Source organism: Nicotiana attenuata, chromosome 10, assembly GCF_001879085.1.
Source record: "Nicotiana attenuata strain UT chromosome 10, NIATTr2, whole genome shotgun sequence".
NCBI lineage: Eukaryota > Viridiplantae > Streptophyta > Magnoliopsida > Solanales > Solanaceae > Nicotiana > Nicotiana attenuata.
The window spans coordinates 15,392,208-15,464,296 of NC_031998.1; the positions used below are offsets into that span (position 1 = coordinate 15,392,208).

A 72,089-nucleotide genomic window follows, 5' to 3' on the forward strand; every position below is an offset into this window, starting at 1 on the left:
TGGCTGATGGAGATGACTCTAGTGAAAATTCGGATCCTGCTAGGAGACAACGAGACGATGACTCTGATCCCCCAAGGAGAAGGAGGAACCATACTCGGGAGAAAAGGGATGATGTGAAGGTTGATGTTCCTGATTTTGATGGAAAAGCACAAGGGGATGCGTTTATGGAGTGGTTATTGACCGTAGAACGAATCTTTGAGTTCAATGATTATTCTGAGGAAAAAAGGTTAAGATCGTTGCCATCAAGTTTAAGGGATATGCTTCACTTTGGTGGGACAATTTGAAGCGAGAAAGAGAAAGTGAAGGTCGTGGTAAGATTCGAACTTGGGAGATGATGAAGAGAGAACTTCGAAGATGTTTTCTTCCTAATACGTACAAACAAGAGAATTATCTTAAACTTCATAACTTTCGCCAAGGAGACCAGACCGTGGAAGACTATACTCGAGAGTTTGAATACCTCATGATTAAGTGTGATACCCGAGAACCTGAGGAACAGACTATAGCAAGATATATTGGTGGCTTAAGGCGTGCCATCGCCGATGTTATTCGCCTACAACCTTATTGGACATTCAATGATGTATGAAAGCTTGCCATCAACATCGAACAACAACAAAAGGAGCCAAAGAAATTATACTCCAAGAAGAATTATCCCAACCAGGGGAGTACTAGTAGCGGTAGTGGTGGAAATCCCAAAGCTAATTATAGACGTAATTCTTCTAATTCATCTTCAAAGGGTGATGAGAAAAAACCTCAGGGGGATATGACTAGGAGAAGATGTTTTAAGTGCCAAGGTTTTGGGCATGTGCAAGCCGATTGTCCCAACCAAAAGGCTGTTATGTTGGTTGACGAAGAAGATGATTCCAATCATGAAGAAAACCAACCAATTGAGGAAGTTAATGAGGAAGATGAGGATGCCTATGTAGAACCCGATGAAGGTGACATGCTTGTTATTAAGAGGATTTTACATGCTGAACATGAAGATGAAGAATCATCGTAACGAGAGGCCCTTTTCCACACGAGGTGTACATCACATGGCAAGGTATGTTCAGTGATTATCGATGGTGGAAGTTGCACTAATGCTATTTCGGAAGAGATGGTGACTAAATTGGGTTTGGAGACTGAGGTAAACCCCAAACCTTACAAAGTCGGGTGGCTGCAATATGGTGGAGGTATGAAAGTCACTAAAAGATGCTTGGTCTCTTTTTCTATTGGTAAGATCTATAAAGACCAAATTTGGTGTGATGTGGTAAAGATGGATGCTTGTCATTTACTACTTGGAAGACCATGGCAATATGATAAGCGTGCTTTTCATGATGGATACCGTAACACCTATTCATTCATAATTGATGGATGTATGATCGTTTTGATGCCATTGCACCCTAAAGAACTTTCAAAGAAGGCAAAGACCGTGTCTGATACGCTAATGAATAGATCATAAATTATTGGGCACATCAATAAAGGAGAGCCATTGTATATAGCACTAGCCATGGAAGACACACAAGATAAGGAGCATGAGTTAGATACACGAGCCAAGAAGTTACTTGCTAAGTTTGATGATGTGATCTCTGAAGATTTTCCATTAGAACTTCCACCCATGCGCAATATTCAACATCAAACTGACCTTATACCAGGAGCATCGTTGCCAAACAAAGCCGCTTATAGGATGAATCCTACACAAAAAGCTGAACTCCAAAGGCAAGTCGAAGAATTATCGGAGAGGGGTTTAATAAGGGAGGGCCTTAGTCCCTGTGTCGTACCTGCTTTGCTTGTTCCTAAGAAAAATGGCACTTGGAGGATGTGTGTTGGCAGTCGAGCAATCAACAAGATCACTATCAAATATCGCTTCCCAATCCCAAGATTAGATGATCTATTTGACCAATTACATGGTTCTAAGATCTTCTCGAAGATTGATTGTGGGTACCACCAGATTCGTAAGAGAGAAGGTGATGAATGGAAGACTGCCTTCAAGACTAGCCAAGGCTTGTATGAATGGTTGGTAATGCCTTTTGGTTTGTCAAATGCTCCTAGCACATTCATGAGGCTTATGACTTATATGTTTAGACCATTTATTGGGAAGTTTGTTGTTGTCTACTTTGACGATATCCTAATCTATATCAAAGAGGAAGCTGAACATGGAATGCATTTGGAGAAGGTTTTTGAAACCTTAATGAGAGAGAAGCTATATGCACAACGCAAGAAGTGCATCTTTTATACTAATAGTGTTTGCTTTCTTGGTTACATAGTAACTAGTGCTGGTATTTAAGCTGACCCAAGCAAGATCGAGGCAATCATAAGTTGGCCAATTTCTAGGTCAATTTCGGATATAAGGATCTTTCATTGAATGGTGTCCTTCTATCGACGATTTATCAAAACTTTCAGCACTTTGGTTGCCCCTATAACTGAGTGTTTGAAAGGAGGCATGTTCAAGTGGAATGAAGAAGCTCAAAAGAGTTTTGAATTGATAAAAAAGAAGATGACACAAGCTCCTATCCTTCAGTTACCTAACTTTGATGTTTTATTTGAAGTAGAATGTGATGCTTCAGGTGTTGGTGTTGGAGGAGTTCTTAGCCAGGAAGGTAAACCCGTGGCTTATTTTAGCGAGAATCTAAGTGGATCTAAATTGAAGTACTCCACCTATGAAAAAGATTTCTATGTTATTGTTTGCGTGTTGCAACATTGGAGTCATTATTTATTACCAAGAGAATTTTTGCTATATTCTGATCATGAGGCACTAATGTATCTTAGTCACCAACAAAAGCTCAATGCAAGGCATGAAAAATGGGTAGAGTTTCTTCAGAATTTTCAGTTCGTAATCAAGCACAAAGCTAGAAATCTCAATCAAGTGGCTGATGCTCTTAGTAGAAGATCGTGCTTGCTTTCTATGATACAAACTAATGTATTTGGATTCGACCATATCAAGGAGCTTTATGAAGCTGATCCAGACTTTGGAGATGTTTGGAAGAGATTCTTGGAGGGTCCACAAAGAATGTTTGTAATTCGAGATGGGTTTTTTTTACTATGGAAAGCAGCTTTGCATACCACAAAGCTCTTTAAGGGAGTCCATTATGAGGGAAGCACATGAGGGTGGATTAGCTGGTCATTTTGGCCATTCTAAAACATTGAAGATGATTCAAGAAAACTTCTACTGGCCTAAATTGAACAAAGATGTATTGAGGCTGATTGAGCGTTGTGAAACATGTAGAAAAGCAAAAATACATGGGAGCAACAAGGGATTATATGAGCCTTTGCCAATTTCTACAACATCGTGGGAACATATTAGCATGGACTTTGTGCTTGGATTTCCAAGGACTCAAGGAGGTAAGGACGCAATCTTCGTTGTTGTTGACAGATTCTCTAAGATGGAACACTTTATCCCATGTAACAAGACAAGTGATGCAACTCATGTGGCTGTTTTGTTCTTTAAGAATATTGTCAAGTTACACGGCATTCCAAGAAGCATTGTTTCAGATCATGACACTAAGTTTCTCAGTCATTTTTGGCGTACTTTATGGGCTAAGCTTGGTACGGAGTTAAAGTATAGCTTATCTTATCACCCTCAAACAGATGGACAAACAGAGGTAGTCAATCGAAGTTTAGGTGAATTGCTAAGAAGTTTGATCAAGAAGAACATAAGAAAGTGGGAATCCTTGCGACCACATGCTGAGTTTGCTTTCAACAAGTCCGTGAATCGAACAACTAGAAAAAGTCCCTTTGAAGTGGTTTATGGTAATAATCCTCTTGGTCCATTAGACTTGTCTCCTCTACTTAAAGCCCATTATTTTAGTGGAGATGCTGATGGGAGGGTTAAGCAATTGAAAAAGTTGCATGAGAAAGTAGTACAAGAGATTGAGAGACAAACAAAGGCATATAAGAAACAAGTTAATAAGATGAGAAAACAACATTTCTTTAATGTGGGAGACTTAGTTTGCGTATACCTGAGGAAAGAAAGATTTTCTAACCAAAAGTATCCAAAGTTGCAACTAAGAGCCGATGGTCCATTTCGAGTTGTTCAAAAGTTAGGTGACAATGCTTACAGATTGGATCTACCAAACGATTATGGAGCAATATTTAATGTTGCTGACCTTGCGCTATTTATAGAGCCTTTAGACTCGAGGACGAGTCCTTTTCAACCAGGGGAGAATGATGCAAATCAAGAAGCTATATTAGCTTTTTGTTATTTAGCTCGCCAAAAACAAGTTCTTATATGCCCACGAATAGGTGTGTGGACGTGTCTTCAAGTTCAAAAGGCCCAAGATTGATTTCAAGAAGCCAAGACCCTTTCCTTCTTAAAATAGGATTCAGTTTATACCATTTAGAATAAGGATTTTCCTTTTAGTAGGATTCTAGTTTTTTTTCCTTATAGAATAGGGATTTTACTTTCCTTGTCTAGTTATTTTATTTCCTTATTAGAATAGGAATTGTAGTCATCAAAGAAGAGACTCTAAGCCTCTATAAAAGGTTCTCTTGCCTTGTAGAATGCAATTCACGTTTTTGAGCTTTACCCTAAGAATGCAATTCACGTTTTTGAGCTTTACCCTAATTTGCAATAGAGTGTTTTTCTCTATTTTGTCTTCTTTATCCTTGTTTTTGGTTCCAAGCAAGGTGGTGATAGTATTTATCTTGTTTTCAATTGCGTGTGGTGTTTCTTTATCAGGTTAATTGATTCCAAGTGGTGACTTTAGGAATCTTACAGTTCTTGATCATTCAAGAGCACGTTTCTTGATCTAAATTAGTTTTTTTGTTATCATAGGATCATAAATTCCCTTGAACCGGTACATCATCAATATTTACTTGTTTTGAACGAGTAAATAGTCTTTCTTATATTTTAGATTGTCACCTTTCATCTCGTTTTTGAATCATCAGATTCCGAGTCTTAAAGCTTGAGATACGTTGTTTCTTGAAACCGGCCCAAAAACAACGTTACCGTTTCAAGATCTTGTTCCTGGTCGGTTGGTTCTTTGTTAACTCGAAGAATCACATCACTATGCCTATAGGATTTCTATGTTTGATATTCTGGTAATCTATATGATTTCTGCCCATATCCGGTTCATAGATATCATGCGTATAGGGTATTTAACTCAATCAGTTAGATATCATGCCTATAGGGTTTTAACTCATTCAGTTAGATATCATGCCTATAAGAGGTAAAATCAGTTTCAATTTAGATACCATGCCTATAGGAACCAAAGCAATCAGTTTCGACACCTAGAAATCATGTCTGTAGGAGCTAATTAATTCTGCAAATTAGAAAGCATGCCTATAGGATGCAAGGAGATAAAAATCTGTTTTCATGAGTTAAAAATCAGTAATTCGCTTAGAAATCATGTTATAGGGGCTTTAATCAACTTTTAGATATCATTCTGTTCTAGTTATCAGTAGGCAAACCTGTAGGTTTATTAAAAATTCTGGGCCAAAAACTGTGATCTCATGCTACTTGAAACATGCCCAGATTCAGAGCTTAATCAAATCAGTAGGCAAGCCTGTAGGTCCCAATGCTCGTTTTAATAAAGTTGTTGTATATTCTGTTCATGCTCATCTAGATATCTTGTCTATAGGATCCTAAACTATAAAAACTTTGTTTGTTTGAATTGCGTGCATTGGTTGGCTACTTGTGGAGGTCAACATGAGCCTTTATTTGCTTCTTATGTTACTGTCCTATATGAATTTTGTTTGTCGCTTAGTTTTCTCATTTTAAGCAATGTAGGTGAGTCTAGATCCATCCAAAATAGAAGTCCTAAACACCTCCGGGACTATAGGTAAGGGACGGGTAGTGCACGCATAAGGTACGCATTAGAAGCTGCTAGAACGCTTAGGTAACAGCTTAAAGATAGTAATGGGGTAGTAAAGGAGATGATGACCTGTGCGCTAATGCTATGCGTAACACCCTAATATGGGGAAAGTTACCCAGTATTGCATGGAAATGTTCCTATAGGCTAAAAAACCTAGGACCCTTTTTATTCTTGTTTTGAAATGATGTCTGTCTAAACTGTTTTATGTCGCTTTAAGACTAATTCGCTTAATTGAGTTTGGCCGGGATCCACCGTTGTGGACCTTGAGGGGTGCCTAACACCTTCCCCTCAAGGTAATTTCGAGCCCTTACCCAATCTCTGGTGACGTAAACTGGTTTCATGAGTTAATTGTTCTAGGTGCCCTAACGCACCTTAATCCGTTAGGTGGCGACTCTTCAAATCTCTTACCCAATTCCAAAAGGAAAGGAGTTGTCCCAAAATGTTAAAACTCGGACTCCGCAAGAAAAAAGGGGGCACGACAACTACTACTAAAGAGTCATCAATAACGGACCTTGGTTTTGTTGGCTCATAGTACCTTAGTGTCAGGAAATGGACACCGAAATTCAATCCCAACAAAAATCACATTAACTTCTCCACAATATGAGCACAACTTCAGGAATTACCCACAGAGTACTATGACCTTGAAATTCTAAGAAAAGTTGGCCAAATGATTGGGGACGTTTTGAAAATTGACAGCTGCACTACGAACACGACTAGTGGATGCTATGCACGCTTGTGTATTCTGGCACCCCTAGAAAAATCACTACCAAGATATGTCATGATTGGGAAATATCTACTAGATATCCACTATGAAAACACCAATCCACTGTGTGCAATATGCGGATGCCCAAGACACAACCTATATCAATGTCAAAACAAGAACACAACATCCAAAAAGACAAAGGACAACTCTACATCAGACACGGCCAATGAAAATTGAAAGACGGTGTCATAGTCAAATAAAAGGTACACCACTATAACTCAAAATTCAAAAAAATAGAAAAAGAAACTACTGAAAAAGAAAAAAAGAAATAGAAAAAAGAAACAAAGAAAAAAAAAGGGAAAGATCAAAGAGAACTTCCTGTCGAAAAAAAAAAGGAAGAGAAATTAAAAGAAAAAGAAATAGGAAAAGAAAAAAATCATAACGCCTACTAGCTCAATTCGTAGACTATCCACTTCTACACTCACCCAATCTTGGGGACCAATAAATAAATAGTCTCTCCCAACTCTACCACCTCTGAAGGGTCAACTAGTTACATACAAAAAAAACCAATTCTCTATCCTAAGTCAACTAGATCTAGAAAACAAACTACCAAAACAGAAAAATTGCAAACCTGACACTACAACCCCATCATCAACGACATCACTAACCTTACATCAACAAGAACAAACAATTCATCCTTTCTATTTTCGGCCACAGCAACTAACTGCCCATCCACTGTGCCACAAACAAAAAATCCCTTTACAACAAATAACACTGTTGAGCCCACAAAAATACTGACAACAACACTCCAAAATAGACAATAGAAAAGGAGAAAGCACAGGTTCTCAAGGACATGAACAGATTACCAAATGCGGAAAAAATAATACAATACACAATACAAAAAATAATGAAAACATCATAAACACTACTCCTAAGAAGCCTACACTGCATGAAATCATTTCTACTTATGAAACCTACTACCCACCCTACACTTGCCACTGTCAAATCCCATCAAACCCATCACACCCCCGTCACTCTCTATCTATCACTTAACCCCTACAAACCAAAAGCCCAAGTAACTTCCCCCACCATCCGTTCACCCCCATTATCTCCCTTTCCATACTCCCTTCCAAAGACCAACTCTCCATTCTCCCTCTCACTGAAAATGTTTCGCCATTTCCACCACCGACGCGACCATCACCCACACCACAACAGAGACAACAACTAGCACTTTCTATGTCACCAGAGCCACACCCAAAAAACCAACTATTTCGTGCAAACAACAGTCATTCCAGTGCCATTTTCCATGGTATCACAACAATCCACATTGATTCCACTTGTGCGCCACCCACCACCAACTCCATGGTTGGATGTGTGGGGCTACAGCAGCAATTCTTCTTGGAGAACATACAGGACCTCATCGATCGGTTATAGGATTGGGGGCCCCATACGAAAATACGAATGGAAACAATGTAGAACCTGAAATAGCCACGATAGAGATGGTAAACCATCTGACTACAGCCACTCAACGTCCACCACAATTTCAAAGACACTACCAGCCGCAACCAGTGCAGGTACAAGAGACCCAGTAAGTACAGGAGGAATAACAAGTTTATACACCCCCACCAAACACCTGGTTGCTCTCATCACCGGAAATGGAGGAGATAACAATGCCGGAAAACCTGGACATAGAGTCGGAGGCACTACCAGCGGAGCCATTGGCCCCTTTGAATTTGGAGGCCGATATAATCATCCTAATGAACCCAGAAGTGCAGGCACCAAGCATCCTATATCAAATGCTGCAACACATCACACTACGGGAATCACTGTCGACCACACTCCACGAAAATAGAGAAAAATAATACTTCATCACAGTTCCAAAAAATGTGCTTCGAATAGCAGTGAACATTTGCACCTACCCCTTCTCGATCATCCACAAATATGCAGTACTGATTCTACCAACACTGACGGAGGAAGACTTTCCATTGCCGGTACCCAATGGGGTGGATGACCTACTAGTTGCGCACCTGCGTATGTCACTGGCCCCGGGAGGGAGCTCATGTTTTAACCAATGAACCCAAAATGAAGATACTCCTTTAAAGCTGCAGGGGTTGCAACAACCAGAAATTCCGGCGCAACTTCAAAGACATTGTCGACTTGAACAATCGATCAATCATTTACCTCACTGAAACGCGCATACAAAGCCACAACGAGCTCATAGAATTTATTGGTTTCACTGACTTGTTTGAAATTAGCACAGATGGCTACTCTGGTGGAGTTGTACTAATGTGGAAGCGTGAAGAGTTGGATATGGATCCAGTAGCAGATACCGACCAGGAGATCCATGCAAACATCCAGGTCAATAGAACTTCAAAACATTGGCTACTCCCCTTAGTTTATGCCAGCACTTTATTAGTGAAAGGAAAAATACTTTGGAATAATCTGCAAATAGTTGCAAAAATAACACATATCTGTGGCTATTATGTGGCAAATTTAATAAAGTCACAGCCGCCTCCGAAAAGTTTTGAGGTAGGCCTATAAATAGTAATAGAAGTACTGCATTTCTAAATTGTCTTGATGCTAGTGATGTGATTGACTTGGGTTTTGTAGGCCCACGTTTCACATGGACAAATAAAAGAAAAAAAAGGCAACACCAAATATTGGAACGATTGGATAGATTTCTTGAAAATTCAGACTGGGTGGAAATGTTCCCTGATGCCACGTACACATTCGGACCACTGCCCACTACTGCTAAGTCTGTCAAAAAATATTAGTAAACTAATGCACGTTTTCCGCTTTGAAAGATGTAGCTTAGTCACCGACTTTTCCAAAACACAGTTAAACAACACTGGAATAATAATACAAATTACACACATGCCATTTCTTCCTTCACATAACACGTGGAAGAATGGAACAGGTCCACATTTGAGAACATAAAACTAAAAAAAATTTAAAAAAAAACTCTTCTTGCACGCATTCTGGAACTCCAAAACATGCACCCACAACATAAAACCCATTTTCACCATACTCTTAAAAATAATCTTATTCATGAATATAACTTAATTCTCCAAGATGAACAAGATTTTTGGAAATTAAAATCAAGATTTCAATAGATAAAAGACGGGGATGCCAATACAAAAAATTTCCATATATCTTAATGACACAGTTGGTAATTGGACCTTTGACCCCAAGGGAATACATAATATTATTATTAAATACTTCTCAAATATCTACACAACTAAACTTGATTCATGTAGATATACCATAGCACCTAACCCAAGCCTACTCAACATCCTCACACAACAGGATAAAGAAGCACTCAATAGACCCCTCTTAGTAACAGAAATCAACAGAGCAACAAAATCCTTTAAACCACTAAAGGCACCAGGTCTGGATGGCATCCACCCAATTTTCTTCCAGAAATACTGGCCCGACACAAACTCAGCTATCATTCATACCTATACTCAAGCCTTTGCTAACTTAGTAATACCACCTAAAATAAACAGGACCTACGTAACTCTTATTCCGAAGGTTAAGCAACCCCAAAATATCTTTCAATATAGGCCCATCAGCCTTTGTAACACAATCTATAAAACTATAACAAAATTATTGTAATCCGTATTCGCCCTTTCCTCAATAATATTATCAGTCCTAATCAATATAGCTTTATTCCGGGAAGGAGAGCAATTGATAATGCAATAATTGTCCAAGAAGCGATCCACTCATTAAGGAATTGTACGAGTAAGACCGGAAAGATGATGCTCAAAATTGATCTTGAAAAGGACTTTGACCGACTTGAATGGTCATTCGTCAGGAGCTCATTGCATGCATTAAATTTTCCACAAGACCTAATAACGCTTATTATAAATTGCATATCCACCGCTATAACTTCAATCATTGCAAATAGCAAACCTACAGAATACCATCAAGAGGCATCCGTCAAGGAGACTCGCTATCCCCGTACCTATTCATCATCTATATGCAATCCCTAACACGTTGCATTGATTATGAAGTAGATATTTTGAACTGAAAACTCATTAAAATAAACCATAATGGCCCAGCCATATCCCACCTCCTTTTTGCGGATGACCTTATTCTATTCGCTGAGGCATACAATACTAGTGCAACTTCTATCATAAACATATTCAACTTCATTTTCCATCAATCCGGGCAGAGAATAAAAATTTTCAAATCCAAAATATTTTTTTCTTCTAATGTACCAGTTAAAAACCAAACATTGTTGGCCAACACACTAAACATTAAGATAAAAAAAATAATGTGGGAAAATACTTGGGATTTCCGATTACCAACTTACAACCAAAAAGTTCGAATTATCATTCATACTTGACATGATGAATACTCGACTAAAAGGATGGAAAGCAAAACTACTCACTTTATATGGGAGATTAACTCATATACAATTGACTCTGTTAGCCATCCCCACCCATTCCATATAAATAAACCTTCTTCCAACAAAGACTAGAAACAATATTGATCGCATCTAGAGAAACTTCCTATGGGGTTCTACAACGGACCAAAGGAAAACCCATCACATGAACTGGAATAAGGTAGCATCTCCTAAGCAAGAGGGAGGCTTGGGGCTATACAAAGCAATAAGGAAAAATATCACACTCCTATCAAACCTACTATGGAGATACCACTCAAATCCTGAATCTCTATGGGCAAAAATAATTAAGGGTAAATACATTAGCACTCAAAGAAGGAACCCTATGGTTTACAAAACAAATGACTCCTACATCTAGAAAAGCACTACCAAAACTTATTCTTTCTTCTCCATAGGCATCGCCTGAAATTTTGGAAACGGGAACCAAATAAGCATTTAGGATGATAGATGGGTTATTGGCCATCACACTTCAAGGGAACTAATTGAGGGGCCGTTAGGCAGGGAAGATATAAATACAAAGTTAACTGCATCATTACTAATAAAAATTGGAACCTAGAAGCTCTACCATACAACATACCAAATACGCTTTCTGATATCGTAACACAAACATACATTCCGTTCTCAGAAAAATTAAATGACTCCTTCTTCTAGAAAGAAACAGAAGATGGGAACTTCACAACAAAATCTGCATGCAATCTCTTCATTAGGCTCACAGAGGCAACTCAATCTCGTGAACCTTTTAACCACTTCTGGATATGGAAAGCACACTGCCACAACAAACTCAAAACTTTCGTCTGGCTACTAATACATCAACGACTGCCTACTGCAGTTGTTCTAACCCAAAGGAAAATAATTGAATGCAACTCCTGCAACATTATGGGACAGAGGAAAACATAAATCACATATTCTATCACTGCCCTATGAACAACACAATATGGGGAGAGCTAAACATCATCACCCCCAAACTCAAGCCGACTAGATTGGATAAAGGATAATTTTACCTCCACTACGAGCATCATACTACCAAATAACTCATCAATCCCGTTGGTTATTATCACACCAATTATTCTTTAGCATATTTGGCTCAACAGTAATCATAACATTTTAATAACTGCTCAACACACACTGATAGCAAAAAAACAGTTACGCACGCGATGGAATAACTTTGCCTAACAAACCAAAACTTCAAACATTTCATAACCACAAAAATCTCGATAAAATGGACACCCCTAACACAAAACATCTATAAACTCAATATAGATGGTGCACACCAAACAAACTCCAACATTGGAGGAGCAGGTGGAATCATCAAAGATTCCAAGGAAAATGGATTAATGAGTTCTCCTGCCACATAATGGTCTCATCACCCATACAAGCAGAAATTATCGCCCTATTAAAAGGATTGGAAATTGCTTTCACACAGTTGCAGACTTGCAGATATCAGATGAATCTGGATCAGTGTACTAATTACGGCTTGCAAAAAGGAACGGAAGCCATGATATTTGTGGTTATTCTTTCTCTTTTTCTTTTTTGTTTTACTTTATCGGATAATGGTTGAAAATAGAAAAAGACACCTCCATAGAAACTTCAAGTTCCCTACAGCACTAAAAGAAATCAAAATGTGAATACATGGAAAAGGAGAATTCTGTAAGAATTGGACGAATGCGAGAATGAGGAGCGACATAAACATATAGAGGAGGAGCAATATCGTGCATACCAGGTTCCTGCTCGACGCACTGGGCCAGCCGGATGTTAGGCATGTCTACCGTGAAGGAAACCAAGTGGTGCACACACTAGCGCAGTTTAGGAGCAGCTGTAACTCACATACTAACGTTGAGTGTGACGAACACTTCTGGAGTGAACCACCTTTATTTGCTTTCTCTACTTTCCGCAAAGACTTACTAGGGATTGCTTCGTTAAGATCAGTCTGGGACTGTAATAACTCTCTCTAATTTACGGCATAATAACAAATTATGCACCTTTCTAGCAAAAAAAGAAAGAGCTCAGTGTAGTTTTGAGGGTATGTAACAAACAGTGGTCAGTGGCTACTCATTTTCATAATACTAATACTAATACTAGTCACTTTCCCTTCCACAAAGAAACTGTTGTTTGGGAATTATGAGAAATACTTCTCACTAGCTATGATGCAAAATTCTCTCTAGTTGTATTTTACTTTCAGTTTGTAATTATGCTACTACTATTGGAGTTGTTGCATTTTACTTTCAAAGTTGTAATAGCTGTCTCAAAACAATACCAGTAGAACAAAAAGGCAATGCTAGTAATCTAGCACACCTACAGTGAAAAACAAAGGTCCTAACAACTCAAAGACTAACCAACTAAAATAACAAACACTGTATCAGTCTTCTAATACCAACAGAAGAAGCAATGGGTGCTTAAACACCCATAATACATAACTTAGATCCGCCATTGCCAAATGCTGCGACTTAAGCCATACAAATATTTAACCCTCACATTCCACAAGCAGGTGAACCGAACCGTTGACTGATCACAATGAGTTTGATACAAGAATCAACATTGATGCCCCACTTAACAAGTTTCCCCTGCAAGAGTAAATCCAGATTTTGCCCTTCCAAGCTACTTTAAGTTGCAAATATATTCTCTAATCTAGCTTTTTACTCTAACAGAATCACCAATAAGTTGCAAATATTCGGCACACAACAACAACTATGACCTTTCTTGTATCTGCTCTTTTAAATATCCTCAAGTTAGAGTCAATTTTTCAATTTAAAAATTTTCTCAGTTTACTTGTGCTATGCTCCATTTAACCTTCAAGAAACAGGTGAACAAGTATAGCACAGAAGTTGTTGCATACTTAGCCACCTAATGCCAAATGGCTAGAGTAACAGCAATGGCTAAAAGTAGTAGTAGCACACCATCTCCTCCTGGCAGGATGCCTAACCTGTTGAAAAGTTAACACCACATAAAATATGTTATTAGAATTTCATGCTATTGTTTTTGCACTGTATTAGACAACATATAATGAGTTAAAATCATAATTGGTTCTTAATGAGTTGCTAATTCTCATTGGCTCTTATCTTTCTATAATTAGTAGCGGCATACCTGAGCTTTTTCCTGGACTGATAAATGTATGTCATCACCGGCGGAAGGATGCCAAACAGAAAGCAGTTTGCATAAATCCCAGCAAAATCAAGAGCTCTTGAAAATGTAGAGGGAAAGAAAGAACCAATGAGAACTGGCAAAGCTAGAACAAAAGGCATCACAATGCTTTGCATAAATTTGAAACCATGTTTCCCTCTAATTTCCAAACCATTATCACTCTTGATTCCACTATAAGAAACTTCTCCTGCATTTCCAAGATTTTGCCTGAACTTGAAACTGGCTGATCCAACTTTGCCTACTTCACCTTGAGTTGTTACTCCTCTAGGACTACTGAGGATCAAATCCAATGTGTCGACAACCTGTTTCGGAAAACTAATTGCATATCCTATCAAGCTAGTGGCCAGTGCTGAAAATGCAAAACCTTGAACTGCTGGTAGAGCAGAGGAATTAACAGAGAGCAAGAGTGAGATCGGATCGCTTGAGACATATGAAGCATTGTTCCCAGAAAGTCCCAAAACAATCAAATTCCATGATACAACCATGATTAAAGGAATAGTCCCACCTAGAATTATTGCTTTTCTAGCATCATGTACAGTATTCCCAGCAATTTTACAAATAAAAGGTGTGATTACATGGAACCCCATTGTAAGCACAGCTACAGGAATAGCAGGCAAGATTGAGGAAAATCTCCAAGAAGCAAATCCAAAAGAAGTTACAATATTCATTCTCCCAACAAATAGTCCAATTACCACAAGTGCTGTAATGGAGAAAAGCATCATAATGCATAGACACCTATTGGCTACATCAATAACCTTAAAAGGTAACAAACATAAAACTAGTCCAACCAGTGATGGACACAGTCCATTAGCAATAACAGGATTAATTTTGCAAAACCACTGAGAAATAATTGAACCAATGCCTGAAACACAGGCTACTAACAAAGCAAAAGTTAGTGAAGCATAGACCAAAGCAACAAAAGAACCAATTTTACTTCCTAATGTCTTGGTTGCAAGACTAGTAAAGCTAACTTCATCAACCCCATCTTCCTCCATTGCAGCAAAACTAAGTTCAGCTACAAGAATGATAGAGGAAATGACATATACCCAAGTCAATAATAGGGCTACAGTTGATGGAAGTGGACCAGATTTTACAGTTAATGCAGGTAATCCCAACATTCCAGGCCCTACAGCAGTACCTACAACCAAACTTACAGCACCCCAAAAGCTTTTGTCCTTAGCCACTTCAATCTTTTCTTCAACATTACATTGTTCATCTGAAAAACTAGCTTCATTTGCATCCAAAGAGACAGCTAAAGGTTTGTGCTTTACACACCTAACTGTAAATGCTTCGAGAGTGGGCTTATAGAGTAGTTGCTTAAAAGTTGGAACTTTTGAGCTTTTGCAATGAGTTATATGACAAGTATTGTGGCTGAAAAATTGAAACTTGAACTGCTGTGAAAGAAGCATTGCTTATATACCCAAAAAAAAAAAAAATTTCAAGATCCCTTCAACTTTCCACCTTTGATTCAGCTGTGTAAAAATGAGAGAATTCTTGCTTGCATTTGACAAGTAACCATAGAAAGTACTTAGAATGGATTTTTTTTATATCGGCAATCAAATACAATAAATGGGGTTATGAGAGGGAAGGAGAAGAATTATGTAAAAAGTTGTTTGTGTGCAGAAATGAAAAGGGTCGGAACTGAGTAGTGACTGACAAATCCAGAAAGCAGGCCCCTTACAGTTGAATATTCAGGCGGCGGTGACAATTGACAAATGGATGTGAGGGTTCCCGTCCTGCCTAAGCACGTGTTTTAAAGAATCAGTTTTATGGAGTACTAGCTTTTTAAGGAGAATCTTATATGATGATTCCTAGACCCTGATTCCTAGACCCTACCAAAAAGAGCATTAAGGCTAAATCAATGTTTCGCCAAACTTGTTGTCACGATCCAAAATTTCGCATGTCAGTGATAGCGTCTATCGTAACACTAGGCAAGCCGATAATCACAATTAACCACACATCTTTAAATTGAAAACATAACGAAGTAAGCTTAATAGTGAAAATCACATAGATGACTGATAAGAAAATACTGCAACTCAATACAAAATCCCCCAAAATCCGAGTGTCACTGAGTACATGAGCATCTAAATGACAATACCGTCTAACGGCTAAAACAATTGTCTAGGAATATAGAACAGTGCTAATAAACTGAAAAGAAGGAGAGTCGAGGTTTGCGGACGTCAAAGCAGCTACCTCAAAAGTCTCCAAGCAGATGAAGATCCAAACCTGGCAACCGCTGTGTCCAGATATACCTGGATCTACACTTGAAGTGTAGAGTGTAGTATGAGTACAATCGACCCAATGTACTCAATAAGTAACAAGACTAACCTTGGGCTGAAAGTAGTGACGAGCTCAGACAGGTATAGTCCAAACCGAGATCATAACAGTACAGAAATGTAGACATGCCTTCAAGTTTAATAGTTTAAGTTCAACACGGATAAAATATGCCAAGTGTGACTGATATGAGGAATGTTACATCTCCATATCTATATGTCAATTATGCATGCCAACTGTAATGCAACACAGTAATAAAGTCATATACATACTCTCGGAATATTCAATCTCACTCAGCACGCTCAATCACTCAGTACTCCTAGTCACTTAGTACTCCCAGTCACTCTGCACTCTCGATCTCTCAGTGCTCTCGATCACTCGGCACTCACACTCAGTAGGTACGTGCACTCATTGCTGGTATGTCAGACTCCGGAGAGGCGGATCCTGCCCAAGCGCTAATATAAACCAATCATGGCATGAATCAATAAAGCCTATTGCAGCGTGCAGCCCGATCCCATAAATATCACTCAAAATCAGGCCCTCAGCCTCACTCAGTCATCAATCTCTCCAGTCTCTCGAGCTCACAAACCTCATGACAATCAGCCCAAACAATGATAGTGTGATGTAACAATAAATAGCAACAAAGACTGAGATATGATATGCAAATGATAGATGTGATTGAGCATATAATTGCAATTTAAGCAAATAATCCAACAACAGAAGTGACCTCTATGGGTCCCAACAGAACAAGCATATAGTCTGAGCATGATTTCTAGCATGGATTGTAGCTCAATTACTCTAACAAGTAGGAGTTTCATGGATAGAAATAGGGTTTGATAACTATACAGTTCCACGGACTTAACCGAGTCACAATCACTACGGTGCACGCCCACACGCCCGTCACCTAGTATGTGCGTCACCGCTACACCAATCACATAAAATGTAGTTCGGGGATTCATAACCCCAGAACCAAGTTTAGAAGTACTTACCTCAATCCGCGTAAATCTCTACTCCAACAAGCCCTTTGTGACGACCCGGCTAGTCGTCTTAAGAATTTACGCCCCGATCCCCCATTAATTGCTTCCCCTAAGTTCATTTCTGCTATTTTGGTTTGCCAGGACGTTCGGTGTTGAGTTTCGGAGAGCTTTGGGACACTTAGTCCCTAAATGAGGCTTAAGTGTTGAAAAGTGGTCCGTAGTCGGAACAGTGGGAAGACGACCTCGAAATGAAAATCCGATGGTTCCGTTAGCTCCGTTAGGTGATTTCGGGGTTGGGAGCGTATTCGGAATGTGTTTTGGAAGTCCGTAGCTCATTTAGGCTTGAAATGCCGAAGTTTGAATTTTATAAGTTTCCGATCCGATAGTGAGTTTTTGATTCGAGGGTCAAATTTGAATTTCGGAAGTTACAATAGTTCCGTCATGTCATTTGGGATGTGTGTGCAAAATTTCAGGTCATTCGGACGAGGTTCGGGTAGGTTTTTGATCGAAAGCGTGTTTTATTGGAATTTGAAGTTCTTAGGCTTGAATCTTTGATTAATTCGGGTTTCCAGCGTTGTTTTAGGTGTTTTTAAGATTGGTACAAGTTTGAATAAGGTATTAGGTGGTATTGGTGCTTTTGGTTAAGGTCCCGGGGGCCTCGGGATAATTTCGGGTGGTTAACGGAAGAATTTTGGAAGTTGAGAGGTAGCAGTTCTGCTGCTTCTGGTATCTTTTCGCTTCTGCGGCTTGGGAACCGCAGAAGCGGAGCCGCAGAAGCGGCCTTGGTCATCGCAGAAGCGTAATTTGGACTCCTCAGCTTTTCCGCAGGTGCGGAAGGTTTGACCGCAGATGCGGTTCGCACCTGTGAGATTTGTACCGCAGAAGCGGAACCTGGCCCATTAAGTGAAAACCGCAGAAGCGGCTTGGTTTCCGCAGAAGCGGGACCGCAGAAGCGGTCCCTTGTCCGCAGAAGCGGAAATACCTGTTCAGAAAAGGGAATTTCGAGGGTTGAGTTTCAAAAGTTGGAAAAATCAATTTCCACGCCGTAGCTTTGAATTTAATAGCAAAACCATGTGTTTGCGATGTTATATACAATGTGTAATTGAATTGAATAGATTTGGTCCATTTGGAGTCGGATACTTGTGGCAAGAGCGTGGTTTCTAGTTGATATTGAGCCGGTTCGAGGTAAGTGGCTTGTCTAACCTTGTATGGGGGACCTTTCCCCTTAGGACATGATCTTTGAATATTTGAATGCCTCGTACGTGAGGTGACGAGCGCGTACTTGAGCTAATTGCTGTAAACCCGTTTCTACTTGAAGTATTTAAATTGAGATTTCCTGTTTACTTGTTCATTTTAGACTGTAAGTTTATACCTGTGCTAGCTTAGAGACGCATGTTTAGCTGGCTTACTTGCTTATTTGTTTAGCTGTACTATTTGTACTCTGTTAAGCATGTTAGGCTTGAATTTACTATTACTTGTCCTGATTTTAGCATTTATTTTGAGATTATGGGTTGTTGTTGTTGTGTGTTTAATTTGGGACTATGGGACGGCTTCCCGGGAGATCCCCTGTACTTGAGATATTCTGGACTGAGGGTGCGGGATACCAAGAGATCCCTGGCACATGTGTTTCTATATATATTGGGATACCAAGAGATCCCTGGCTTACTTATTGAGGATACCCAGAGATCCTCGGGATACCAAGAGATCCCCGACTTACTTATTGAGGATACCAAGAGATCCTCGGGATACCAAGAGATCCCCCGGCTATTATTCCTTGTTGAGGGCAGTTTTCCTTGTATTGTTACCTTTGTTTTCTATTACTGTTCTTCCTTATTTACCTGGTTTAGATTCTCGCTATAGACTTTATTTAAACTGCTTCCGTTATCTCATTATTTATTATGTTCTATCTCAGTAGGGCCCTGACCTTCCTCGTCACTACCCAACCGAGGTTAGGCTTGGCACTTACTGAGTACCGCTGTGGTGTACTCATGCCTCTTCTGCGCATGTTTTTTTTTTATGCGCAGATCCAGGTACTTCCTCCCAGGCGTATCATCCTCGTGGTGGAGAGTCCTAGCTGAGACTTGAGGTATATCTGCTACGTTCGCAGACCAGGAGTCTCTACTCTATTCCGACTTTAGCAGGTAGTTCCTTTCTTTCCTTTCATGTTGTTTAGACATTCTGGTGTAGAACAGATTACTACATTCTATTAGCCTGTGTTTCCCGTGAGTTTCCGGGTTTTGGGATTTAGTTGTAGACTTCCGCATATTTTTGAGTTGTATAGGCCGAGTGGCCTTATATACAGTTGTTATTTCCGTATGTTCAGTTTTAATTAATTATTCCGCAAATGTTAATTTGTTATTCCGCACTGTTAGGCTTGCCTAGTTGTAGGAACTAGGTGCCATCACGACATGTTCATGGAGGGTGAACTGGGGTCGTGACACCCTTGCCTCGCGAATTGGCCTCTGAACGACTCGAATCTAGCCACAAACAACTCAATACAATCAACACAAGCTTTAAGAATCAATTCCATATGAAAGCTAGGTTCTTTAACAAAAGTCAAAAAGTCAACCCCGGGCCCACGTCTTGAAATCCGATAAAATTTATAAAATTCGAACACCCATTCAATAACAAGTCCAACCATACCAAAATTATCCAATTCTGACATCAAATCGTCACTCATCTCCAAATCTTACTCTCCAATCCCTAGTCCAAAAATTCCCAAATTTCACCTTAAAAACACTAATCTAGGTGGGAAACTCAATGGGTTCAATATTAATGAATAAAAATGATCAAAAGTGGCTTACCTCTTGAAATCTCGTGAAACCCCTCTAAAAAATCGCCTCCAACCAAGCTCCCAAACTCCAAAAATGAAGAAATCACGAAACCCTTTTAATTTAATCGCTGCAGTGGTTCCGCTTATGCTGTCCATTTAGCCGTTTCTGCGATACCTCTTTTGCAGTTAAAAATCTGCTTCTGCGGAAAAACGCTCAATACCCGACCTACCGCACCTACGGCCTAGCCATCGTGCATGCGATATCGCACCTGCGACCCCTGGCTCGCTTCTGTGGTGGCACACCTGCAACCAATCCTCCATAGGTGCGATGGCACCAGACATCAACAGCATCAGAAATTCTTCTAAGTCCAATTTCAATCCGTTAGCCATCTGAAATCCACCTGAGGCTCCGGGGACCTCAACCAAACATACCAACAAGTCCTAAATCATCATACGAGCTTAGTTGAGGCCTTAAATGACATCAAAATACGAATCACACCCCAATTCAAGCCTAATGAAACTAATAAATTTCCAACTTCAACAATCGATGCCGAAACCTATCAAACCAACTCTGTTTGACCTCAAATTTTACACACGGGTAATCAAGGACTCAACAGACCTATTCCAACTTTCAAAACTAAAATCCGAGGCTGATAATCACAAAGTCAACTCTCGGTTAAACTTCACAACTCTTGAAACTTCCAATTTTTCAACTTTCGCCAATTCAAGCCAAAATCATCTACGAACCTCCAAATCAATATCTGGACACATTCCTAAGTCTAAAATCACCATACGGAGCTATCGGAATCGTTAACTCTATTCCGGAGCCATTTATTCATAAGTCAACATCTAGTCAACTCTTTCAACTTAGGCTTCCAACCTTGGGACTAAGTATCCCAATTTTTCCAAAACATCCCCAGAACCAAACCAACCACCCCAGCAAGTCAGATAATGAAAAACAAACACAGAATATGCAATAAATAGGGGAACTGGTCTATAATACTCAAAACGACCGGCCGGGTCGTTACACTTGTAAAATTTACTTGTTTTAAAATATATTTATTTTCTCAAATAATATTTTTAATAAGGATTTGAAGGAAAAGCTATTGTGTAGCTATTGCACTAAGTAAAGTCTTTCAAAGATTTTGATTAGAGACTGGAACTCGATATAAGTGTATCTACAAGCTATAGCCTTTCTAACTAGTTGACTCTGCGGATCATATGATTCAGTTGCGTTCTATGTTTTGCTTAGTATAGTTGAATTTATTTATGGTGAATGTGTATTTTCAGAGAGATTTTAGAGTTTGTTACTTTGTAATTAATTCACTTTTCCCCTATAAATAGAGAGATTCTATTCCATTGTAATTCATCCCAAATCAATAAGAATTCTTTCTTTCTATTTTTCTCAGCAATACTCTTTTCTTCATTTATTATTTATAACACCTTATCAGCACGAGACTCTAACCAGTTGAGAGAGGACGGTTGTTTTAATTTGTGGATATACTATTAATTAGTTGTCTAATGTTTGAGAAATTAAACAACTCGTGAAGAGAAGATACAGGAATTTGTGTGAGGCTCTTGGTCAGAGGCTTTGGGATACGTGTATAGTGCTCGACTTGTACATAATATTGAGCATAATGATTGTCAGTATTCCATGAACTTTCTTCATGAATAGATTTTGGATTTAAGGTAAGTATTTTACCTTATTTTTCTCTTTTAAATTCTTGAAATTCTATAATTTGCTTTTAAATACAAGCAAAGACAATAAATTTTGATTATAATTCTAATAGATTTTGTAAGAAATTATAACCACCCGGAGTGATAAAAAATTTATGTCTTGCCATAGTCAAATTCATGTATGATTGTGAGCACAAGGAGTGAAAACTCGTCCCGTTGAATTTGCTTCATTCTCGTTCCCTTAAGAGAATGTGGTAGCAATATGTGATAATTATGAAAGAAGACAATTATTACCGTGAAGGTATCAATGGATGTAGACGTGCCAATAGACGAAATTATAATCGTCATCATTTGTAAGGAGAACAATAAGGATTCTTAAAATAATTCTTTACTATGTGAAAGTAATGTTTATCATCGATTTGACATGAGATTTTGTATAGCACATTTGGATGATTATGATTCATTCATGATGTGGATGTGACAACATGTGATATATGAATACATATTCATTCTTGGAAGAATATGAACGTGCTAGTGGTAGTGAATATACCTCACTCACCTCTAGAAGGAGATCTGAGAGGAAATAAGAAAATAATTTTATTATTATTGCATGAATGGTCATTGATCACCTACCTATTGTGGTTATGCCAAAATATTTTGGTAATGTAATTATTACAGGGCAAAAGTAGTTGAAGCAACATATCTTGCCTATAATGATTTTGACCATGACCATAATGGTACAAATTTTTCCTTGAAAGAGACATTAACCATATGGATGTTGATTAATATGTGGCAGTAAAAAATTAATTGAGAGCTCTGAATGAGTCAATTATACTATTTTGGAGAAATAAAATTGATTATCAATAAGGTATTGTATCGTAGTAAGTCTCAAAGAAACTTATTATGTTTCTAAAGTATTCCGAAAAGCGGTTGGTTATATTGAGACTATAAATAAAGGAAAGACTTAATATCTTCTATTACAATAACTTTTAGCGGGGTAATATATATGTGAAAAACTACTCATTTTATTTTTTTAATTCGTGCTACACATATAGAATGCCATAATAAAGTAGAAGTTTACTGATATAAAAGTCTATATCATAATAAACTTGGAGTTTATTGATAATTGCACACGTCATGGTGTAAACCTAAAGTTTATCAATATTGATAATTTATTCAGTTGACATAATTTGTTTACCCATATTAATTTAAGTATGATGTGCAAAAATAAAATAGAATTCACATGGGTAAATATTAAAGAACTAGAGGTTTTTTACGAATTCTCGTATTTTGCTTGTTCTTACTAATTACTAGACCAACTAAAATTAGGATACTGAAAATACCAAAGGTGAATATGGGCTCATTCACCTGCCATATATACCACATAAGATGCATCTATGAGATGGTTACTTGTGCCATTATTATTAAAACGTAACCTGGTGTTTGCGAGGTAACTTACTCAACAATTTAATTTAAAGAATAATTTTCAGATTTTTTAATCAAGACAGTTCATTCTGATAAGTTGGTTTACATCACAGTTGGTTTAGCAAAATAATATATTGAGTGCATCCACTTAATAGCTAAACTATTGCTTATGAGAATAAAGTTATCTATATCAGTTTGATATACGTTATATACGAAAAGTATACTATATTCTCTCCTCACAAGTGGTTTAGGGTCAGGAACCAAATAATTTTATTTTGTTATTATTAATGTGCGGTGTATGAATTTTGATTAACATCATAACACAGAAATGTGGATTTTCAAAGTGTAGGAAATAAATTAGTTTTTCTAAAATGAGGGGAGACGGGATAAACAATTGAGAAAAAGTTACGTGGAATGAATTATCATTTGTACATCTAGATCCTAGAATAAGATAATAAACTTGAAGTTCATAAAAATATAATTCATGTGCAATATATTGCAAAGCATGCCAGATGCATTTGCTGACCCAAAGAAAGTAATTATGTTCTCACTGCAAATACTCCTAAAATAAGTCCTAGAAGGACAAAATCTATGGTACGCTTAAATTGTATAGAAAATCGATTTTAAATAAAATTCTTGATAAAGAAGATGAGCAAATGATTAAAATGATTATAATAAGGAGGCAAGTGATCTAGAAGATCACATGACATAACACTTCATAAAATCTCAAGAGAGGTTCAGGCACTTGAAAATATGAATGAAGATATCTCTATGTTATGTCTTTATGAAAAAATGGAGGTTGCAACCGATATAAAATTTTCGTCGACTAGATCTATGATAACGCTAAATATATGTGAGGATCTTAAGTTTGGAGAAACAATTCAAGTAGAATTGATTTTATATGAAAGACACGTAGTTTTGGACCTGCAGTTCAAATACTTGAAAGTATAAAGTCAATGGTATGTGCAATCCCTTTTATCTATCTTATATGTCTAGCATGACATGAAAACTTGATATGCATCTAAAGTCTATTTATATGGCTTATATGACTTAATTTGTATGACAATCCTGAAGTGTTGGATATGGGGTTTGGGTCGCGAGTCGCCCATATCGATTGACCCTACCCATTTAGAGGAGATAGTTACCTGGGGAAGTTAATACACATAAATAATTTAAAAAAATTACTGCACGTTAGAGAGATAATGGGAACGTGCGATTGAATGTGAGCGGCAGTTTTTTCTCTTGAAACCCCTCTCTTTCCTTTATATATCTTTCTTCCTCAACATAGAAAAAGGCAATGAAGTGATTCTCCCTCAAGAAAATACACTGTGATAAACAAAAATAAGGTATTTAGATCGTGAACAAGAACTTCGTTTCCAAGAGAGACGAAGTCGGATTCGGACAATTGATTGGATCAGATTGTGCAAAAACTTCCGCTGTTGTTAACAGGTATACAAATTCGACATTCCTATTACTGTTTAATCAACAATGGTATCAGAGCCAAGTTTTTTTTAATTGCTTCCAAGTCTTGAAACTTCTTATCTGAAGAACATTGTTGGGTTTTGTGTTTTTTGTCAATTATTGCTATGTGTTGGATGAAATCCAAAATTTGAAAAACAATGATGAAATTGTTGGCTTTTACGTGATAATAATGGAGTTGTAAGAGATTTTGAAAAGTATGGATTAAAAGTGCAGACATCTTTTTTTTCAATGTGATGTCTGTCTGCACCAGAATCTCACTATTCAATTGTAGGTAAATTTTATGGCCCTTTAATGTATTTCCTTAAAAAAATAAAATAAAATGCTTAAGACCTATGAAATTAGAATTCTATGCTTGCTGGTTAGAATGTTTCGTGGGCCTTTTCAGGCTAAATATTGTGATCTTTGTTGGCCTGTGTTATAAGTATTCATGTATTCTGGATACAATATAAAAGCAAAACAAGGTCTTATCCTAGAATTGTTAATGATTACGTGTAACCTTGTATTTTTTTTTCTTTTTCACTGTTCAATAAATTTTGAACATGGAAAACAAATATAATGTTTAATTCTCGATGAGACATTAGTTGCTGACACCAAATTCAATGGATCCCTTTTGGTTATATTGTGGAAAGCATCAGTGAGTATTTACTGGTGAAAGCATCTATTATGTTCTCATTGAAATATAGACATAGTGCCTTTACAGGATGAACTATTTACTGTTTGAAAAATATAGTTTTATTTAATTGTCCTATGAATTTCTAAAATTGTAAAGAGATTCATCACATTATGACAACTTTGCCATGAATTCGATTAATTGAACCTCCGTTTGACTTTCCAAAAAAGGATGACTCCTTATTAATGGGTATATTTTTTTTTTTTTTTTTTGTGTGTGTATATATATATATATATATATATATATATATATATATATATATATATATATATATATATATATATATATATATATATATACTAGTTTAGCTGTTATCCTTTAGAGTTAATTTTTCTTCTACGAGTATGTGACATGTGTTGTCACATTGAATGATTTTAACCATTCTAAGTATTTTCTTGGTCCTATTTCAGATATGGCTGAACAGGGACAAGATCGAATTACTCCAAGTGGAAGTTCTCAAAGTCAAGGAAGAGGACAACGTAGAAGGATACGTTGTCGCAGGACTTATTTCTATAATGATTCAGATTCGGAGCCTGAAGTCATCAAGAATGTCCCAAAGGCGAGGCAAAATGAGTTAAGGAATCGAAGGCTGAACGAAGAGAAGGAGAAAAGAAATTTAGGGAGCTTAGGGAATTTAAAATAGGCCCTGATACTTCCATTCCTGAACATGTACACCTTTTTAGGTTAAAAAGAGCTGAATTGGCTAATTACATAGAAATTATTGATTGGGAAGCATTAGCTATTTTAGCAAACTCTCTTCGAGATCCTTGGGTGAAAATTTAATTGAGATTTATCATGATGTTTGGCCTAGTGCACCTTTTAGCGTATATGAGAAAGAGTTAGTGTTCGATTGGTACATGTATGTCCTAGCAAACATGTAAATTGTTATTATGTATTTTATCTTAATAAAATTTAAATTATGTTATTTGTCTCAGCAGTTACATACATTGTTTATTATATTTTTTTGTAATGGATTGAGACTTGAAATAATGTACACACTAAGAAGTGATTTTAATATTAATTAAAATATTTAGATATAGATGATGAATGGAAACGGAGTGGCCGTTCGATTCTATACTAAATGTAGAATTAATATTATAATTAATTTACTTGAGTGTGTAATCACATGCATAAATTGACTGAAGTATATATTGATGAGTTAAACTTGTAAAATTATCTCTAATAACAGACATGGCATCGAAAAGTATCATTGCTAACTTGAACATGGGTGACAAACTGAATGGTGAAAATTACGACATCTGGAGTCGTAAAATGTGGTATGTACTCGAAGAGCAAGATGCTCTTGAAAGTATTAACCATGCTATGAGTCACCCAGAGGAGGGTAACACTGCCCAACACATGAGGAATCTGGAAACTTATAATATTTGGAGAAAGAAAGATTCCACTACATGTGGAATTATTGTAAGCTCAGTTGTTGATGATCTCATCTACGAATGTGAGCAATATCCTACTGCTCAAGCCACGTGTGCACATTTAAGAGAGGCATATGGGGGTACAATTGTGACTCACCTTCCACAGCTGACAATCAAGTTTGACACGTACAAAAAGCGTCATGATCACAGTGTCAAGCTACATCTAAGGGTGATGTCAAATATGATTGCTCAAATCAAAAGTGCTGGCCATGTTCTCTCTGATGAGCAGCAGGTTCACACAGTGATTCGGTCTCTTCCCAATAATTGGGAACATCTAAAGGTTAACTTGACCCAGAATGATAGCATCAAAACTTTTGCTGATGTTGCCCATTATGTGGAGCATGAAAAATAACGGAAAGGGTAAGGAGACCGGATAACGATCCTCTAAGAAAAGAAACAAGCCAAATTTCAAGAAAGAAAATTGGTTCTACAAGAAGAAAGACAATAGCAAGATGAAGTGCTACAATTGCCAAGTCCAAGGGCATTTTGCTCGTGAGTGCACTGAGCCGAAAAAGGTAGCATTTCAAAATGCATCTCTTAGTGCTATATATGTTTCTAGAACTTTTTTACTAATTGAATCTTATCCTATGTGGATTGTAGACTCAGGGGCCACCGACCATGTGAGTCGCGATAGAGAAGCGTTTGTAGAGTTTCGTCGAGCTCCACCTGGATCAAAACATGTATATGTGGAAAATAATGCAAAGCTTGAAGTCAAAGGGATAGGCACTTGCAGAATGGTCATGCGTGGTGGCCGATCTTTGATGTTGCATGGCGTCCTATATGTTCCAGAGATTCGACGAAACTTAGTCTCTGTGTCTGTTCTTCTAAATTTAGATTTCAATTTGAACTTTAGTCGCAACGGTCTTAAAAATACTCAAGATAGTGTTTTTTATGGTTTTGGACATCTTTATGATGGTTTTATTGTGTTAGATTGTAATCCTTCTACGTATAAGTATTATGTTAACCGTTGTGTTATGGCATGTTATTCTAGTAACAATGATGTTGATGTTATTACATGTCATGTAAGATTAGGTCACATAGGGCAGGATCGAATGAATAGATTGGCTAAGGAAGGACATTTAGGTTCTTTATCTAAAATTGAAATGCCAACTTGTGAAAATTGTCTTGCTGGAAAGATTACACGTAAACCATTTGGAAAGGCTAAGAGAGTTGATTTTCCACTGCAATTAATTCATTCTGATATCTATGGTCCAATGAATGTGAGGGCTAGGACTGGTGCTTTATATTTCATTACGTTCATTTATGATTTCAAACGCTTTGGTTATGTCCATTTGATTTCTCATAAATCTGAAGCACTTGAATGCTTTAAGAAATATTTGAATGAAGTTGAGAATCAATTAGACAAAAGGATTAAGACCTTAAGAACCAATAGAGGGCGTGAATATCTATCAAAAGAATTTGAAGAATTGTGTAATGAAAAGGGAAGCACCAGACAGTTAACCATTACGTACACACCTCAACAAAATTGTGTAGCAGAAAGGAGGAATAGAACACTACTAGACATGATAAGGTCCATGATGGCGTGGGCAAATTTACCTATCTCCTTTTAGGGAGATGCGTTATTGACTGCAACCTACATATTGAACAAAGTGCTTTCTAAATTAGTTTCTTCCACTCCTTATGAGCTATGGACTGGTCATAAACCAAACTTAAAGGATTTACAACCTTGGGGTTGTGCTGCATATGTAAAAGATTCTTTTAGCAAGTTGTGTAGATTAGGTCCAAAAGGCAAGAAATGTGTCTTTATAAGATATTCAGAACACTTCAAAGGGTATGTGTTCACTAGTGAATTAGAGGATGGAAGTGTTACTGAGATTGAATCACGAGATGTCACATTTCTGGAAAATGATTTTTCAAAGAAGGGCGAGGTAAAGAATGGAGAGCCTCTTTATGAAATGTTGAACTCAGATAGTCAACAAGTGTCTTCTGACACAGTTGATAATCAAATTGATCAAGATCTTATTCTTGATCCGAGTGGGAGTGGGAGTGGGAACTCCCAATCCCAAAATCCTTCTGACGAACCTGAATTTCAACTACGAAAGAGTGCCAGGAAAAATATACCCAAACATACTTATGAAATTGAAGATTATGCTTTCTTGGTATCTCCCACAGAAATGGATGAGCCAAAGTATGTGACTGAGGCTTTATCGAGCCCTGGAAAAGATGAGTGGATGAAAGCAATGAAAGAAGAATTAGAGTCCATGAAAACCAACAAAGTCTGGGATCTAGTTGATCTTCCGTCTGGGCGTAGAGCCATTGGGAACAAATGGGTTCTCAAAGTTAAACGCAAAGCGGATGGGTCAATAGAAAGATACAAGGCACGATTGGTGGCAAAAGGCTTTACTCAAGAAGCTGGAATGATTATGAGGAAACATTTTCACCAGTTGTGAAGTTTACCTCAATTCGCTTACTTTTGGCTATTGTTGCACGTTTGGATTTGGAATTACATCAAATGGACGTGAAGACAGCTTTTCTCAATGGAGAACTAAACGAAGAAATCTACATGGAACAACCTGTAGGCTTCATCGTTAAAGGCCAAGAAAAGAAGGTCTGTAAATTGAAAAGATCTATTTATGGCCTGAAGCAATCTTCAAGGCAATGGTATTTGAGATTTCACAAGGAGGTGATCTCATATGATTTCACCATGATCAATGAAGACCATTGCATTTATGTGAAGAAGTCCAATGGGATGTTTGTAATTCTTTCTCTTTATGTGGACGATATTTTATTGGCCGGAAACAATTTGGAGTATTTGAAAACTATCAAGTCATGGCTTTCAAAGTCATTTGACATGAAAGATATGGGCGAGGCAGACTATATCCTTGGAGTTAAGATCCAAAGAGACCGTTCCAAAAAGTTATTGAGTCTATCTCAAGAAACTTATATAAAGAAAATTTTGGAGCGTTTTCGCATGAATGGTTGCAAATCCATGGATACTCCTATAGCGAGAGGTGAAACTTTAAGCCTTGAAATGTGTCCCAAGACTGAAAATGAAAAGGAAGACATGTCTCGAGTTCCATATTCAAGTGCTGTCGGGAGCTTGATGTACGCTATGATGTGTACTCGCCCAGACATTTGTTATGCCGTAGGTCTGGTTAGCAGGTATCAATCCAATCCTGGAAGAGATCATTGGAAAGCTGTGAAGAGAATTTTCAGATACCTGAAGGGAACTGCAGATTATTCACTATGTTATAGTGGAAATGATTTATACTTGAGAGGATATACAGATGCTGATTGGGCTGGTGATCGGAATGATAGAAAATCAACATCCGGTTATGCCTTCTTACTTAATGGTGGTGCTATATCATGGAAAAGTAAGAAACAAACCTGTACAGCCCTTTCAACAATGGAAGCTGAGTTCGTGGCTTGTGCGTCTGCAGTACAAGAAGCTGTTTGGTTGAAGAGATTCTTTGAGCATTTGGATATTACAAAGAACTCTCAGGGTCCCATGACTCTATATTGTGATAGTCAAGCGGCTATTGCATATACAAAAGATCCTAAGAATCACAGCAAGACCAAACACATTGACATCAAGTATAACTTTGTAAGAGACATGGTAGCAAGTGGAGAGATAAATTTACAGTACATTCCTACGCGAAGCATGATAGCTGATCCTTTTACAAAGGCGATATCTAGAGACTTGTTTGAAAAACATGTTATGGCTCTAGGTTTGCCAAGGATATGAACGTATTTATGTATTGTAAAATGACTTTAGAATTATAATATGCTCATCAATATTTTACTCTTGAATTATGCTTATATCTCGTATACATGTGATGAATGTTTTGTTGATAAAGTGTGTCGAACAAGCCGTGAGATTGGCTCTATCACACGAGCAATCACCTCTTACGTTAAGAATCGTGAAGATATGAGACCTTATAGAACCTTGGATAATGCGAGATTATATTTACTTGTAGAGGTCGTTCTTGACAACTAATCAGACTTACGAATTTCACTATTCGATTATGACTTATTTTGTAAGCCAGATGTGAGTTTCTCTAAGAAGATGGTTTAAGGATTATTGAAGTGAGAAAATCGGGTTAGACACTTGAAGGTGTCTAGACCAAGATCTGTACGGTGTTGAATGATTAAAATAAGACACACGCGCCAATATAAGGTGAGAACGCTGTAACATGTGTTTCATACCACGTGTGCTATCGACCAATGGGATAATGGAAGAATGAATCCCTGCTTCTTCATTGTGTGAGATCCCAAAGAAGTTACATTAACTTTTATTGGAATACCCTTTGACCTTTTACTGTTTCTTGAAGTGTCAATCGGTGTTGCTACTTTAGCATATCACTAATAGCCATGAGTGATTCGGCGATGCAGTGCAGTCTAGAAAAGCAGTTGATTTGGAATGGAAAGATTTGAGTAGAAAGGGAAGACAAACAATATTTTTGATTTAATTTGTATTCGTAGGTTGACCATTACACTTACCATGATGGTATTGGGTGTAATTGTGGATACAATGTTATATATGAACTCAAGTTCACCTCTTTTAGAGGATGAAGGATCAGATAACTAGCTACTAGAGTAGCCAACAATGTTTGGGGTATTGCGAGTGATAATAAGATTCTCATGGCAGTAGTGAATCCTTTTCGCATGTGATTGGATTTCTACATAGAGCTATAAAACAACTTTAAATGGTGTAAGAATATTGTAGCTCTTAATGCTTGCAGGTCTCACGATTTATTTACCAGTATGAATTATGTGTGTTATTCACATGGCACTAGCTTGGGTCTAGCCCATCATGTGCGAAGTAGGAGATGTTGGATATTCGGTTTGGGTCACGGTCGCCCATATGGACTGACCGTATCCATATATAGAAGATAAAACCTTAAAGAGGTTAGCTAGGGAAGTTAAAACACAGATAAATAAATAAAAAAACTATTGCACGTTACAGAGATAATGGGAACGTGCGATTGAATTTGAGCGACAATTTTTTCTCTTGGAACCCCTCTCTTTCCTTTATGTCATAAACAAGAACTTCGTTTCCAAGAGAGACGAAGTCGGATTAAGGCAATTGATTGGAACGGATTCTGCAAAAACTTCTGCTGTTGTTAACAGGTACACAAATTCGATGTTCCTGTCATTGTTTAATCAACATGAAGGATGTAAATCGCATAAAGCATATACAATTCTTGGTCCTGAAGTACCACATACCAAGTGCAATTTGTGCACATATGTATCTTGATATAACTATAAGCATGATAATGTGATAGCGAAATTTTTTTTACCTCTATGGAGATATTGAAAAGGCTATTCCACGACATTATATGAAGGCATTACATATCTATCAAGAATGATGATTTCAAGTGCAACATATTCATTCAAGTTAATATGGTTGATTTGTTTATCAAATCTCTACCAACGATCTTTTGAAGAGGGTTCACAAGATTTAAATATGAAGGCTCAAAGATGTGAATTGATTGTGTCATCAGGGAGAGTTAATACACATTGTACTCTTTTTTCCTTACAAAGTTTTGTCCCACTGAATTTTCTTGCAAGATTTTTAACGAGGCAACGAAAAGGCGTATTGTTAGATATGTGTACTCTTTTTCGTTTACTAGAACTTTTTCCCATTGAATTTTATTCTAATTAAGATTTTAATGAGGCACATTATCTGTTGAATAGACATTCAAGGGGGAGTGTTATAAATAGTATTTTATTTATGATGAGTCACTTTTTCCCTATAAATAGAGGGATTTTATTTCATTGTAATTCATCCCAAATCAATAAGAATTCGCTATCTCTGCTTTTCTCTGCAATACTCTTTTCTTCTTTTATTGCTTATAACACTCTGAGAGTTCTCTCAATGCGATTTTTAGGTTTAATTCGTATCTCTTTCATATTTTCAATGACGATAGTTTCCCATTTATAAATTAGTGCATATAGAGGTCTAAGTAAACATAATTAAATTATCTCAAGCAAGTTTCCCTTATTTTATTCTTTATGTGTATGCTAGTTAAACCGTCCCGCGGATGTGATTATTGGTAATTTTGTCTAATTTTTATTTAACATTTCTCTTTCTCTAATACTCCTTTTAATGGATATATCGAGCATTAGAGGCTCAACATTCACTCTTATATATTATTGCTATTCTTAAGCTTGTTATAGAGCTTCCTCCTATCGCGTGACACTTTCGTAGAGCTCCTCTATTTGCAATAAACCTATTTGTTACATCATTTATCATATTATTTTCCGGAAACGTTATTCACATATATTAATTGTTTGTATTTAGAGACCTCAATAATACCAACAAGGACTAAAGCTGTTATTGTGCCTATCTTGTATTACAGCTATCAAATACACAAACACTATTTCTCTTCCTCCCCCCCCCCCCCCCCCCCCCAAAACCCTCGAACAACACACAAAATGTGTATTCTGGGACACAAAATGCATTCTGGAATATGTTGCTGGATAAATGATCATTCATAGCCACATGTTCAGGGTAAGGAGGAAAGAATAATGATGGGCGAAGTCAGCTTACAGAATAGTTCACAAAAGAACATTCACAATCTTTTAGCTATTAACTCTACCTGGCCAATTAATCTATTATTAGTTTACATTAAATGTTTTGCTGTTCTCTGTTCTTTCAAGAAAAGCAGTAATCTGGGGGGGGGGAATGAAATTTCACTGCCTGCGCCACCCCATTTACCAGTCAAAATTGCAGGCCTGTTTTTCCCTAATACATAGTATATGTTTTCCAAACAACGAAGTTAAACTACTAAGAAGAAAAAAGAGAGGTAAAGGCAAGTGAATTTTCAAGTGTATCATGTCCACTTCTACAGCTATACAACTACAGTTCTGACAATACCAAAATAGAAATATGTGACTAATGATCCTAATAGCTCAACAAAAATTGGTTGCTCTGCGGAGCCTGGGAGGGGATGGGGGTGGGGTAGCAGGGACCCTCTTTTGCTCTGTGCAGCCCGACACTATGTGAACGTATAATTTCCAAAATCCTTGAGAAACGCGGGATAATAGACATTGGAGTTCTGAAATTTTCACTTTGAAATCAGCTCGAGTTCTCAAAGATAACCTGCATAATTAAATACCAGACTGTCAAGAGTAGTTGAACATTTTTTTCGTTAGAGTTTAGTTATATCTGAATAATGCATGCCGCATGCTGTATTTAGATGCCATTTAAATACATGATATCTAAATGCCATTTGCAACACAATGAACAAGACCATCTTACTAAGGAGGAGGAAAAAGAGACGCAAAAAATGTATGCAAAAATCTACTTGCCCTGGATATTAAGGGTTTGGCATTTTCTTCCCATTCTGTAGCCCAATTAACAGAAGATCTGCTTGCCAATACTCCCTGTCTCAGCGACTTCAACTCATCACTTTCACCTGGGAATCCCTTAAACAGCATCTGCACAGGTTTTCACAGTTAAGCAAATATAATAGAATATTCTCATGAAGTAAGCTCACTGGTTAACTCTAGGAACTGCTAATGCTAGAATAAGGTACATAACAAGTCCAGACATGCAAGTATGAAGCATAAATCGTTTGAGGGGATCGATACTTGATAATGTTCGCTGTGGCAATATCTTTTTTTATTACCGAGAAATCTGGAGGGCCAGTGACGCGCAGTTTGAAACTACAATGGGGCCCCCTCTACCCTTATCCACTTAAAAACCAGGCTTCTATCTGCAGCAACATTCGAACCCCTGCGCCTAACCTACACATCACATGTTGCGCTCTTACTACTAGACCAAAGCCCTGGGGGCTTTGCTGTGGCAATATCTTGAGTGTCACTGAATCTAAGAAAATCTACAATGTAAAACTAACATAAAAGAACAAAGAAAGAGATAGAAGGTCCATTTTTGCCTATTTAGGAGCTTACCAAAAATTGATCAGCCAGTTCCGATGATGAAGAGAAGAGTAGGCCGTTCTTGTCAACTTCGACCAGCTCGTTGATACTTGATAAAGGGCAGTGAAGAAAGGTCAACATGCAACTTTTCATGGTATATACTTTTAAGGACTTCCAAATGTCGAGGCCATAGGAAATGAAAAGGAAAAAGGGGAACGCGTGTTCATGCATCTTACCAAGAGTAGGAAACAGCACAGACAGGTAATCCACAGCCAAACATATCCACAACCTGAAAGGAAAATTACAATAATGAGGCCTACAGAAGTTTTAAGCAGCACGGGAAAAAAATTGACTTGTGCTCTATAAGAATTTGGAAACCAAACCTTCATTGGAAGATCCAAACCCGAAGAGGAAGTATGCAAGCAAACACCAAGGTCTGCTGATCCTATACAAGGGAACCAAGGATTTGAGACAATTTTAGGGTGAACACAAGAAGATGACACAGGTCGGTAGCTCTCATACCAAGAAGCAATGGGTAATCCTCTGGCGCCAACCACATAGTACGAAATGCTACACGTTTAAGGTTGAGTTTTGCTATCTTCTGTTCATATTTTTCCTTTTCAGGCCCTTTGCCTTCAAAAGAACCCAGAGTAAGAATAACATGTCTGCTAAAGTTAGCCAACAAAATAAGAAGTAAAATTTCTCTTTGACACATGAGGGAAGCTACCTGTAATTATAAATAATAACCTAGGGTATTGCTTCCCACCCTTGATTTCCTGCCAGAGAACTTCCTCCCTCTTTAGGTCATCCTCATTCAGTAATGCAGAAACCCTTCTATCATACATTAGTGCTGCCTCTAGGAGAATGCTAAAATCTTCATCCGGTGTCCTACAAATCAGTACTGTAATGTCATGTATCTATCACCGATAGCTGAAACTGTTTTACCATCTTTGCATTTTGAAATAGGAGCATGACCGCATGGTTCAAATAAGAAACAGAATTTTTCAGCACATGGTACAAATAAGAGACAGAACTCTTCCATTATCTGTTTGATTTTTGTTTTGACCAATCATCTTGACCCATAATTTCTTGATATTCAGAAACATTGAACTGATAGCGATTAAGTTCAAGTTTGCTGTATGTAAAGACATGGACGTTCGGCCTAACGCAACCAAAAAAGCTAGCTCATGAGGTGAGGATTGCTTAAGACCATGTAAGGAGACCAACCCCACATCCCACAAATGTGAGACAACTTAACACTGTAGATCACCACTATCAAGTTTTGATTTTCTGAAAACCAGGATGAAGATTAGGGCAAAAGGTATCCAAGAAGAAAGGTCATGCTCACATTATATGAGGATAAAATTTGTGATTAAAAAAAAAAAAGAAAAGGTTGACTGTGTCGGAACACAATAGGCTATTAAATTAAGTTTACAAACAACTCACCAGCTCGTACTGCTTACGATGAGCGCTGGTCTGTTCCACTTCAAGGAAATATCTGAGCCAGTCTGAGTTGTAAATAGAGTTACATTAGGATTGTCATTGTCTGTTGTTAGTACCTCTGCAAAAATGCCATATTCATATCAATTCTTCATCACAAACAACACATCACTAGGAAATTCTCATTACAGTACCATTGCTAAGACAATCTTGAAGGCTGTAAGGCGTTCTCAGACTCTTATCAATCCTACAAAACAACTGCAATTGACACTTGAAGATTAAATTATAAAGTATGTATAATCTTAGGGAAGTTGTGGACTAGATAATTCACCTTGTGCTTCTCCTCCAAAGAAGCAGGTCGGAAAAATTCAGGAGGCTGATCATACAGAACAGTGGCACTGGAAATCCAGAAAGTACAAAAGATGATGCACAAGTCAATAAACAAAGAAAATAAGAATGTTAGATATTCCAAGTAACTCAATGGCCTACCTAATTCCCCAGTTTTGAGCCAATTCATGTTGCATTGCCTTCGTCACACACAAGGAACCATTAGCCACTTTCCCAAAATGCTTCTCAATCCTATCCAAATATCCAAATTTTGTTTTACTTGCACAGTTCACAAACCAGATGCTAAACCCAAATGGAGTTTTATAACTTACGAGGATGAACAAATTACCAATGATACAAAGCCACAAACCGACTATTTCTCCCGAGAGACAATGCTAGAAGAGTATATCCGAAGTTATGCCAATCTATAATGAATGCGGAACGTCTAATCCAGCTGGCCAATTTTACAGCAACCAGTGTAGGAACAGAAGGTGGATTCTGGAAAAGGAGAAATTCTGTATTAATTGATGTAATTAAAGCTCAAGCACATCAAATCAAGTGACCTGAACATCTCACTGAACATATAGGTCAAGAAGACTTTAGTTTTGTGCCTGACAAATCCTCAACTACTAATATGACATGCCTTAAGCACTTGGGTGGATAATAATAAAAGCTAAGCTCAGCACCCACCAGATAGAATATGTTAGAAAACTAAGGAAGAACAAGCAGTTCAAGCACCAATGAGAATCCAACCTCAGTGTTGACAAGGGTTCTGGTTAACTTTGAGAAAGAAAAGAAGCCTTCATCTTAATGCTTGGCTCGCAAAATATCAGAAACTTCGCTTTCTGGTTTTTTTTCTTAAAAAAAATAAAAGACACTAAATGTAATGATATATGAAAGTAGCTAACGTAGCTTCATAGCTCACCTGAACTATGAAAACATCAGGTGCCGGAATTTTAACACACAAGTACCACAGAAGCATAAGAAACTGGACCAATGGCTTAAATATGAGCAATAGAGGACGGAGTATCCTTGGCAAGCTTCTAGGATTTGATGGCCACTGTGTCTGCATGATGGCAAAATAGTTGAAGTCAAACAACTCACACAACCCAAGAGTATGTCTTTCATGAGTTTTTCACTCCACAATAACAGCTAGACCATTCAGTGATTACCATTTCATGGATGTGAACAGACTTATGCTCTTTTAAAGCAGAATGAGGGTCCGAACCTACTCAAGATAAAAAACTGAAAATCAGAACAACCAGGCAGAATAAAGTCAAGGAAAAATTATAATGTTTGTACTGGATTATTAAACCTAGCACTTATGTCAACTAATACAATATTATACACAATGACTGGAAATTGGTTTCACGTCTTTTCAAAATGTTCTTAGATTGCAATGGTAGAAGAATAGTAAATCTGAAGAAAGATTGATCAAGTAGAGCCAGTAATGTTACAATATTATCTAGGACAATGAAATGGAAGAAAAATAAATAAAAAAAATCATTCTTCTTCTCTAAGAAAGACTCCGGTAATGCTTCTCTTACTTTTTTCACTTCATTACGCAGATAAAACTGTTCTTTTAAACTGGGTTGTTGCATGACACTTACCACCATATGCAACAATGTCGACCTCTAGATGAGCCTGCAAAAGATAAATGCATAAACATAAGAATGTAAAGGGCCCTGGATCAAATCAACCACTTCTTTGAAAAATAAAAAGATGGTTTTCTCATGGTCACTTGTATATATAATCACTTAATAAACTTTCAGGGGTTGGCCTGGTGACAATAGACTTGAGCCTTGGGGTTTGCTCCCTTTCAAGGTCTCAAGTTCGAAACCCACTGGGTGCAAACAATTTCTGAGGGCCATCGGACTGGGTAAAACCCGAATTAACAGTGGTGCACTTGCGGGAAACTCCTTGCCGAGGGCCTGTGCACCCCCGGGATTAGTCGGGGCTCTTAGAGACTCCGACACCCGGTGCAAATCAAAAGTCAAAAATATATATAATCACTTAATACAGATAAGAGATTTTACTATTCTCTCTTACAACAGCAAATCTGCATCCATGATACTAAATAACATTAGTAATTAATGGACGCATACGCAACAGCACAATGTTAACCTCCAAATAAATAAGATTGGAAGTCCAAGAAAATCAGTCTACAATTCTACATATCGTGATATCGAAGATTACTACAAGTCTCACGAACGACAGTTCCAGAGTATGTTAAAGATAGTCTTTTTGCAACTAAAATGAACTCGGTCAACATAAATACAGCTTAAATCAATGACCACTTCAACTAAGAAATTCACATCTTCACACATTTTTCTTCTGCTCTATTTCCAAAAATAACCACCTAATCAAGGTCATCAAACAGATAGCAGACCACAATGGCAGAGCCAGACGAAAAATCGGTAAATGTCAGATCCAGTATTTCTGAACCACTTTTGCCACTACACTAAATGTTTTTTATTTATTTCAAGGGGGTTCAAAAATTTATATATACACAGAAACAATTACTTTTACCCTATTGCACAATGTTCTTTGGATGAATTTATAGCTAACGGTCATAATTCCAGCTAACTACACGTCTGATCCTAATGGAAGAAAATTAACTACAGAAAACTAAATAGCATATAATTTATAGCTAAAGGGCATTAATCTAGCTAATTGCACCATAAACCTAATAACCAGTCAGAAACTATTAAACTCAGGTTCAGAGGTTAATGCTCAACATTAAACACATTAATTCATAACAGAACGTTAAAAATGTCAAAAAATGCATTAATTTGGATGGATGTGTGTATGTGAGTATTAAAAGGTGTTTTAAATCTGGAATTGGCGTACCTGACGAGCAAGGGAAAGAGCGTGATATTGCATACGAGGGCTACGTCCAATGTCGCCGAGGACCACCACTGCTGCCCTACCACTGTGGCGAATCCTCCCTCCACTTTCTCCTATCAAATTTTCCTAAAATTATCATGATCTGAGAATTTGGATATTTGTAAGCAAATCAATTGAATATCGTACCTGACCCTGACATGGTTGCAAATAAAAATTCTTCGTCGAAACAGTTTTGATATTAGGAACAGTTAACCAAATTCTTGGCTCAACGTTTGTTACAAATCATTCCACTGATTTATAGTGGAGTACTAGACGGGGATAGAAGGAGATCCGGAGAGAGAGAGATAGAGATCGGTGAAGAAATTTGGGGTGTGTTTGGTACTTTGAGACAAAAATGGAGTGCGGAACCCAATTGTTATTCTTTTGGACTAAAAATACCGAAATAGTTTAAAAAAAACTTGGTGACAATATATAAAATATGCTTTTGAATCGATGTGGTGCGTCTATTTTTTAGTTGAATTTTTTATTCCGGTAGGGTTAGTATTAGGGGCGGGCTAGTTCGAAAAACGGGTAAATATGGGTAGGTCTTTCTAATAGGTTAGATGTTTTAATTTCGTCCAATAAGAAGTTGTCACGTGGAAGTTAAATAATAATTATTTATAATTCAGCATTGACCTAACGGTCAAAGGGCATAAGTGAACCAAAAAGTGGATGGAGTTTTTAGCCCAATAAATGAATGAAGGATATTTTTAAACTTTTTCCAATAGTTTAGGGCATTTTTAACCCTTTTTCCGTAGTATTTATTTGAAGTTCTATATCTCCTCAATAATAATTCGTTGTTCGTAGAGAGATGCAATATAATTTTAATTTGTGTAAGTTTTAGTTCTTTCCTTATTGAGAGAGAGATGCAATTTTAGTTTCTCCTATGTCCTTCTAAGTTTTTTAACTTTTTCTTTTTCTTTTTTTTTGAAAATTTGACCGGTTTTACTATACTGACTTTGTTATAAATAGAATTTTATTTATGGTGAATGTCTATATTTAGAGAGATTCTAGGGTTTATTACTTGGTGGCTAAGTCACTCTCTCCCTATAAATAGAGGTTTCTATTCCATTGTAATTCATCCCAAATTAATAAGAATTCTCTCCCTCTACTTTTCTCTGCAATACTCTTCTTCTTCTTTTATTGTTTTAAAACACGTTATCAGCACGAGAATCTAACCAATTGAGTAGAAGCTTTGGGATTGAGCATAATGATTGTCAATTATTCCATGAACTTCCTTCATGATTAAATTCTGGATTTAAGGTAAGTATTTTATCGTATTTTTCTCTTTTATTCTATACTTTAATTTTAAATACAAGCAAAGACAACAAAGTTTGATTATAACTCTAATGAAGTTTATAAGAAATTATAACCACCTAAAGTGGTAAAATTTCTATGCCTCGCCATGATCAAATTCATGTATGATTGTGGGCAAAGAATTGAAAACCAGTCTCATTGAATTTGCTCCATTCTCATTCCCTTAAGAGAATGTGATAGCAGTATGTGATAAGTCTGAAAGAAGACAATATTATTACTATGAATGTATTAATGGATATGGACGTGGCAATAGACGAAATTATAATCGTCATCATTTGTGGTAATGAGAACAATAAGGATTCTCAAAATAATCTTTCACTCTGTGAAAAATATTTATCATCGATTTGACATGAGATTTTGTAAAGCACGTATAGATGATTATGGTCCATTCATGATGTGAATGTGACAACATCTGATTTATGAATAAATATTCAATCTTCAAAGAATATGAACGTGCTAGTGGTAGTGAATATACCGCACTCACCTCTAAAAGAAGGTTTGAGATGATATAAGAAAATAATGTCATTATTATGGCATGAATGGTCATTGGTCACGTACCTATTGTACGCCAAAATATTTTGGCATTGTGATTGTTAAAAGACAACGGTAATGCAAGAAACAGATCTTGCATATAATTTTAACCATAACCATAATGGTATAACTTTCTCTTTAAAAGAGATATTCACCATATGGGTGTTGATGAATATGTGGTACTACAAAATTAATTGAGAACTCTGCAAGAGCCAATTGTACTATTTTGGAGAAACACAATTAATTGCCAATAAGGTATTGTGTTGTAGTAAGTCTCAAAGAAACTTATTCAATTTTCAAAGTATACGCGAAAGCGGTTGATTATATTGAGACTATAAATAAAAGAAAGATTTAATATCTTCTATTACTACAACTTGTAGCGGGGTAATATGTATGTGAAAAGCTACCCACTTTATTCTCCAATTTGTACTACATAAATAAAAGAATGCCACAATAAAGTAGAAGTTTATTGATATAAAAACCCATATCATAATAAACTTGGAGTTCATTGATAATTGCACACGTCATGGTGTAAATCTGAAGTTTATCAGTATTGATAATTTATTCAGTTGGCATAATTGGTTTAGCCATATCAATTTAAGTATGATGTGCAAAAATAAAAGAGAACTCATATGGGTAAATATTAAAGAACTAGAAAGTTCTTTACGAATTCTCTAATATTGCTTGTTCTCATTAATTAATAAGCCAACAAAATTGGGATCGAATCCCATGAATTCTGGAAATATCAAAGGTGAATATGGGCCCATTCACCTGCCATATATACCACATAAGATGCATCTATTAGATGGTTACATGTGAGATTATTATTAACCTGCAACCTGGTGTTTGCGAGGTAACTTGCTCAGTAATTTAATTTCGTGCATAATTTCCATATTTTCCATTCAAGACAGTTTATCTTGATAAGTTGGTTTACATCACAGTTGGTTTAGCAAAATAATTTATTAAGTGCCTCTACTTAATAGCTAAACAATTGCTTGTGAGAACAAAGTTATCTATATCGGTTTGATATACATTATAAACCAAAGTATATTATTTTCTCCCCTAATAAGTGGTTCAGGGTCAGAAACCAAATAATTCCATCTTATTATTATTGATGTGCGGTGTATATTTTGATTAACACCATAACGCACAAAGATGGGTTCTCAAAGTTGAGGAAACAAGTTAGTTTTTCTAACATGAGGGGGAGACATGATAAATAATTGAGAAAAAGTTACGTGGAATGAATTATCATTTGTACATCTAGATCCTCGAATAAGATAATATGAACTTGAAGTTCATAAAAGGATAATTCATTTGCAATATATTGCAAAGCATGCCAGACGCATTTGCTGACCCAAAGAAAGTAACTATATTCTCACTGCAAATGCTCCTATTAGAATAAGTCCTAGAAGGACAAAGTCTATGGTACGCTTAAAGCGTATAGACAAATCGGTTTCAAACAAACTTCTTGACAAAGAAGATGAGCAAATGATCTAAATGATCATAATAAAGGAGGCAAGTGATCTAGAAGATCACATGACATAACACTTCATAAAATCTCATGAGAGATTCAGGTACCTGAATATATGAATGAAGAGATCTCTATGTTGTGTCTTTATGAAAAATAAGGAGGTTGGAACCGGTATAAAATGGTTGTCGACGACATCTATAATAGCGCTAAATATATATGAGGATCTCAAGTCTGGAGAAACAATTCAAGTAGAATTTGGTTTCCTATGAAAGACATGTAGTTTTGAACATGTAGTTCATACACTTGAAAGTATAAAGTCAATGGTATGTGCAATCAGTTTTCGATATCTTATATGTCTAGCATGACATGAAAACTTAAAGTCTATTATATGGCTTATATGACTTAACAATCCTTGAATGATTTAAATTGCTTAAAGCATATAGAATTCATAGTAATGAAGTACTACATCCTCAGTGCAATTTGTGCACAAATGTATCTTGCTATAATTATATGCATGATAATATGATAGCAAGAGTTTTCACCTCTATGTGAAGATATTGAACTGACGATTCCAACAAGATCATATGAAGACAATTCATCTCTATCAAGAACGATGATTTCAAGGTGCAATATATTCATTCAAGTTAATATGGCTAATTTGTTTATCAAATATCTACCAAAGATCTTTGAAGATGGTGCACAAGATTGGAATGCAAATGCTCATGTATGTGAATTGATGCTCTCATCAGGGGGAGTTAATACGCGTTGTACTCTTTTTCCCTTACAAGGTTTTGTCCCACTGGGTTTTCCTTGCAAGGTTTTTAACGAGGCAACCAAAAGGCGTATTATTAGATATGTGTACTCCTTTTCCTTCTCTAGAATTTTTTTCCCACTGTGTTTTATTTTAGTTAAGGTTTTAACGAGGCACATTATCTGTTGAATAGACATTCAAGGGGGAGTGTTATAAATAGAATTTTATTTATGGTGAATGTCTATATTTAGAGAGATTCTAGGGTTTATTATTTGGTGGCTAAGTCACTCTCTCCCTATAAATAGAGGTTTCTATTCCATTGTAATTCATCCCAAATCAATAAGAATTCTCTCCCTCTACTTTTCTCTGCAATACTCTTCTTCTTCTTTTATTGTTTTATAACAGACTTGATTTTTCGATTTTCCTATTAATTGTCTTTAACAAAGTTGTTATGTTACATAAATAAGGAAACGAATTTATTAGGACTTTTTATATGGTTCAAATGAGGAAGAATTTAATATGCTTATTCCTAAATTGTAGAAAATTTATTAAATGACTCTTCTTAAATATTAGAAAAATAAACAAGTGGCTTTTTTGTCTAGTGTGAATCATATTTTAAAAGGGTAAAAAAGACGAACGACATTTCACTAAAGACCTTCGTGCTTTTAGTATAACTAGTCTTAGGGTACGCGCTTTGCGCGTGTAACTATATCTGTAAGTATATATTTTTTTGAAATATACGTAAATATAATTAGACAATAAAGATGATGAATGTTATGTTCTTTCTAGTTAGCTGGCTCAAAAAATAAAGAAATCATGTCCTGCAAAAGTTTACTTATGTCTTATTTTGATTTATGAGGACTTATGTATGAATATCTTATGAAAATTATGGTTATTTTCTATAATCTAATACTGGAAACAAAACGCAATATTACTTTTATCACGACCTTTCAAAGACTTATCAAAATACCATATATTATACGTTGAGTCTTTTGGTCTTTTAGAGATTACGGAATGAAAAGGTTGGCCATATACTTCCTAAAAAATTGATAATGACAATGTTAAGTCTAAAGTTAAACCAATGTTGAGTTAATATTTATAATAAAAGGGAAAAAGGGTCTGATTTACCTCTTTACTTTGATAAATAGTATGCTTTAAACCTCCGTTATACTATCGGTCCATTTAAAGCCTTACCGTTAGTAAAGTAGAAACAATTACCCTATTTTTAGCGGAAGTCCACCATGACAAGGGCTCACTTATTAAAATCCAATGTGGCCTGACATTTTGGGTGAGGTGGACGCCACCTCACCAAATTTTACTTTTTCCTTATTCTCTCTTTTGCTCTTTCTTATTCAGAGTATGTTGCTTTCATTACTGATAATTTTTACCCATTAATACCTAATTAACGTACAACGGTACAAGCCATCAATAATATAATCTTAATCAACACAAGAACCCACCCACCTCATCCCTCTATCTTAGCGAGAAACAAATCATATTTTCTTCATTCTTATCCATATAACCAAGAAACCATTGGAGAAGGCAACCAAAGAGAAAATCTTTAGTTTATACTTTGATGTCAAAAGTACCATTGAGTTTGGTGGTTCTCGAAACTGAATTTTGGGGCTCGCATTTAATGGTAACTGCTGTGAAATTAAGCTTTTGGTAAGAGATTGAACTAATAATACATTTTGCAAGATACTTCAGTTGGGTACCTACAAGAAAGCTGATCTACAGTGGCGACTTTAAGTGGCGACTCACATGGTCGCTACAAAAGATTAGGGTATAGCAGCGATTACTGTTGTCGCCGCTGAAAGCAACCTATCAGGGACGACTAAAAATGTGTCGCTACAAAAACTAGTGATTTCGCCACAGCCCCGGTAAAAGCCACAAAAGTATTTGTGATGACTTTTGTTGTCGCCACTAAATCTATCATATTCAGTCACCCCTAATTATGGCTGTCCAACGGGACAGGACGGGACGAAATTAACGGGACGGGATGACATTTAAGTGGGATGGTGGCGGGACGGTGGACAAACGGGACGAAACGGTCGTCCCATCCCGTCCCGCTAACAAACGGGATGGGACGGGATGGGACGGGACTGAACGGGACGGGTTCATGGGCCTTAAGTGTATTTTTTTTAATAAAAAAAACATCTAGTTTTTTGAAAATTACTATGTTTTTAAAGTTTGCAACGACTAGATTTTTGACTTATTTAATAAACTTAAATGTTACTATGTTAAAACGAAAATTAGAAAACTAAGTAAAGAATTTTAAAATATTAAAACAAAAGACTTGTAATGAAATATTCTAGTAAATATAAATTTATAATAGAGTTATAATTTATTTAATATAATTTCAAAGTATTAACTATTAAGTAACTAAGACAATTCATAAAAATAATTCAACGCTTAGAGCGTTTTATTTTATTAATAGAACTTTCAAATCTCAAATGCAAATATAATTCTTTTGAATAGCACCTAATCTACGCAGCCACCTTCTAGGAAGGGTTCTGTTTGAACTAGGCCTCTTAGTAGCCAATTACAAATTATCATACTAATATTTGTAAGCTCCTATATAGCTTCTTTGTAACTTATCAATAATATCTCTCGGACATTCTACTGGAATTGGCAATGTTGATTGATGTTCCATGAGCTCCATGCCGTCATCGCTCCCAGTGGTAAGTATCTCATTGTATTCTTCTTCTTCCCTAGTGGTTAATTTTCAAAACCAAGATTTCTTCTTTCTGAATTAATCCAATCTCTAAATAATACGGAAATCTCTAGACTGTCCTCCGCTAATGAATGTCTATGATCTCCAATTTGAAATCTTGCCGCGCTAAAAGCACTCTCCGATGCTACTGATGATGCTTGAATAGCCAGGATATCTCGGACCATAATTGAAAGTGTTGGAAAAGCCTTGCCACGCTCCCTCCATTATGACAAAAGTTGTTTCTTGCCTTCATCGTCTTTAATATTTTCCAATCCTTGATTACGATAAGAATCAAGTTCATCATCATTAGAGGAATCAAAACCTGTTATATCATCCATATCTTCCCATAAAACTCCGCTCCAGACTTATAAGTAGAAGGAGTAGTTTCAGTACCAGTTGTATCCATAGATTTATATTTATCAAACGTTGATCTAGCATAAGAATATATGCTAGCTTGGCAGTTTTCGAGATGGTTGTTCATTTTCTTGAATTTCTAAATTCTCATAAATTTTACGAACAAGTCCCTTTGCACCTCTTAGTTTTAAGGATGGGTTAAGTAGAGTAGAAATTAAATAAACTTCGGGAATAGGAAAAAAATACTTTTTAAAATTTTAAATTATTTCTTTAATGGCCGGTGCATAAGTTGGATTTTTTTATACTTACCAAATACAACAGAAATTCCACAAATATACCATAATATTTGTGTAACAGTAGGATAATATATACCAGAAAATTGTTTTGTAGCATAATAAAATTTTTCTAAAAATTTAGTAAGCTCTCTGATCTCATCCCAATCAGAATCAATAATTTGATCAACAGGGTAAGCATTATGCATATTAAATACCTTTTGGATAGGCACCCGATAATCATAAGCAACTGTAAGCATTTCATAAGTAGAATTCCACCTAGTACAAACATCTTTTGGAACTTTTCTAAATGGAAGGCCAGCACTAGCACATTGTTGAGCAAATTCACGAATTCTACTTTGTTTATGAGCACGAAAAATATAGCCACAAGCATGTTGTATTTTACTACAAGCATCAAAATATAAATTAAGACCATATAACTGCATTTCCTCTGTTATCGTGGATAACCAGCTCTTTTGGTTCTTACTTGTTCGTTTAGTAATTCCATTGTGTCATCTATGATGGCAATTAAAATTTAAAGAATGGTTCAAGCTGTAAATAAATGTTGAAGGCTATTTGAAACTAGTGAATTGACCTATATATGTTGGTCAGTTAATATATAGAATGATCTACAAAAAGTTTCCTGGGGAAAAAAGATGAAATAAGAACAGACCTGGAAAGAAAGAACGGAAAAGCTTGTTGGTAATACACTAATACACCTTTGCATTAGTAGTGGTTGCTTGAAATATCTAGAATATACAACAAGTGTTCAAATAAAAAGCATTTTAATTAAAACCACTTCACAGAACCTGTGATATATTTTGTGCTATTGGATTATCTAATTTTATCTTTTGTTGTTATTTTAGTTCAGTTATTTATATTACAGATAGTGGACAACTGTAGAGTATATTAAACTACCACACTGTTTGCTATTGTGGTCATAGACCAGTAATAACTAATAAGTAAGTAGTTGGTTCAGCTAAATCTTGCTTCTGCAATTTGTATTCTTTTTTCCACAATTCAGTGATATTCAATAGACTTAAAGATGTTTAAGTCGCACGAGGTTGACCTTATTGTGCACGGAAAAAGGGATAGAATTGATATTGCACTATGAACACTTCATCTCATAGGATATAGTTTTTCTTGTAGGTCTTCTGAACACACTTTATCTCTGGAATTTAGTTTATGAGTTTCTTGAAGTGCACATCTTATTCCAACCAAAGTAATATGAGATTAAAGCATGAATGCAGTGAAAGGGGGTAACTTTAGTCTTCATTTTGATCGTGACTTTAAAAAGGCATATTAATAGGATTAATTCATTCCATTTTTATGGTATCAAAATGTGTTGTCTAACAAATCTTTCGAAATTTCTTAAAGGTGGTAACGGAACTGTCCAAAGTGTGCGCAAACGATAACGGCATGCCGTCTTATGGAACATCACAAAGGTGCTGCACATGCGGATACGCCAACATTATTTCCTAGAGGTTTTGTTCAGGATTTTTCTTGCACCTGTGACTGCATTCTAGGATACGAGAGAAAGTCATGGTCTTCAGGAGGAAATGATTTTAGCCAAGGAGGAGCTCCAAGATATTTTATTTTTATCACAATTACTTTTTTGCGTGTTTCATGTGTATACACAATTACTATATATTATGAATTCGTTAATAGAAGTTCATGTATCATTCTGTTTGAAAATTGTCTTCAATGGTGTCTCTTATAATGTTAATGGGTTGTCCTAATATACATTTGTGCAATGTTAGTATGAATTTGATGCTGAATATTTTTTTTTTAAAAAAAAATCAAATACAACTATTTGGGTCGACCAAGGTCGTCACTAATACATAGTTATTGTGGCGATAAAGACCTGCCACAGAAGGCACAAAGTTTTTGTGGCGACAACAGTCGCCACAACAAGTCATTTTTCAATGTCAACTTTTGTGGCAAGTATAGTCGCCACTATTGAGGCTTATAACATTTAGTAACGGTTTTACTGGGAGCGACCTTATCGTCGCTGCTAATTGTTTTTAGTGGCGACCTTTGGGGCTTTTGTGGCGATTAGTTTCGCCACAAAAAGGCCAATTTCTTGTAGTGATCGTGTTAATGCATGAATGTTATTGGATACTTCAGATCTAGTGGTTCTTTTTTTATTTATTTGGAAGTCTTCTTTCTTATGAAGATGAAAAGAAAAACTCTGCTCAAAAGTTAAAATCTGGCCGGAAAAAATGGTGGTTGGCGAACCTAAGCTTTCCGATCAACCAAAAGGTTTCCTCGACTTTTAACCTACTCCATTTTACTTTCTTTTCCTTCATTCCGTTTAGTATCAAATTCATCAACAAATCTCTCTCTCTATATAAGAAAGAAACAAAAAAAGAAGAGAAGAAGCAAAGCAAAGATGCGTGGAAGGGGAGATAGCAGCGGCCTGAAAATTAGAAAAGAATGGAGAGGAAGGACGAGAAAAAGAAGAAAAACCTAGAATGAAAAAAGAATATTCAGAAGTGATAACTAATAGTAGTATAATTAATTATATCATCCTATCAAAAGATGACACATGTAGAGTTTGAAACAAGAATTTTTGCCACAGTGGACTTCCTAGGGGCAATTGTTTCTACTTTGTTAACAGTAAGACTTTAGATGACCAATAGTATAATGGAGGTCAAAAGTATACTATTTATTAAAGTAGAAGGATAAATCAGGTCCTTTTTCCTATAATAAACAATCTAATATAAAAAGGAAGTTTTATCTATAAAACTTAGTGCAACAAAAAAAAAAAAAATTACAACTCATTTATAATATACTGTATCTTACTACTTTATCCTTATATTTTAAATTTGTATTTTCATCAATTTGACTCTTGATACTATAGTATGATTGATTTACTCTAGTTTCGAATTTTTTAACTGGCAACGCTCTTCTTACAAAAAAAAGATTATGTACCTTAATAGTTTTGTCAATTTGACAAATAATTTACTTATATGATAAATTTGAATAAGAATTGAATGAAGACTAATTGTTTGTTCTCAACATCAATAGAAAACTTTTAGCTTTTGTTAATTTAAATTCTTAATATTAGTTAGTCCCAAGTTTTAAATATTAACCCTATTTATAACCTTATTAAATAAGAAATCTATTTTCAAATAGTAAAAAAAGCCACGGGATAATTCGCTAATCTAAATCAACAAAATTTTGTGTATCAAATTCTTCTTTATTATAATTATTTAACACAATAGTTTGTAAAACAGATATTGGAACACAAAAAAATCAAAGTCGGAAACTTTTGAGCCTTTATTAGAACTCCTTTTAGGTTTGAGAGTTTTATTCTTTGTGATAAAAGTATAACCAATTAATTTTGTATAAATTTTATATTCAATTCATTGTATAGTGCTATTCAGTTAGTTATGTTTTTAATTTTTTTCTTTTTTGCGCCTTCTTCCACGTTTCAATTGATTAAGAGATAAATCAATTCTCATTGAGGTTTATATGGATATAAAACATCATCTGTGTTGGGCCAAACGCACACGCAAGTATACGCGATCGTCAATTAATAAAGTGAGTAAAAGTCGGATGTCGATCCCACGAGGACTTGTGATTAACTATAAACTAAATTAGACTATGCTAATTATCTAAACAAGAATTAAACATAGAAGTATTTGGTTCTAAACTAATTAAATAAAGAATATAAATAATGAACTTTTAACAGAGAGAAAGAGCAGATTTTTATGATATCAATGTAATGAAAACGATATAGGGTTATGGGCTATCTAACATTCCTATTGTATTCTTCAATTGAATTGACTAACTAATTTATCGAGTTTATTGGTTGACAGGGTTAATATTGCTCATAAGAATCTGTCGAGTTCTTACTCGCCTATTCAAGCTAACCTAACGCCTATATGTCTATGGAGTTAGAATCAACAAGAACACATTTATAATTCCTGTATTTCAACCAAGCAAGGCAATTAGGTATATGTCTATCCTAATTGCGAATCCGTTCCCCGATGCCCAGGTTCAAGAACTTGCTCTACTCAATCATATATGCAATCTAGAATTCCCACTTACGAGTTCAATTCAAGATTCGTAGATAGTATTCAATTGGTGATCAAGCAATCAAATAATTAAGTGCAGGATTAAATAAATAAACCAATATGATAAACTAAGCAATCAAAATCAATATCCGAATAACAATAGTCATGAAAGAACCACAACCCTAGAACGTGAAGTTTAGCTCCACATAGACATGGTAGCCAAACAACAAATTATACAAAGAAACATAAACATTACTAAGTTTGGTGGAAGAAAAGATGAAACCCGATGAATTTCGGCCTCCACGGCGGCTCTGTGTCAAAAGTATGTCCAACCCCCTCAAAATACCGTTTTTTCATGTATATATACCAAGTAGGGTTGGTCCCTAACAATTATACCTTCTCCAATGTGAAAAGGGATACTTTTCCCGAGTTTGACTAGCGCGGTCGCGCTAGTCACCGCGCTAGTGGCCGCGCATATTGCCCAGTATTCTGCCTGACGAGCGCGGCCTGAGCGCAATCGCGCTATTGACGCTCACTTTTCACCCATTTCCTTTTAGAATTTGGAAAGACGTAAAACATGAAAGTTGTAGCCCTTTAAGTTAGCTTTCCAACCATATATTGTGGAGCCCAAATGGATTTCTGAGCAAAAATTTATGTGTATTTTACTAGACAGTGCGCAATATGCCTACTCGAGTCTTCGTTTGTTCTTAACTATCAAAGTTGACCCCTGACACGATCCCGGCTTAATTCCTTGGGCTTTTACTCAGACTTCAAAGCTCCAAATCACTTGAATTCATTCCATAACATCTATATAGCTCGAAATCACTCCTACAAGGCATAAAACACACCGTTAGTGCAAAATACTAGCGATTAAAGCGCAAACTCAACTAAAGTGCAGTAAATTAGAGTGTAATAATCGACTAAAATACGCAATTATAGCCTATCATTAACACCCACACTTAAATGTTGCTCGTCCTCGAGTCAACTAAAAATTTACTCTATCTATGAGCACTTAACATATTCGAAGCACACTACACCAATGATTATGGCTGATAGCAACAATTAAACTCTAGCATATGCAATCATCATACACTTCCCTTTACTTATGTCATTCTTAAAAAATATTCAAACAAAGACAATATGCTCACAACAATCCTAGCCTCAAAAACCGACTCAATGTCACAATGCACTCATGGCTTGAACACCCAACATCCTAGAGAAGTCTAATAATGTTACCTATCCTTCGTGAAACTATGTGCCCTCACAACCAAAGCATAGAAAGTAAAATCAATCCACACATTCGAATCTCATGCTCACATATATCAAAGAAAATCGCTCACCCTCACAAAAGAAGTCACATGCATGTAATTGGTACCATAGGCTTGCCCTTAATGTAAATCTCTACTAATGTAGGCTCGCTCGATCTAAAATCAATTAGGTCTTTTTCATGGTTGTAATGTAGGCTAAGGGACGTGTAGGATATATTTAGGAATAGTGACTAACCCTCCTAAGCACTTTAACACACCACATAATCAATTTTAAGCATAAATTCTTCAATCCACTTCACTTTCACAAACAATATCACCCCAAAAATGCTCCCTTCTTCTTTAAGCACTACATTAATTCATACCCACTATCAAGTACAAGACAACAATGTATTCATCTCTTTTTTTTTCTTTCCAGATTATTCTTTTTTTTTCAATTTCCGCTAGTGGTGTATTATTTTAAAAAAATAAGTGCATCTTTCTTCCTTTTATTGGTTCCACTCAAAAGCCACCCCACACTTAGTTCCTTCTTACTTCTTTTAGCGTTCAGCTCACAATTAAAGTGCTTTAAGAGGAAAAGGGATCAAAACAATGTCAATTAAGAATAAAAAGGGTATAGGCTTGTAATGTGGATGCCAAATAAAAGTCTATAGGCTCAAAAGGGTTGACTAGGGATAAATTTTATTTGTCGTAAGCAATTAAGCTCAAAAAGATCAAAGAAAGTCTAAAATCATTTTTCAAATCGAGCATCACCTAAAATTTCTCTTCGACTCACAAACCGGGCAAGTTCTAGACACAAGTACAATACATGGACTACACAAAAACCTCACCACACATGGCACATGACTCACTAAGGACGATCCCATTCCGACTCTCAAACAAATGCAAGTATTCACGGAGTCACGAGATACTAAGCATTAAGCACAAAGTGAACATAAGTCAAGAAAATGAGACATAGGCGCCACAAAATATGCTATCCAAGTAAGCAAGGCATCATCAATAAATTCAAATCATAGGGAAGATACTACACATGCCAAAGCATAAATATACTACTATCAAACAAGTCAAGGGCGCCTAGGTTTATCTCATCTTTCTTCCTCCATTTTATTCCCTAAACTACTCTAAAAGAAAAAACTACCCGGTTCAAACTACATCCCATGGAAAAGAACCGAGGCAAAAAGAAAAACCACGGGGGATTATTACTACCTAAAGAAAGCTAAAAGACATATTTTGTATTTTTTGTTTAGACTTTAATCCCTCAAGAAAACTGTCTAGGAGATCCATCGTCGGGAAATTTTCAAATTTTTCAATTTTTTTTTTTTGATTTTTTCTCATAGCTACTAAAATAATACACAACTACAAAAACAAAAATAAGAAGTTAATATTTTTCTAACATCCTACTACTAATTATATAGAGAAATTTTTTCACCCCACACTTAAAAGAGTGCAGTGTCCCCAATGCACAAACAAAGCAAAATAATAATAGAGGTGGTCAAGAAACTCCCTGAAAGGCCAAAGGCCGAAGCAATAGTGGCTCTCGAGGTACTAAGACTTCCCCCAAATCATGGTCTTTTGTGTGGGTACTCCACACTTAGTTCTCACTATCTAGCTTGCTTTTGCACTCTTCCAATGGCTTTGCTTCCTATGTTTATAATCCTACAAAACAAAAACAACACTACAATGATAATAGAAAAATAACAAAAAAATTATTTAAAAGAAAGCAATAAAGTTGGGTTGCCTCCCAACAAGCGCCTAATTTAAAGTCGCGGCACGACTTGAACCACTTTTTGCCTCCACCTTGAACTTATGAATTGTACCCCTAACAGGGCATCCAGTATGTGGCTATGCTCCTTTGGTGGGGCTATAAAGATAACCAGGCCAAGTAATAAATTTTTAACTCTGCACTTCTCGGCCTTTAGATGAGGAATGTAATTTTTGCTTTTTGGCACAACAAATTCAAGAATATAGACACTCTTATACTCACCCTTTGACTCCCTCATAGGCTCAGATGGCTCGATTACAATCTTACTATCTAAACACAATGTGGAAAAATAATTGGAATGAGGTCTAATACACCCTAACTCATGAATTTTACTACTATTTGCATCCCCATATTTACACGCACTCAAGTCTCCTAAAGTAATGTTATCTACTCCCTCATATGACTCTAGAGCACTCTTCTCAATATTTGCATCCTCAAGAAAAACATGGTCTAGTGATTGGTATTCTCGTTTTAGCTCCTCAATTTGGTCTAGAAGAATTTTTTCAGCTTCATACAACTCATTATTTATTTGTTGGGCGTTACACGCATCAACTTTTGTGCTCAAATCTGCATCTAAGTTATGTACAGCCAAGCAAAAATTATCAATTTTATGTGCAAGTTCATCTTTCTCCTTAGACCAATCATTCACCAACGTTGTCAGAAGACAACGTCGTTCCGCATATTCACCTAATCGAGAATATACGTCCCAATACCAACCCTTACTCCCATATTCAAATTCAGACCTCCCAGATGTCATGTTGAGAGAACTAGAAACACACTAGGAGAAAAGTCAAATAGTTATAAAATTAAAAATATTTACAAAAATAGAAGAAAAAAAAACTTGTAAAGATAAAAGTAAAAGTTTTAATTTAGAAAAATAGTTAATTTCTAAGTCCCCGGCAACGGCGCCAAAAACTTGTTGGGGCCAAACACACACGCAAGTATACGCGGTCGTCAAGTAATAAAGTGACTAAAAGTCGGATGTCGATCACACGAGGACTTGTGATTAACTATAAACTAAATTAGACTATCCTAATTATCTAAACAAGAATTAAACCTAGAAGTATTTGGTTCTAAACTAATTATATAAAGAATATAAATAATGAACTTTTAACAGAGAGAAAGAGCAAATTTTTATGATATCGATGTAATGAAAACGATCTAGGGTTATGGGCTATCTAACATTCCTATTGTATTCTTCAATTAAATTGACTAACTAATTTATCGAGTTTATTGGTTGACAGGGTTAATATTGCTCATAAGAATCTGTCGAGTTCTTACTCGCCTATCAAGCTAACCTAACGCCTATATGTCTATGGAGTTAGAATCAACAAGAACGCATTTATAATTCCTGTATTTCAACCAAGCAAGGCAATTAGGTATATGTCTATCCTAATTGCGAATCCGTTCCCCGATGCCCAGGTTCAAGAACTTGCTCTACTCAATCCTATATGCAATATAGAATTTCCACTTTCGAGCTCAATTCAAGATTCGTAGATAGTATTCAATTGGTGATCAAGCAATCAAATAATTAAGTGCAGGATTAAATAAATAAACCAATATGATAAACTAAGCAATCAAGATCAATATCTGAATAACAATAGTCATGAAAGAACCACAACCCTAGAACGTGAAGTTTAGCTCCACATAGACATGGTAGCCAAACAACAAATCATACAAAGAAACATAAAAATTACTAAGTTTGGTGGAAGAAAAGATGAAACCCGATGAATTCCGGCCTCCACGGCGGCTCTGTGCCAAAAGTATGTCCAACCCCCTCAAAATACCGTTTTTCCATGTATATATACCAAGTAGGGTTGGGCCCTAATAATTATACCTTCTCCAATGTGAAAAAGGACACTTTTCCTGGGTTTGACTAGCGCGGTCGCGCTACTCATCGCGCTAGTGGCCGCGCATATTGCCCAGTATTTTGCCTGACGAGCGCGGCCTGAGCGCGGTCGCGCTATTGAAGCTCGCTTTTCACCCTGTTTCGTTTAGAATTTTGAAAAACGTAAAACATGACAGTTGTAGCCCTTTGCGTTATCTTTCTAACGATATATTGTAGAGCCCAAATGGAGTTCCGAGCAAAACGTTATGTATATTTTACTAGACAGTGCGCAATATGCCTACTCGAGTCTTCGTTTGTTCTTAACTATCAAAGTTGACCCCTGACACGATCCCGACTTAATTCCTTGGGCTTTTACTCAGACTTCAAAGCTCCAAATCACTTGAACTCATTCCATAACATCTATATTGCTCGGAATCACTCCTATAAGGCATAAAACACACCGTTAGTGCAAAACACTAGCGATTAAAGAGTAAACTCAACTAAAGTGCAGTAAATTAGAGTGTAATAATCGACTAAAATACGCAATTATAGCCTATCATCAATCTGCCAAAGATTAGTTGTATTGAGCATGAATTTCCTTGTGCCTACAAACCAGATAAGTTGCCCTTAGTCGAGTTTCTTTCTCAAGATGAATCCCCAGCCCTATGAAACTCAAAACAAAATACCACCCAAGCCTCCAGATATTGATCATGATAATTACATACACAACAACCTACAAAATAAACCAACCTTCAAGGAAATGCTAACAACCTCTAGCCCAATGATCTTTGCCTCAACTATAAACCAAAACGACTTGGAGCAGTCAGAGACTACCCTCGTAGAAGGAATGATCGAACACGTATGTTGCACCACTACTTGAAGAAGAAAATTCAAGAATTATGGCAGCCAACGGAGGATTTCCAATTGATTGATCTTGGTGAAGATTATTACATAATTAAGTTCAAAAAAAAGGAAAATATGGAAAAAGTTATTTAGCAAGGGCCTTGGTTCATCAATGGTCATTTTCTTTCCATTACAAGATGGAAACCAAATTTTGTGGCATCAAAAGAAAAATTGACAGCATCGATAGTGTGGGTTAGACTCCCTCAATTGCCTACAGAATTTTATGATGGTAAAAACCTAGAAAAAATTGGAAATGAAATTGGACGCCTACTGAAGATTGATGTTTGTACATCAACCACGCTAAGGGGACGTTATGCAAGACTTTGTGTAGATATTCCTCTAGAAATCCCAGTCCAACCCTTCTTATATGTTGGACACCACAAACAATACATCCATTATGAGGGAGAAAACTTCCTATGCACAAATTGTGGAAGACTTGACCACACACTAAAATAATGTAGTTATATTCGGCAAGATAGCAATGCCAATAAGGAGGCAACCAAGGAACAACCAACAACAACAAAGCTAGAAAATCAACAAGAGGAGTGGAAAACAGTGACTTTCATCAAAGGAAGGAAACAAGGTATAAGAGGTAATCAACAAACTATCAACAAGATAGTCAAGAACACTAATGGTCCAGGTATCTCCATTAAATTGTTCAATGCAAGTACTGGTAAGTATCTAGATACTCAATTTTTACGGTATAAATCTAAGGATACTAAGGATACCATAACCTCCATAGAAATGAATGGTACAAGGAATCCGGCCACCATAGCTAAGGAAAAAACCACCATTCCAATAAAAAATAATTTTTCACTCTTGAATAGTGAGTTAATGGTTTTAGATGAAACCACTAATGAAAAGAATCAATATTATAAATATAAAATATAGCCATACAAATGAACAAATGTCCACCCCAAATGAAGACATTGACATGTTGGAAAATAACGTGTCTACTTCCAAAAAAAGAAAAAATAAAGCCATGCAAAATATCTCTCTAAAGGACAAAACTACCCCCTACTAATAATAATCCTACTGTGCCTACTATCCAACAAAACCAACAAATTAGTAATAACCCAAACTTAACTAAAAATCCGGATCAAAATCTCTCTTTAAGATTTGATAATCTTCCCACCCCTAAGCATGCCAGCCAAATGGCAATGAAAGATAGTAACATAGAACAAATTTCCTCCAACCAAGAACACGCAATGGATACTACATCCATGGAGGATCAGCCTATAAACCAAAGTATTGGGCATCCCAAATCCATGCAATTAGCAACCCCAATCATTAGCCTATCACCCAATCCCTCACACACTACCAATAACCCTATTCCCACGCCTGTTTCAGAGTCCTTAAGTATTCCACCCTCTATTCAAAATGCCAAAAATTTCCTCAACCCTAAGAAGAAGACACAGGCTCATACAAATTCTAAGGCAACACAGAGCTCTAGCAATGGACAATCTATCACCATTCCCCCCTCAACTAGAAAACCCACAGATAATTTATGTCTAACCCCTACAAGCTCAGGACTATCAACCTGCCTCGTGGATGAAAATGGGACTTATAGTCCATGCAGTCTCGTTCAATCTCCAAATCAATGGCCAGGAGTCGATTGTCATACTACACAACACACAATACCTAGCCCAGTTGGTAGCGAAGGGCATGAGGTTGGCCATGAACAACTATCTAAACCAAGTCTAGCTAAACAACATCCTACAACCCCTAGCTCCTTCAGTGAACCCACAACTAGTGCATGCAAAGAGAAACCAATGGAATTTGCCACCACATTTCAATCCAATCTACCCACAGAATGCTCTCCTAGACATGCCATTCTTCCCACCAGAAATGTTAACCCAACTCAATCCCATATTCATGCCATCGGAGAACCCTCAACCAGCTCAGGAACCACCTTTTCCTCAACCACACCAGCAACCTCCACCACCACCTCACCAAGCAGTTCAAGAGCCAGAACCAGTAGAAGCAAAAATGGAGGAGGAAGAGGAACCACTTAGCATAATCTTAGAACGACTCCTAGAGTTCTCAAATCTAGACGGGGTAAAGGTATATCTCTTCAAGGAGATGCAAGAGAAGAGGCATGTGCTCAATTGCCCACTAGCATTATACAAATGCTCGATGGACATCAGACCACCTCAGGATACAACGGTGGGCAACAGAGCCATGATTCTAGTTCCATCACTGAGAAGGAACCCAATACTGGGGATAGTGAGGGAGAATGGGGAGCCAGCAAAATCAAATCTTGATATCTTTATGAATCTTCCAACTAACTTCATCATTTGGAAAAAGGGGGTGGAAACAACGAAAATTTTAGAAGGAATTTTAGAGAAATGGTAGACACTGACAGGCCATGCATGGTTGCTTTGTTAGAAATCAGAATGGGAAACCATGTTGAGTTGCTTAATGACTTTGTCTTTACAGAGATGATAGAGGTTCCAGCGGAGGGTCAGGCAGGAGGCATCGTAGTGCTGTATAACCATGAGGTTGTGATTGTCCAGAATTTTATCCGTAGGAATCAAGAAATCCATGCAACAATAGAGGTACTACCTATTCGTAAACCTTGGCTTTTTAGTATAATATATGCTAGTACTAACATCCTTAAAAGAAATGTTATGTGATTGAAAACATTAGTAGAAATTACATAGGACCTTGGATGGTGGGAGGAGATTTTAATGATATTTTAGGTGCAGATGAAAAATATGGAGGCAGACCCCTGAATGACAATAGGGCTAAGTATCTTTGGTCAAAACTTAATAGTTGTAAATTACTTGATCTTGGCTTCAAGGGATGCAAATATACTTGGTCAAATCATAGGCATAAAGGTAAGGTCTTATAATAGAAAGACTTGACAAAGTATTAGGAAATGAGGAATGGGTAGGCTTATTCCCTAAAAGTTCTATAATTCACCTTCCTAAGACTTATTCGGATCATAACCCTATCCTAATAGAATTAATCCCTAGAAATAGGATTCTTCACAAACAACCCTTTAGGCTTGAGACCTTTTGGTGTAAACATCCGGAATTTCAATCTATAGTAAAAAATAATTGGTGTGACTCTGACTACTTTAGAGCTAGCCAAAATTTTGTGATGAACATTAAAGATTGAAAAGATAGAACTTTTGGTGATATAATGGATAAAAAAAGGAAAATTCTAGCACGACTAAATGGCATTCAGAATTCCAGGAATTATGCCTATAGTAATTTCCTCCAAACTCTTGAAAATAATTTAAAAGGACTATAATGATTTGCTTAAGATTGAAGAGGATTATTGAAAAAATAAGATCTAGGGTAATGCGGCTCAATGAGGGAGATGTTAACACAAAATTTTCACATTTGGGCCTCAAATAGAAAAAGGAGAAACAGGATAATTTTTTTTAAAGATGATGCATGGAATTGGATCAATGAACCACTCTTAATTATGTCACATGTCCAAAGCTACGTCACACATATTTTCACCACTTTACACTACAAAACAAGCAGGATTAGTCCGTTAAAATATAGCTCAACCCCTTGTCTTTTAAACCTAAGCGCATTAGACAATCCTTTGCTTAAGATAGAAATTAAAAGGGCTATTTTTTCCTTTAGACCTTTCAAAGCTCTAGGACTAGACAGACTTCATCCTTTTTTCTTCCAAAAATACTGGAAAATTATAGGCCCTTTAGTAGTGAAACTATGTCATGACATTTTTAGCACTCAAGAAATACCCAAAATAATAAACAAAACCTACTTTTGTGTAATCCCAAAAATTCCAAATGCAAATAACATTAGGAATTTCAGACCAATTGGGCTTTGCAACACCATTTATAAAATAATTACAAAAATTCTTGCAAATCGTCTTAAGCCTTTCCTTGAACAAATTATAAGTCCCTTTCAAGCAAGCTTCATGAAGAATAGAAGAGCTTCTGACAATGCAGTTATCATCCAAGAACTAGTCTCCAACTTAAAAAATTAAAAGGAAAACAAAGTCACATGATTCTTAAAATTGATCTGGAAAAAGCGTTTGATCGACTAGAGTGGTATTTTGTCCATCAAACTCTTCAATATTTCAACTTCCCTCCAAAATTCTCAAAACTGCTATTAAATTGTATATCAACAAGTTCTATAGCAGTTTTAGTTAATGGCTCCATTACAAACTTCTTTGAACCAAGTAAGGGAATCAGGCAAGGTGATCCCATATCACCTTATATCTCCATCCTTTGTCTAGAAATGCTATCAAAATATATAAATCATCAAGTTGATATTAGGAATTGGGACCCAATAACCACAGGGAGAAGATGTCCAAATTTTTTCCACTTGTTCTTCGCAGATGACCTTACCCTAATGGCAAAGGTCAATAAGAAACCATGCCATGCCATTAAGAGTGGTTTAGATTATTTTTGTAACTTGTCAGGATAATGTATTAATCCTACTAAATCCAAAATTCTCTTTTCAAAAAATTATCCTGAAACTCTTATTAAAGAAGTTACAAATACGTTAGGTATTAAGAAAAGCGAATTCTTTGGTACTTACCTAGGTTTTCCTATTTTAAATACATACCCTCGGCCAAGGGACTACCAATTCATAATTGATAAAATGCGGACTAAGCTAGCGGCTTGGAAGATGAAGTTCATCAATATAGCAGGTAGAACAACCCTATCCCAATCATGCCTAAACTCAATACCAAACCACTATATGCAATACACATTACTCCCTAGAAAGATCCTTAACAAAATTGATAAAGTTCAAAGAGATTTCATATGGGTACTACCACTGAAAGGAAGAAAATTCATCTTATTAAATGGTCCACTATTTGCCAACCAAAAGCTAATGGAGGCCTTGGAATCCATAATGCAAATTCTAAGAATTTATGCACTCTAGCTAGCATGGTATGGATAATGCTCACTAATACTACTACACCATGGGCTAGACTAATGATCTCTTCCTATGCATCTAGCAATGCTAAAAACAAAATTCTTTCATCTAGAAAAGTATTCAAAAAGGATGGGATTTATGTTCTAAGGGTATTATTTGGTCACCTCATCGTCATTCCAACATGAACATTTGGGAAACCAATTGGATTCCAAAGTTAGAAAACCTTAGGAAAACAATAGAGGGCCCCCTCTTAAATAAGGATTATTCCATAAAATTAAAAGACATCTTTGGTGGGGAAACTGGTTCTTTGATAAAATCTCCCTCATTATTCCAAATGACACTAAAAAAAACATCACCCAGGTAAGAATTCGTCTAAAGGGTCCAACTAGTGACATTCCAATATGGTCACCAACTACAAAAGGTTTTTTTACGACCAAAACTTGCTATAACCTAATTGAGCCTCCAAAAAGCACCCAAGTAGATTTCAAATGGATTTGGAAATTGGCATGCCCAAATAAAATCAAATTCTTCTTATGGCAATGTCTCCATAATAGGATACCTTGTAGAAAATACCTAGCCAAGATTGGCTTAAATATCGATCCAAATTGCCCTATATGTAAATGTAAAGAAGAGGAATCTATAACTCACATCTTCTTTAACTACAGGGCCTCTAAAAGTTTTCGGGACAGTCTTGGGTGGCAACATTACTATAATACTCAAGATGAACACTGGCTTATTCAGCTAAAAGCTTTTGACTACCCAATAAAAAATAATTTTATAAATTGGGACTCTTTCTTTCCGTTTGCTATATGGTTTTTGGTTAAATAGGAACAGTAACAATCAAAACAACACTGAAATTCCTATTAATGGTGATTATATTATTGAAAAGGCGACTGAATTCAAACTCCTCACTGAAAAAAGTATGTACACTCCTAAGAAAACTCCCATCAAATTTGGATGGCACAAACCACCAAAAGGATGGTTTAAATTAAATATTGATGCTAGTTTTAACAGTTGTACACAAAAATGTGGTCTGGAAGGTGTATTCAGGAATGCCAATGGACATTGGGTAGTGGGCTTTGGAAAACCATCCCATGCAAGCGGATCATTAGAAGCAGAAATAAAAGCTCTACTAGAGGGACTCAAAATAGCACAAGAATGGGGAATGTTCCCTCTTGAGATAGAGACAGATTACGTGGAGGTGATTCAATCTATCCAACAGGGCAATAGATTATATGATGACATTGTTAATGAATGCAGGTTGTTAATGCACTAGCAGAAGGAGATAACCCTCCAGCACACATTCAGGCAAGGGAATAGTATAGCTCATTAAATGGCTAAGAAGGCTGCGGATCAAACGGAAGGCAAAAAAACTTTTGTTGAACCTCCATCTTATGTAAAATGTATTGTGGAAAAGGAACTACTAGAACACTATGTTTTTGTCAAATTTCTATCTTATGATGCTTGCAACACTCTAGCAAGCGTAGGAAATCAAAGTGTCCTTAGTGACACTAAGTATGCAAGTCATGTACTAAATGCTACTTAATTATTAATATATATATATATATATATATATATATATATATATATATATATATATATATATATATATATATATATATATATATATTTCCTATTTGCTCAAAAAAAAAAATCATGAATTTCCTTGTTTTATATATACCTAGTAATTGAGCATAAGACATTTATCTTCTAAGAAATTTCTACTTATACCCATAGCGAAAATCATTCTATCCTTGGATTTTGGTACACCATGGGACAAAAAGACGGCAAAATACCAAATCAATCGAATCATATGTTATATAAAAAATAAACTATATGTTAACGTGATATTTCTATATAATATATAATTTAATTTGATTTTAAGGTCCTAATATATATAATTCAAATACGGAAAAATTTCGTAAATCTTTCTTAATTTCAAAATTTTAAATGGTTCGAATAAGGAGAGATTTAATATAAAAAAATTTAATTTAATTTGAAAGTCCCAAATATTAGGAAAATAATTAAATGATTATTTCTAAATATTAGGAAAATAGTTAAATGATTATTCCTAAATATTAGAAAAATAATTAAATGATTATTTCTAAATATTAGGAAAATAGTTAAATGACTATTCCTAAATATTAGGATAATAATTAAAAGACTATTTTGTCTAGTCTGAACTCTAATTTTAAAGGGTTAAAAAGGTGAAGAACATTTCGCTAAGGGACTTCGTGCTTTTAATATAGTAGTATAGAAGATAGATAGATAGATAGATAATGTTGACTTTGGTCTGGTCTGGATTGGAAGTAAGAATGCGTTTGCCCTTTATTTCATATCCTTAACTTAAAACTATTTTACTTATTTAAGTGACCGTAAATCACTCCATGAGAAATTCAGCGTTGAGTATATTGGTGGTTGACCTCTAAACCCTCATTGATTTGCGCTAATTAACCATTACAAAACCATGTGACTTTGGTTGTTAATTTGGTATCCACCCTATATATAATGCCTCTCATTGCCTAATGAATCAAAATTGTGCATATGCCACCTATTTTATATTTCTTAATTCTCTAGGATGTTTAAACATAGTTACTTTAACCTTAACTTTTATGTACTCGGTATAAATTTTACTTACATTATCATGTCACCTTAATGGTAATTAAAAGTAATTACTCCACTTTCAGAAATATCAGAAGACAAAGCGTAACAAAAAATTCATGCGACTTAGGGTCCGTTTGGCCATTAAAAAAAATTCCCTTTTTTCAAAAGACTATGTTAGAAAACTAAGGAAGAACCAGCAGTTCATGCACCAATGAGAATGCAATCAGGGGTGACTCAATGAAATCGGAGACCTAAAGCCAAAACTTAGGAAGATGTGAGGAAATAATATTAGTAATATGACAACGGTTGAACAATAGACATGATTAATTTAGATAACACAGAAAAAACTGTACGGTCTTAACAATTTTTCTTTCAAGGTTTTAACTTTTCTTTTGAATATTCCACAATACAACATTGTCTAATATTTTAAATTTGAGTTAAATTATGCAAATATTCACATCAAGTAATAAAATATTTGATAACTAGAATCAATGTAGTGTATTGAACAAAATGTTAATATTTTGTTAATTTAAAAAAATCTTACTAATATAAATAATTATAACTAATGAAAAAAATTTAAGGGCTTTTGACTCTTAGGGGCCTAAAGCAAAAGCTACATTGGCTTTACCCTAGAGCCACCCATGAATGCAACCTTAGTGTTGACAAGGGTTTTGGTTAACTTTGAGAAAGAAAATAAGCCTTCACCTTAATGCTTGGCTCGCAAAATATCAAAAACTTTGTTCTTTTTTTTTTTTCCTTAAAAACATAAAAGACACTAAATGTAATGTACATATTTAATAGCTGTAGCAGATATATGAAAGTAGCTAACGCAGCTTCATAGCTCACCTGAACTATGAAAACATCAGGTGCCGGAATTTTAACACACAAGTACCATAGAAGCATAAGAAACTGGACCAATGGCTTAAATATGAGCAATAAAGGACGGAGTATCTTTGGCAAGCTTCTAGGATTTGATGGCCACTGTGTCTGCATGATGGCAAAATAGTCGAAGTCAAACAACTTATACATAACCCAAGAGGATGTCTTTCATAAGTTTTTCACTCCACAACGACAGCTAGACCATTTAGTGATTACCATTTCATGGATGTGAACACACTTATACTCTTTTACAGCAGAATGAGGGTCCGAACCTACTCAAGATTAAAAACTGAAAATCAGAACAACCAGGCAGAATAAGTCAAGGAAAAATATAATGTTTGTACTGGATTATTAAACCAAGCATTTATGTCAACTAATACAATATTATACACAATGACTGGAAATTGGTTTCACGTCTTTTCAAAATGTTCTATAAATTGCCATGGTAGAAGAATAGTAAATCTGAAGAAAGATTGATCAAGTAGAGCCAGTAATGTTACAATATTATCTAGGATAGTGAAATGGAAGAAAAAAAAATCATTCATCTTCTCTAAGAAAGACTCCAATAATGCTTCTTTTACTTTTTTTCACACTTCATTATGCAGATAAAATTGTTCTTCTAAACCGGGTTGTTACATGACACTTACCTCCATATGCAACAATGTCAACCTCTAGATGAGCCTGCAAAAGATAAATGCATAAACATAAGAATGTAAAGGGCCCTGGATCAATGAGGTGTATCAACCACAATTTTTGAAAAATAAAAAAGTGGTTTTCTCATGGTCACTTGTATATATAATCACTTAATACAGATAAGAGATTTTACTATTCTCTCTTACAACCGCAAATTTGTTTACGAGATTTTATATATTTCGCTTTATCTTCTGATATTTTTGAAAGTGGAGTAATTACTTCTAATTACTATTAAGGTGACATGATAATGTAAGTAAAATTTATACCATGAGTACATAAAAGTTAAAGTTGTTTACCTTGAAAATTATAATAACAATTAGATTTGATTTTGTGGTTCTAAAATTATGTGATCTATTTTCATGCTAGTTGTTAGGCAATATATGTTAAGTGAAGGATTAGAAATTAAGATGACAGCTTGTAGATGGCTTAATAATCGAACCGAAATGGCTGGGAATCGAGGCCTCGAGCTTGCGTATACGGGGCCTCGAGGTCGAATCGGATGCCCGGTTAAGGGCAGTCGATAAAGGATTAACAGTTATGAGAGCTGTGATTGTGGCTCTTTATGACGAATAATGAGCAATAAATGAAGAACAATTAACAGAACACAATGAGTATAAATAATAAATGTAAATAAAGAAACCAAGAGAATGTGTTCAAGTTAGAGAGCAGAGAATATTCTTGTATTGAATGTGGTGTATTGTATCTTGTGTATCAGATGCCCTCTACAAAATGACAAGGATCCCCCTTATATATGGAGGGAAATCCCAACATAGTACATGAGTAATTATTACAAAGAAAAGTAGCTAGCACAGCTACTTACTAGTCTGGTACAGACTACTGTCTCCTTTACCAGTTTTGTCAGCTTTGATCATATGCCTTGGAAACTTCCCGCTAGTGCATCGTAGCCGATGGTTTGCACTGCCTCGAGGTCGATCATTACTAACCCTCGGGGGCGAACTCCGAGCTTCCCGGGGGTGATCTTTTTTGAGGCGCCCTAGTGATCATAAAATCAAGCCCTCTGATTTTTACCGTATACAGATAGTTTTCTTAGAATAAAATGATAAGAAACGATTTTGACACCGATTCCCTCGAGCCTCTTGCAATGATGTCATGCTTATGATGTCAGCTTTTCCGATAACTAAGACGTCCCATCGATACGTCTTTCCGAGGAACATTTGATGTAGCACCAATTTACTTTCTCAAGGCAATAATATCGCCGCCGATCCGTTTTCCAACAGGCATTGATTGCGCCTGTCGATCCGTTCTCCCAAGACATTGATTGTGCCGTCGAAACGTTTTCCAGAGGCATTGATTGCGCTGTTGGTTACACTTCCTCCTTTCTATAAATGGAAGCTTTCTTGAATCAAAAGTTCATTCAGTCATTCTTCAACAATCTTCGGCTCCTTACTTCTCTTCATCTTCATCCAATTTTATTTCCCATGTTTAAAGCCTGTAGCCGCAAGGTCATACGACGATGTTCTTGCCAGTTGTGTTATGGCTCTTTCTCAAAGCTTTCCCCTACTGAGTAGGATCGCATGGGTTTGTTGTTGTTGTTGTTGTTACTGCTGTCGTAGTTGGCTCGAGACGATGAGGGGAGGGGGCATTGGATTTTTTCCTACTCAGGTTGATATTCGAACTTTACACTGCTGCTCCGAAGGACGTTCAAACTTTACACAGCTGCTCACCTCCCTACTTCGGCTGGGTGTGGCGCTTCACCCCTTTTGCTTTCCGTGGAGTGAAGTGGCGCTACCAACTACTAACCTGCACGGCATAATGTTCCAAGAAGTGGACTCAAAGTAGCCGTGCCGGCAAGGCCTGCAAAGAGCTTTTGCTCTTTGGCGAGCCACGACCCCCTCTTCATCTTTTTCTGCTTCTTCATCGTTTTCTGCTTCTTCATCTTTTTCTGCTTCTGAGGAGGTTTTCGAAGACGTTGTTTGGAAAGACGAGATGAGGGTCCGAAGAAATGATTCTCGAAGGCATTGCTCCCGAGGATGTACCCCCGAGAGTAGATTAGACTTTTAGTTATTACCTCTGCTTCTTTGTTTCTGTATAAGGACCCTTCGTGGGCTTTTGTTGTCATGTGTAAGGTCCCTTCACGGGCTTTTTTTAATCATCGTTTATTAATGCAAAGAAGTTTCTTCAATTTGTCTCTGATTTATGCTGGATTTTCCTTTATTTGCATTTGTAAAGAATCTGAGTGCTTGACTCTATCGATCGATTCGAATACCGGGGTTCGGGTGTAGTTGTTTCCCCGATTCCTGATTGGTTGATACGATATCTTGTGGAGCCCTTTGTGATTCCTCGGGCTGAGCCCGAGTGGAATTGATTCAAGCTTGGGCCTTCGGGACCCCTGAGTGAGAATAGGGCTTCGAATTTATAGAACGAAACTTAGCCTTTCAGACCCCTCGATAGTCCTCGAGGGGGAAATCTCTCGGATGTCTGAGAACAAAGATAGCCTTTAGGCTTTCGAAAGCAGTCCCCGAGTGAGAATTTGCCCACGCTCGGGCGACCTGAAAACTTGTTTTAAACTTAGAGCGAAGATAGCCTTAAGGCATTATAGATAGATCCCGGACGAGGGTTCGCCTGTATTCGGATAGCCCCTGGATTACAGTAACTGAGAGGACGTTTAACTTGATCCTAAGGCGAGAAATAGCCCTAGGACTTTATTAGTGATCCTCGAATGAAAACTGGCCCGAGCTCGGGTAGCTCGAGGGCTAAAAAATCGGATGAATGACCCGTGTTTGCCAATAGCAGAAATCCTCGAGGTAGGGTACTACCTCAAGGTTAGGCTTATATGAGTAGTTTCTCGGGGCTTATCTTTCGTGTTGATAGGGGTCCTCGAGATCGGGCACCATCTCAAGGCCTGTAATGATGTTATTGGCTCCTTAGAGCCTATCTTCTTTTTGATAGAGATCCTCGAGATCAGGTACCATCTCGAGGCTTGTAATGATGTTACTGGCTTCTCAAAGCCTTATCTTCTTTTTGATAGAGATCCTCGAGATCGGGTATCATCTCGAGGCTTGTAATGATGTTACTGGCTTCTCAAAGCCTATCTTCTTTTTGATAGAGATCCTCGAGATCGGGTACCATCTCGAGGCTTAGTTGATCTCCGTAGCCTTTTGATACCCAAAACGTCGTACGACATCGTTGATCGTATGACATGGTTATGGGACGACCGAGGTGATCCTGCCGGTACATCTTCCCAAAGCGATAATGGCTTAGTCAGTAATTCTAAATTTGGCCTTTGAGCCAGCCGGACAGTCATCGCTTGCTCTATATATAGGTTTGTCCTCCCTTCTTTGAAGATTCCGCTATTCTGAGTAGCTATCCTCCTTCATAGAGCTCTTCTTCCCTGTGTTAGGTCTTTCACCATTTTGCTTTGAAGCCCCCGCTCAAATTCCTGATCCAATTCTTCAATTTTACCACAGTTATGGCTGCTACGCCAGGATCCGTTCGGCGAGAAGAAGGAAGTTCTGCCTTTAGTTCCCGCCTGGTTGATGGTGCGTCGCCGGTGTCTGGCGAGCTAGCCTCGGGACATTTTGTTTCGAGGAGGGACCTTTTGTCGGAAAAACCTCCCAATGTTCAGGGTCATCGGGAGTATGCTTCGAAGTTTATTTCTTTAATAGGAGAGGGGCACCTTTAGTCAGTGAGGAAAGATTATGGATGGGGGGAAAGGTGGTACTGCATGTACCTTCCCCTGAAGAGAGCATCATGGATCATGCCGAGGGTTTTTTGAATGTATACGCGTACCCCTTTATGCTGGGCCCCCTTGATAGGGTTGTGCTCGACTTCTGTCAAAAGTATCAAGCTACCTTGGCACAGGTTCATCCGTCGTTTTGGAGGATAGTATTGATGATGAGATTCTTTGCGGAGGAAGCAGGGCTTGAGTTTACCCTTAGTCATCTCATCAGGCTGTACCGGCCTTTTCATCATCGAGGCCTGTTAACCCTACGATGCCGGTCCACCAGGCCCTTTGTTGTCGATGATGAAGAAGATGGAGATCGGGGATGGATGAGCCAATTTGTCCGAGTACGGACTATCGACGTTATCCCCGTGGAGTTTTTGCCATTTCTCGAGGAATGGAATTTTACACGTAAGTGGTATACTTTGTGCTTTTGTTGTTTTACTTATGGCGGAGGCAGGCTCCGTAAATGTGCCTTTCTTTCCTTTTCTGCAACAATTCCATGGATGCTATACGAGGTCCCCGACCTGACAGATTGGGCTTGGAAGTTGGCGACCCACTCGACTTATGATGATCGTAAGTGGCGAGACTTGTCCAAGGGTAGATGGGAGGCAAAACACCACGGTACGTGCTATGTGTTTTTCTCCTTTTTTGAAAGGCACAATCTTTTTATGTGTACTGACTCCGTCGTCGCAGGCATTAGGGAGCTCTTTGAGGTGAGATTGCCCTCTCGGAGAGGGAGAAGGATCGTCATCTTTTGGGCCGAGGAATAGTAATAATAAACGAAAAGGGCCTTCGTAGGGTGACGATGCTTATAGCAGGATGAGTCCAGCCAGGAGGCTCAGTGAGGATGCATCAGCCGAGCCTGCAGCGCCCGAGATCTCTGGCCTTGGAAAAACGGTCCCTCCTCTGCTGCCAACTTCTTTTCCCGTCGGAGGTACTTCGAGGAATGAGGGTTCTTTGCTGTCGACTTCTCCTCCCGTCGAAGGTACTTTGAGGGATGCTCAAGGCCAGGGGCCGCATATATCGAGCAACCATGTCCCAACCGGGAGTGGTTTTACTGGGGTTGATGGAGCCAGACTAGTGGATGTGCGCTCGACTTTTGAGGAAGCTCAGCGACTCTACTCTCTGGTGAGTTTTGGCCGATCGTATCCGTTTTTAGGTTTTGTAGTTTTTTCTCTCTTATCGAGTTTCTCCTTCGTAGGCTTTTAACAAGCTCAAGTCTGAACTGCTTCGTCGTGAGGCCATGCTGCGAAAAGCTGTGGATGGGGAGAAATCCCTCAGGCTTCTTTGTGATGAGAGAGAAGACGAGTTGGCACACTTGCAGTATGAAGCGAGTCGAAGTCTGGACTACGAAAGCTACCTCGAGGAGCAGGTAATTTTTGTTCCAAGGGAGTGCGTATTTCTTCTTCTGTCTTCTGAGGCTAATGTTTCATTTTCTTTAGTTGCAGAAAAAGACGGGGGACCTGGAACGCCTTCGGAGTGAAGTTGGTCAAGCCAGGTGTGAGTGCGATGAGCTAAAGGCTCGGGTGGACGCCCAGGTTGCGGCTGAGAAGGATGCTTTGGCCAAGGCTTCCGCCCTTGAAGTGCAACTCCGCAACGCTCGTGAGAACAGCTTGGCCCGAATGGACATAATTACTAAGCTCGAAACTGAGCTTCTGAAGATGAAGGCCGAAGTTGTGGAGGCTCGGGCTGAAGCCGGAGCGATCCGAACTAAGGCTGATAAGAAAGTGGCCACCTATTTGAAGGACGCCGCCGACGCTCGAGCTGAGCTGAGAGGGGCTCTTGACCGTGAGAGCAGAAGCAAGGAGTATGCTCGGTGCAAATCTCGAAGGGAAACCCTCGAGGAGATCCATGCTAGGGGCTTTGACCTCTCGGAAGAGATAAAGCAGGCAAAGGCGGACGAATATGGCGCTAAGTTCCTTCTGTCCGATGCCGAAGATAGCGAGAAAGAGGCCGGCGGACCATAGTCCCCAAGGGGGACGTAGGCTTAGGCTTTTTTCCTTTCAATTTTGTGTATGGTGTTCCTGGAAGATCTTGTAGGTGGAGCCTTATGTAATTATAGAAGGAAAACATTTTGGTTCCATTCTTCTTTGCGTGTGCACGTCTTTATTTGCTTTGACTTTCGACGCCCTGTCAATGATTGGCCGGAAAAAATTGGGTCTTGGGGTAAAGAACCCTTAGGCTTTCAATATGGCTCCGCGACTCGTTGGGCTGGCCCGTAGGCTCTTACGCATTCGCCTTTAGGCATTTTTGACCGTGTTTGATCTTCGAGTTTTTGGATTTTAGGCTGGCCCTTAGGCTCTTACGCACTGGGTCAGTGCGCCCTTTTAGTGTAAGATTTAAGCTCTTATGCTTTTGCTCTTAGGAATATTCAGTTAACTGTTTCGGATTCAGTCTCCGAGTCTGTTTTCGACTCGAGCTTATTGACCCTTTGGTTTTTGAATTTAAAGCTGGCCCTTAGGCTCTTACGCGTTGGGTCGGCACGACCTCTCATATGGGCTGGCGGCAGTGGCTCTTATGCATTGAGGTCGGTATGACTCTTTATATGGGCTGGCGACAGTGGCTCTTACGCATTAGGGTCGGTACGACCTCTATATAGGCTTTATTTTTCCCTCATTAAGGACTTCTTGAAATTTGTGTTTTCTTGACTCTTTGACGGTTTGATAAAAACCTCGATTGTGAGTCGTTTTGTGGCGATATGCGAGCACCTCGGGAGGTTTTGCTCGGTGGCTGAGTATTTCGAAGCCTGTAATTTGGAGCTGACATGGTCGAAGCTCTTTTGGCTATTTTGAGGGTAGCCTATTTAACCGGTTCTTTTCGAAGTACTTTCGAAGTAATTGACTGTAATTTTATAGCGATGGTCGGGCGTCCCCGAGTCGCGTTAGTTTGGCTGGTACAGCTTTGTGACTGTAGTCATTGTGTTTGGC

The 72,089-nt window shown here is 37.0% G+C and overlaps 2 protein-coding genes across 2 annotated transcripts; both read right to left on the bottom strand.

Annotated features, from left to right (window-relative positions):
- Positions 13,094-15,788, bottom strand: LOC109233057 (tyrosine-specific transport protein). Its single transcript, XM_019398806.1, has 2 exons — positions 13,979-15,788; positions 13,094-13,817 (listed from the first exon to the last, which is right to left on the bottom strand). The coding sequence occupies exons 1-2, from the start codon at positions 15,442-15,444 to the stop codon at positions 13,739-13,741; spliced, it is 1,545 nt and encodes a 514-aa protein (XP_019254351.1). The 5' UTR covers positions 15,445-15,788; the 3' UTR covers positions 13,094-13,738.
- Positions 33,512-39,637, bottom strand: LOC109233058 (UDP-glycosyltransferase TURAN). The gene is made up of 17 exons (XM_019398807.1): positions 39,392-39,637; positions 39,209-39,318; positions 37,969-38,002; positions 37,531-37,586; positions 37,284-37,424; positions 36,708-36,856; positions 36,521-36,610; positions 36,363-36,429; positions 36,226-36,289; positions 36,038-36,152; positions 35,319-35,479; positions 35,114-35,224; positions 34,975-35,036; positions 34,828-34,880; positions 34,625-34,700; positions 34,022-34,150; positions 33,512-33,812 (listed from the first exon to the last, which is right to left on the bottom strand). Exons 1-17 carry the CDS (start codon positions 39,402-39,404, stop codon positions 33,789-33,791), a joined length of 1,455 nt encoding a protein of 484 aa, XP_019254352.1. The 5' UTR covers positions 39,405-39,637; the 3' UTR covers positions 33,512-33,788.

What these genes read in the sequence shown, in the direction of transcription:
- LOC109233057 (XM_019398806.1), bottom strand. Translation starts at nt 15,444, where the DNA reads ATGCTTCTTTCACAGCAGTTCAAGTTTCAATTTTTCAGCCACAATACT. An exon ending in CAGTCCAGGAAAAAGCTCAG is followed by an intron (nt 13,818 to 13,978) that starts GTATGCCGCTAC and finishes ACTTTTCAACAG; the next exon opens with GTTAGGCATCCTGCCAGGAG.
- LOC109233058 (XM_019398807.1), bottom strand. An exon ending in CTCTTTCCCTTGCTCGTCAG is followed by an intron (nt 38,003 to 39,208) that starts GTACGCCAATTC and finishes TATCTTTTGCAG; the next exon opens with GCTCATCTAGAGGTCGACAT. An exon ending in GCTCAAAACTGGGGAATTAG is followed by an intron (nt 36,430 to 36,520) that starts GTAGGCCATTGA and finishes CTGGATTTCCAG; the next exon opens with TGCCACTGTTCTGTATGATC.